Genomic DNA, 72089 nt, shown 5'->3' on the forward strand with positions numbered 1-72089 from the left:
ATATGCGCTTTTTAGAGAGGCAAGTGACAAATCCTGCGAGCTGATTTCGGGACACCGGGTCCCGATCGGTACAAAGCCGTCGGATGCGGTTTATGAAAATCCCGACATGACTCAGGCCTAATATGGACCAAACAACTTGCTGATGTAGCTGATCTCCAGGGCATCGAGAGGTGTTTGAGTGTTCAGAGACACCACACTAAGAGAAAAGTGGCATATTATAAGCTCCTAGCTAAATTGACATATAATTATTATTCGTAATTTAATAATTTGCAAGGCAAGATATCATACAACCAGTCAGTACCACCTCTTACTGATAATTTTTAGGATATCTGCTCTGAAAATGACGATCTCCAGACCTTTGTCGGTAAGTTAGTAATTTTTTCGGAACGGACGCAAATGACCCCAAAATATACTGATCTTTTCATAATTTCACATCCAGTTCCAGAGAAAATTCTGTTGATGGGTAATTTTATGTTCCTCTTTCCATTGGTGATATCAGATTTTTGAAATCTTAACAAATGCTTGACTTTGAGATAGCCAACGTCAACTTAGGTCACGCGCAAATATGGTCACTTTGTCTTTGCCATCTCATTTGAAGTGCCCCAAAAAAGAGGAAATATCACCACTGGCAGTAAATACACAAACAACGTTAACTCATAATATATCTAAACATTGCAATGGGTATCCAACATTGTCCTGAATGTGTGATACATGTAGGTAGGTTGTTCATACTGTCCCTGTGACATAATTTTATTGATGTCGCATGTGTTTTATCATTTTGTGAGTGGGTTCTGGAAAGGGTATCAAAATTGCAATTAATTTATTCCTCACACTAATGAAGATTTAAAAAGTGCTTCACTTATTTACACTTTTTTTAAAAGCCAAGGACCTCAGCAAGACTGAACTTCTGAAGCTTGAACTTGAAGAATGAAGTGAGTCTCTGATTCGGTTTGAACTCATTTCTGTCCTACTCCTAGGCCTAAACCTGCTGAAACTATTTTATAACTTAGAATCTAGATCTAACGTTAGAAGTCTAGACTAGATAGATATCTATGACTAATTTGCCAATTTTTCAAATTTCTTCTTCTTCTCTTAAAATTCTCCCCTGGTATGGTCCAGATTGATTAACTCATGTGTTCTCAGGTCGATGTGGTGAAAACGTTTCTTGTAGAATTTGCCTAATCCAGACATTTTGATATTCGGCACACCCTAAACTTAAAACTAAAAATGGCAGCACAGTAATTTGCGAATGTCCCACATATTGAAAAACATGTCATGACATATTCTTATTTGATACAGAGTAGTCTACGGCGAATAAGAAAAATACGTAATTGTTATTAATTTACATACCATCAGTTGTATCGTTTCGATATCACAACAAATAGCAACGAATATATGAACTCACCTGTTGGTGAAACAGAATTTAAGCTTTAAAATTGATTAACTCCAAGCAAAACTAAGAAGAAATATATCATCCGCACAAATCGGAGAGCGCCACCACCTTCGTGCGCAAACGCAACTTAGCTACAGTCGCTTTCTAGATTTTTCTGTAATGAAAATCTTCTTGTTTTTACGTTTAAGCTTATTTCATATTAATTTTTGAAAAGAATCTATATCAAATATAAGACTATTGCAAATTTAGATTAAAAAATTGAACTAATGACATAGACTCTCTGTGTTAACTTAGCATTGAATAATCCCATTGCCTAGTTAAAGACTATTAATGAATATCTAATTTTGGGAATTCCCCGAATTTGACGTAATAATGAAATATGTACGTGTATAAGGAAGATGAAGAAGAAGAAGAAGAAGAAGAAGAAGAAGAAGAAGAAGAAGAAGAAGAAGAAGAAGAAGAAGAAGAAGAAGAAGAAGAAGAAGAAGAAGAAGAAGAAGAAGAAGAAGAAGAAGAAGAAGAAGAAGAAGAAGAAGAAGAAGAAGAAGAAGAAGAAGAAGAAGAAGAAGAAGAAGAAGAAAGTAGAAGAAGAAGAAAAAGAAGAAGAAAAAGAAGAAGAAAACGAAGAAGAAGAAGAAGAAGAAGAAGAAGAAGAAGAAGAAGAAGAAGAAGAAGAAGAAGAAGAAGAAGAAGTAGAAGAAGAAGAAGAAGAAGAAGAAGAAGAAGAAGAAGAAGAAGAAAAAGAAGAAGAAAAAGAAGAACTTTTCTTTTTCCTTTTTAACGGTGTACCTTTCTTTATAAATAAGAACCCCCTTCCCTTTTTCTTAAATGCCACTTTTCACCTCTGATAAGTGCCTCTACTTTGACATGATGTTCGTAATACTCATCAGGGATTGTTTTTTGTCTTCTTTATATTAGATGTAATTTGTGTACGATATTATTTTGTGAAACGAATGAATGATGAACGCTTGGTATAAAGCAACCAAATGCATTTCCAGGTAATCATCGCTTTTTTATCGTTGTTGTACCTGTATGTATTACGACTGTAACACATTTTTGTATTTTTACTTCATACAAAAAATCGCAATATAGGCCAACAGCGTGTCCCAGAAAAAACGAAACCGAGAATTATTGACGTTTTATCATAACTTAATCACGATTATAATCAATAAATTACACGTATTTGTAAAGCTTAGATCCTCCTCTTTCATTTGATGCAACTCATATGATGCATTTTTTTTTCACGCATGAGTGATTACAAATAATTTGAAGAGAGAATACCAAAAAGACATTTGGTGGGCGGAATCTGAATTTCAAAGAGAAAATCACATTTCTAGCCAAAGTTCTTTTTCTGCCCTCATATGACACCTCAATCAGGAAAAATGAGCCAGGAATAAAAACGTTCTGTTTGTTTAAAGTATTGCTTTCATTTCCATAATTTGATTAAACGAATTCGTTTTCACTGGCTGCCTGCCGTAGCAACAAATAGAGTTGACAAAAGACTTAACTCTGTTTCGTTGACGATCAGCCATGCAAAAAGAAGACGAAAGACTTGATGCATGGCTGATCGTCAACGAAACGGAAAAAGCAGGTATGTTCCATGATTTAATTTAACCATTCAAAGAACCAAGCCCACTGCTTAAGGCCTATTCCTATAATCAATATTATATAATTAACATTTCAATACATTGACAATCATTGATAAGCATATCTTGATTAATATGATCGAGATGGTCAATAAAAGAATTCTTCAAAATGAAACAGAGACTTACCACTTGATGCAGGCCGTAATGATACTCCCAATTATGGAACATATCATTGTATCGAAGTCTTTCGGTAGAAAATATCAAGTTCTAATGTTTCAGTATCTTTCTTCTGACAGCATAGTTGCTTGTGAACTGTTGTCATTGATCGACCCTGTCATCTCCTCGTAATGCACCAATAAAGTACGTCGTGATACGCGATTCAGGGAGAACCCCGGTATACACGATTAAAGGTAAAGACCAGTATTGGTAACGCCCCAATTTCAAAAAATGAAATGGAAGCTCTCATTACCAATCATGTGAAAGAATATGTTTTGACTAATACATGATGATAAAAAATTTGCCGGGAAACCGCCTACTGATTCATATATTTGGTAAATTTATTTCTCTCATGGTCGTGTGAGAGAGATAGGGTAGTCCCATATACATCTTTCTGTGTATAGTGCTTGTAACTTTACGAAGAATGGGCCAAATTTCTTATCATTTTGATGATTCCAGAACCTTGCAGATGCTAGATGCTAGATGATCAACCTTTTCTGATCGATTCCACAACGTTTCTTTCACAATGCAATCGCATGACCATTACTGGTCTTTACCTTTAAGGGAAATTCCCGTATTTAATATTGCGCACGGTACGAACCTTTGCGTTTTACCCCATGGAGCATAGAGCATGGGGTAGCATTCTTCTGACATTGCCTACTCCGTATACATAATTATGTAGGCGTCAAAACGTGGACGTTTGATAACCACTTCCTGATGGATATTTTTGAGAGTTGCCTGTATTTTGTAATCATGTGGTAACCATGGTATCAAACAATGATAAACGCAGGGTCATCGAACAATGAATGTCAGTGTTTGATATCATGATTACCATGGTTACCATGGTGGATGGTTATTTGGAAGAAAAAGAACAATGGTTACCAAAGTTCTTTTTTTGTAGGGGTTGCACAGGATAAAATCTAGATACAGGATAAAATCAACCCGACTTTAGGGTCTGAATTTTCTGACGGCTTCCGTTAGTGCGAAAACCCTGTTCTCACTTATCTGATGTAGGTAGCTGTAAAGGGTCCAAAATATTAGGGTATAATGGGAAGGCTCCTTTCACTTTTGGCCAGTAAAGAGCAATATATTTTTGAAATCTGTAAGAAACAATTTTCCTGTAATTGGAAACTCTATTTCTCCTGAAATATCCTCATGCAAGTCTTTAACATTATTTAAAAGAATCTTGAAGCAGTATCTTATATCTAAATATCAATGATTCGTGTAACAATAATAACATTATATCACGTTATCACATCGCTATTTTCACATTAATGATTTTTTCATGATTACTTCCATTTTTATTACCTGTCATGAACGATGCCCTTGTAATGTTTTGTCATGTACATGTATATGTCTTTTTTTGAGTTTTGTTTGTATAAGTAACTATACTGTCTCTCTTCCCGGTATAAGATGATTGATGCGTGCATATAGTTCCCCGAACAGTATTAGGAACCAGAGCATTATAACACCGAGTTCCCATAGGACATATAGTTATTCCGATGGTCATATCTCAGCCAATACTCAACATATTCCAGTGGTTTTCGACATTCGGACATTATTTTTGATGCTCCTTCGGAAAATGAAGAAAAAATTGAGAAATTATAAAAAAAAAAATAGATTGTTATGACGTCACAGCTTCGGTACTCTACACCGGGAGGAGAGACCCGAGGGTGAAATTGCTTCCGTTCGCTTTCGCCTTCCAGGCAACAGGTGACGCCAAATTCTTAATAATAATAATACCGGTACTTCCTAATGAAAACTGATCTATTTATTTATAGCTGACCTAACATCCTATATTTGCTATTATTATTGTTCATGAATATGACAAGGATGTATGAATCAAAATACTTTTCGTTCGGGTATTGACTCGTCCTTGATCGTGACGGATAAACAATAACCCATTGTTTACTGGAACCTGGTGGCTCCTGTATTAAGCCTATGGAAATGAGAAAAATCAGTTGTCAACGGGTTAAATGCGGGCAGCTAAAGCATAACGCATCCAGCCGATTCTGCAGTGTCAATACTCTTATTGTCCCATTTAATTCTTGATTTGTTTAGTCATCGGTTGGTGAGTAAAATTATCATGATTTGTTTAGTCATCGGTTGATGAGTAATCCAATTATTATGATTTGTTCATGATAACTTCCATTTGTATAACCTGCCATGAACGATGCCCCTGTCATGTTTTGTCATGTACATGTCGTTTTTAGTTTTGTTTGTAAATCTCATAACTACAGTAACTGTTCAGGGAACTAAACTTTTTAGTCGTCCGTTCCCAGGTCGAAAATCCCAAAACAAAAACAAATAAAAAACAGTTAAGGACTAAAGATTGTTTTTGTATTTTTTAACCAAAAAGTAGATACAAAAATAATAAAACATGATTTGAATCACATAAAAATTATATATCATTTAAAGAAAAGGAGAGTAAACAGGAATCAAATTTCCTAAACATTCCGCATGCCCCTATTTGTTATCATTGGAGGATTTTATAATAGCGGTACGCGCATATCATTGAAATATTGTGAGAGGATGGGAAAGCGTGTGTATTTTTCATTATAGGGGTGAGAAGGCATGAGCCCCTGAACACTGGCGTTGCCCTCAATCTAAATTGGAACGTGGTTTATTTTTAATTAGATATTTGATTTACAAATGTTGTTGAAATTACATGTTTTTTCGGAATTTTTTCTCAACGCTTTTTGTAAATTATCTTTGTTGGAAAATTACAAATTCCCAAATTTACAGTCAGGCAAAATAATATTTATGTACTTATTTAGAACCCTTCGTGTCAGCGCCTGCAGAACGGTGGGGCTCGGGGGCTCAGGGGCTTATGCTTATGTTATAGAGAAAGAGAAAGAAATAGAGAAATAACAAATGAGTGACCTACCAGCGTCACAAATGAGGTATCAAAATATGCTCATCTGACCGTAATTAATTGTCTAAAACCTCTGAGCTTCCGGTTGTTCTGCTTCCTTGACCCCGCCAAGGGCCCTAGGACGGGCCCTGTATGCTCATCTGACCGTAATTAAACGCCTAAAACCCTTGAGCTTCCGGGGGCTCTGCCCCTTGACCCCACAATGGGCCCTCATCAGGAGGGTCTTTGGATGCTCATATGACCGTTATTGAATGCCGCGGTGCCTACATGTAACATGTCAGAGTGGTGGTGATGCAGATTTGTCCTGCCCTCCAAACGTTTTTGCTCATTACGCAACTGCCCCTGAAGTTTGTGCCCCCTGGAATGTTTGCTCCAATCCCAAACTATTTCCGGCGCGCCTGCTGAGTAGTCTGCCGAAGTTCCATAAATGGATTTTTTTCATAGGTCGCCGGGGTAGGCCTTGACGCACATTATGATACGGCAGGGCAAATTGCAACAAGGTGTTCAACATCCTCTCACTCTGCCCGACACAGACGGCAGCATGCAGTCATCAGCTGCCTTCCCGTTCCTGACAATATCCTAGCTGATCATGACTTGGGTCAGGAAGACTTTGGCAAAACCAAGTGTGGTTGCACATCCCATACACATACGCCCGAATTCACAAAGGAGGTTTGTCGACAAACCTAGGTTTATGTGCGTCATAATATGACGCGTTTTGACGTAAAACGCGTCATATGACGCACATAAACCTAGGTTTGTCGAAAAACATCCTTTGTGAATTCGTGCCATAGAGTGTAGAACGTGCTTGACAGAGAAAGTATAAGTGTGGCACTCTAATAATGTTACAAATTGTGTCACTATAGAAATGGGTGAGAATTGAATAAAAGGCCAGACTTCAAGCCACACAATAAAGTCAAGACAATAATATTTTACAAATGTAAAGTTTTTCTAAGGTCAAGTCACTACGTATTTGTTGTGGAATGAAAAGTAGCAACAAATGCCTACATGTATGTTGACTTGAAAATATGAAGATATGGTTATACTGTTGAAACAAAAGTAGGTTATTATGCTTCACCTGATTTCGAAAAAGTCCTCGTACCTTGCTGGTCACCTATCCTGACGACCAGACCTGGGGGTGTTTCACAAAGTTGAACTTAACTCTAAGTTGGACCTAATAATTATGGAAAGCTGTTATAATTAGCATCATTGAAAATATTTTGTAAAATTTATTTCAAAAGGCATTAATGATGATTCAAATCATTCATATTTTCTATTATCAAGGAGATTTCATGTTCTTGATTTGGAATCTATGAAAAGTCTAAAATACTTGAATGTTTGCTTTTGAATAAATTTTTATTTTAAGCCTACATATGGCTCTCCATAATAAGTTCAACTTAGGATCTTTGTGAAACACCCCCCAGGTCTTTCAACTTTCGGGAGTGTTCTGCTTCGGTGCAGGATCCAATGCCAAGTCTGTGGAATTTCAGTGATTGGTGAGGGACTTGGATAGGTGGATTTAGATCCTTTGTAGATTGAGCAGGGAGATCTTGCTCAATGAAAGCAGCTTTAATTCTCTCAACACTGATAGTTTCACGTTTACAATTGTAATCTACTATAATAGTAAAAAAAAAAAAAAATTGTCAGAGCGTTGAATGACTCGAAAAGGCCCCTGTATGGAGGTTGAAGGGGCCCCTTGACTGCATCCACCTTCAAAAAGATATGGGATGAGGAATTCAATTCTTGGTATACCTATGTAGGGGTAGCTTGTTGCTTGCGGGTAAGGGTGAGGTGTAATTCACGCACCAGTCTCTTCAGTCTGTGGGCATAAATTAGCTGGATCGCCAGCAGATTTGGTCTGTGAAGGAGCCACAAATTCGGGTGGTAGCCCGCTCCCCCCCACTCAGTGTATATAGGGTACGCGTATGCTCGTTCCCTCTTTTTGAAAGCACCCCCTATCTGAGGACTGCCAACATTTCCGAATTACCCCCCTTTCGCTGGCTTTTCGCGGGCTTTTCCTGCCTTGGAGACCCCCCTAAATACGGAAAAATGCTCAATGAACCCCCCTAAATTCTGAATAATTTCTCAGGAGTCCAAAGAGATGAGAGAGAAAAAGAAAAACACACCCTTTTTAAAGAAATCTCCGGGTGAAAAGTCAAATACATCCCCTTTTTTACAATTCTCGGGCCGGACTTTGTCGCTCGAAAAGTACCCCTTTACCGGACATTTTGGTAACACGCATGCGGTCATTCCGACCCCGGAGTGGGGGGGGGGGGGGGGCGGGGGTGGTAGCAGGACAGTAGTACCAGAGACGAGTTCTACTGCGGAACTTGATCCCAAATCAGACTTCATAGCTGTATGTATACTTAGCTATGCCAAGGGAAGTACCTCAGTCCAACGGACTGTGTTATGCGTCTTAAGAGAGGCTTTGAGTTGCCTGTGAAACCACTCGACAAGTCCATTGACTGATGGCAGGTATGATGTTGTGCGAATGCGTTTAGTGCCAAGAAGATTAGTGAGAGCAAAAAAGAGTGCTGACTGAAATTGTCTACCCCTGTCTGTAGTAAGAGTAGTTGGAGCACCAAACACCGCTACCGGCCCATCTGGTCACAAAAGTAAGTGCTACAGTTCCCGTAGTGATATGCTTCTGGCCATCCGGTGTAACGATCCACACAAGTAAGAAGTTGAGAGTTACCCTCTGAAGTCGGAAGCGAGCCTACACGGCCGATGTGCACATGGGCGAAACGCGTGCATTAGGTCAAATAAAAGTGCCAAGTGGAACTTTTGTGTGTTTATGGACCTTGTATTTCTGGCATTCGAGACATGTCCTGGCCCATTTCCTGATAAAATTACCCGGCCAAACGAAATATTCCGTAATGAGCTTTTGCGTGGCCCCGATTCCAGGATGGGAAAGTCCGTGGAGGGCGTCAAAATAACTGGTCTGTGTCTGACTGGAACAAGGGGTCTAGCAACACCTGTAGATCGAAACATCAAATAATATGGTAGTAACATTAATAGAGAAATAAAAGGGATATAGGCTTGAGTTGAAGCGAGGAGTCTTGTACCTCACCATCCTCTCGATCCTTTGCAATGGCCGCAAAATCTATGACCGAGTTTGAACTCTGTCGATACACAGACGGGAGAGAGCGCCTAGCTGCTGCTGTGTTCTCTCTGCCTGATATGCATGTGGTGTATCTCAGATATGTATTGAGATATGAAATCAAGTTGGTGGATTTCACGAGGTGCGTGTCGGTCCGGCTTTGAATTCAAAGCAAGGGTGAGAGGTTCGTGATCAGTGTAGATGGTAAATGTGCGTCCTTTTAGTAGATGTTGGATAGTTCCTCGGACTCCAACGTCGGATGCATCAACCAACAGGCATAGGAACATAAATTCTAGGATGAACTAGAACTGTAGCGTTAGATAACTGATCTTTACATTGATCGAAAGTAGACATTTCTTCTTCTCTTAGGGTGATTGGTTGGTTTTTCTTCGATCTATTTTTCAACAGATAAGTGAGAGGTTGCATGGAGTACTTCTGCACACCGCGAAATGAACCGTCTGTAGAATTTGATCAGCCCGAGGAACTCTCGTAGTTTGGTTAGTGATGTAGGTATAGACAAATCACGGATGATCTTCACCTTGTCACTAAGTGGCTGAATTCCTTCTGAGTCAACTTTATGCCCTAGAGAGGACAGTGAAGGTACTCCGAACTGACACTCGGAGGGGTTGAGAATGATTCCATACTCTTGCAGGCGATCATAGAGTAGATGGAGATCTGTCTTCTGTTCGTCTTCGGTAGAACTAGCTACCAGAATATCGTCCAGAAAAACACGGCACGAAGACCGCGATCGAGTGACACCATCCATCAATCTTTGGAATTTCTGGGCTGCATTGCGGAGGCCAAACGGCATCCTTACAAACTTAAATAATCTAAGAGGAATGGTTGTTTTGTGGATATCGCTAGGCTCGACTGGGATCTGATGGTATGCCCTGATGAGATCAATCTTTGAAAACGTTGTCTTGCCACTAAGTGATGCAGAGAAATCTTGCAAATGAGTAACAGGGTATCTATCAGGAATAGTACGAGCATTAAGCATGCGATCATCTCCACAAGGTCACCTGTCCCCTAGTGTCTTCTTCGGAACCACGTGCCAGGGAATTGATCGACCAGGTGCTATCAGATTGTCTGATACTGCCGAGTTCAAGCATTGTGTTCGAACTCTGCCTTGGCAATCTGCTGCCGATCCGGAGCAAGTCGACGACCGAGGACGGGCTAAAGCAGGTGGGCCTCGATCGAGTTAGAATATGGTGGGTGGTTGTGTGCTTGACTTCTGAGTGCTTGTATACTGGCCGGGTGATGGCAGGATACTCACGAAGAAGGGAGTAGAAGCGCTCCGAAGTATCTCGCTTGACATAAACCGGGCTAATATGATCCCTGTATGTGCCGAATCCCTGTACCGTAAGAGTGATGGTGGTGTCTATCAGCCGTCGATGTTTGATATCGACTAATAGTCCATAGTTATCAAGGAAATCAGCTCCCAAGATAATTAGGTGTAGGTATATCCGTGAGACCGTGACAAAAAAAAAAAATCCAACGGAAAACTCGCAGCAACCCAAGATCAAGTGTGAAATACCTTTGCCCAAAAGTGGGTGACTTGTTAATAGCTTGCAGTTGGATATTATTTTGGTTGCACTTAACTTTGCTGATTTTCCTAACATGGATTGAGGGAAGATACGAACTTCGGCCCCAGTATCAACAAGGAAACGCGTGCCTGATTGTTTATCGTGAACAAAGAAAAGGCGACTGGGTTGAATGGTGCCACGTTTATAGTCGCCGCTATTCCTTGGAGGCCCCGTTTCCCTGGGCATTTACCCGGGCGCGGCTCCGTCCTGCAGAGTATGAGCAAGACTCACATACTTAATTCCGGACTTGTTTGCCATGCTTCCAGTGGTACCAACGTTCAGTCCCAGCATATCTTGCTGATGCCGACTCGTGCTCCGGGAAGCTGCCTGGCGATGGCCTGAATTCTTAGGGTCTCGCTCTCGACAGCGACTTCTGTGGATCTCCTGTACGAGAACAAGACAGTCAAGGCTTGCACATGAGCAGCCAGTTGGGTAGAAAGTCGCTGTACTTTGGGCGTGGCGCAAGCCTGAGTTTGCGCTGGTACTGATTTAGGTAAGACATAAGAAATAGTAGGCGGACAAGCAACTTTTTTCTGCTAATGCCGTCAGCTCAACCAAGCTAACATCGCTTGTCGAAGCTAAATCAGCTGCATGTGTTGGCAGGCTTTGTCAAAATAATTGCTTCAGGAATCAAAATATGCTCATCTGCCCGTAAAGCCTGAAACCCATGAGCAACCGGGGGCTCTGCCCCCTGGAAGCCCACCAAGGATCCCAAGGCGGCCCCTGGATGCTCATTTGACCGTTATTTAATGTATTTTCCCCCTGCCACCCAAACGTTTTTGCTCATTACGACCTTGTCTAAACACATGTAGGACATGAAAAGAAGGACCTACGCGGAATGGTCCCAGTACATCTTGCTTGCATGCATGAGCAGCTGTTGTATATAATTCTGCAAAGGTATGGAGCAGAGCTGGGGACGCGCGTGTGTACGTTACTGCTATATATCTTTGCCAGGAGACCTTAATTTCTGCCAAACACTGTCAAATGCGTTATAAGCATCCAGCATGATATGGCAATATTAGTTGGTTAGAGAACTGGTAGAATTTATTTAAGGTCCAGGGCTTTTCCTACATGTAAGAGTGAATGGCCTTCCCTGCTGGAATCCCTTGAATTGGAGTGGGTCTGGTATACGGTGCTCTAGAGCGTGCCTATATAGGACGGGGGTGCATGAGCCCCCCTCCCCCAGCCCCCCCCCCCCCCACTCCGGGGTCGGAGGAACCGCATTCGTGTTCCTAAAATCTGCGGTAAAGAGCTATATATTTTTCACGCAACAAAGTCCGGCCCGTATTGACTTATACAAGCCAGAGATTGGGGGGGGGGGGGGGGGGGGGGGGGGGGCGCATTTACTTTACAGACCGGAGATACTAGGGGGTACGTGTTTTCAAAGGGAGGGACATGCATACGCGTATAGGCCGACTCTATAGCACTGATTGGGGAGGGGGGGGGGCGGGGTGATGCCTGTATACAAATGGATCCTTGTCACCGCCTTAAGATCACAATAAGACCATATCCTTAATTATAAGGCTAGCTATGGAATGTGATTCAAATTATGAACCATATATCCAAAACATCAGGACATCCAATTCATCATGCAGGACAATTAAGGCGGATGAGAATCCTAGGTAGGCGACTACCCCTCGGGACAACTACCACCCGGACAACTACCCCCTAGGAAAACTACCTCAGACAAGTTCCCCCTAGATAGTGTCCAGGGGGTAGTTGCCCTAGAGGATGGTTGTCGTACGTTGGGGGTAGTTAGGGGTAGTTGTCCATGCAGGTGATAGTTGTCTGGGTGGTAGTTGTCCGGGGGTAGTCGTCCGGGGTAGTTGTCCGGGGGGGGGGGGGGAAGTTGTCTCAGGGGGTAGTCGATCATCCCAGAGGGTGGTTGCCCTCCATATGGAAAACTTTTAGCCCTAAACGCGCATAAAAGAATACAGCACTAAACAACCGCTTTAACGAAGAGAGCGCGCTCAAGTGCGCGCGTGAAAGTACACTGATCGGACTAGTTCAATGCGACAAAGCAGGGGTGCGAGCGCTTGCTCTCGTTGACTACTTACTAACACTAACAAACTAGAATTAGAAATGAAACTCACCTATAGTTAAATAAATGCAAAATTATGGTAGACTACACCAGCAGAGGCTTGCCATTACACCGTAGACGAAATCGAACTCATTCCCTTTGCCAATGATTATACTGACTTCCCTCTATAGTTGGAGTGCAATGACCCATTCGGGTGCGCATATAGACATGATGCGCGTAATGCGGTCTCCGAGATTTTGAGCGCAACGCACACACTCTGTACGCACTGCGTTAAATACACACACTGATGACCTCTACAGCGATTGCACGGAAGCTATAACTGTGCATTGTTTGTACAGTACGGGCGCACTCGTTGTGAGTAGCTATAGCGCTACACTATCCCAGTCACCTTGGTTTACTATGAAAAGCTACCTTTTATTTGTTGGAAAAGTGCCACCGTTTCCCCTCCACAAATGAAAACAATCGTTATACCAACGTAAAGGTGGGATGTCAAGGTTTCTGAATCCGTCCGAAGATTTTTTATACGTCACTCGTGTAAGATTTGCCGACTGGTTGACTGAGCGAAACCCGACAAAAAAGGGGAAAAACAGTGCAATCTCCATAGGCAGGCTGAAAAAGTCAAAACTTTTAGGGGAAAAGTGCAACCGTTTCCCCTGAAAGAATAATCCCAAATTTAGTATCATTTTTAAGACGACATTTCAAATTATAAGAAACCGTCCGAAGATTTTTTTTTTAAAATTCCATTTTCCCGTAATACCAGCAATTATATCAAAACATGGCTTTTTTGGTGTACGTTCCCCGTGCTTAACAGGATAAGCGACGAGGCGCAGAGCAGATGCGCGTAAGTTTTCCATATGAGGGTCGTTGTCCTAGGGGGTAGTTGACTGTACGTGGTGGTTATCTGGGGTACGTGAATGTCCAGGGCCGGGTGTCCTAGAACCGTTCAAGGAGTGTTCAAAAGGCTATTTTGAAAACCGATGATTTTTGGTTGCAGTGTAAATGCAGCTTTAATTATCTGACATTTTACCTAGCTGGCGCGCGCACCATTGACGTGTTCGACTCTTTGGATATGGTCTATGCAACGTACCACGTACAGTACAGTACGACACTTTCGTTCTCTCTACGATCGCATCGCGCGTTCTCGGTATATTGGACATGTATCTTGCTTGGCCTGTCAGGAGGTGTATTATTAGTCGTCGTATAGCTCAAATATAGTCTACCACAATAGACCTATATCCTTTCGATCGCGTGTTGAAACTAGAAGCTACTTCAGGCAAAAAGTATCAATTGCTTCAGACAGGTGAGTAAACAAACAGGGCCTACAGAGCTAGATGTGCCATTTTATTACCAAGTGTAGATACACCACACAACACAACACGGAAATTCTGTGTAGTATCTTAAAAACACGTACCCTATACGCGCCAACGCAACTATAGAACTAGCCTTTCGCTCAAACGACTATACAGTACAGCTTATACATACAACGGGGCCACGCATACTTACAACAATCGCATATTCATGCGAGGTTGCCGTGCGTTGGAGCTTGACTTCTGCACGATCTAATGACTGAAATTTTTTCTTTGTGCGAATTTACCGAGAGTTACCCTAAATTGGAGTCGCTAAACGTGGAATTCTAACAGGTATGAAATCACAGAATAATATTGACTATGTTGGAATTCATGCCAACAAATATGATGCTGGATAAACACTGTTTTACTTTGGTCATTTAATCGTTTTTTCCTCTTGTTCTTTTTGCAGTTGGATTGATCGAGCCGTGCCAAGGAGCGCGGTGGCGGCGACATACAGCCCGAGCGCTGTACACGAACATGGTCCACGCACACATTTACCGGTGAGTATAGCACTAGGCTAGACCTACATAACATCATCTTTGCATTTGTCACAAATTCCCGTGTTATATCGTAAAGTTATAGGCGCTAGTGTAGCAAGGTATCCAAAATATAGCCTACTAAAACAGACCCCAAATTTCAGACCCCAAATTTCGGTAAATAAATAATCAAATGTCCCAATGAAGATAATGATTAAAGAGGTGTTATGTTTCTTACCTGTTTCGTGTCAATTTTGTTGTATTTGGGAGAGTATTTTTCTAAAAAACATTTATTATTTATTATATATATATTCTATACATTTATTAAACAAACTATTATCTTCTGTCCCATATCCTCATTACATAAGGTAGATAACTTCACACAGGAGCGCGCGACGTCGACCATGCACGCAATCGACCAAGGCCATCAGTGCAGTAGGCCTAGATCTATGCATTTGTATTGTGCTGCGGTTTGGCGTGAAACCTGTGAAAAAGTGCATGCTAAAATCAATGTTTTTTAGAAAAATACTCTCCCAAATACATCAAAATTGACACGAAACAGGTAAGAAACATAACACCTCTTTATAATCATTATCTTCATTGGGACATTTGATTATTTATTTACCGAAATTTGGGGTCTGTTTTAGTAGGCTATATTTTGGATACCTTGCTACACTAGCGCCGAGTTATAAATGAAACACCACTCAAAAGAGAGATACAGAACATAAGGGTGTGATTGCTGTATTGGCTACTATAGGTAATACTAATAATCTGCAAGAATCTTCAGTATAAAGGAGGCAGATTATCATGAAGAAGAATCAAGACTGAACTGATTCAATCAACTTAGAGATATTGCTGTTATCCCCTTGATTCAATGCAGTGTATGCATACATGAAATCAACCGGTTGCAATCATAAAGTAGTAGTTCAGGCTCCCACCATAGACGCCCACAAAACCAGGCTTGATCGTTGCTGGAAGGAACAGTGTCATATCTCTCAATACTCAAACTGATTTTTTCAATTTCTTTGCTCCTGGGACATTGTACATGGTACATTGTCCAGTCAAGATGCAATCTCTTGCCCCTCTGCCTCCCTTGCATATAATGAGAATTTATTAAAGAGTATGAGTGCAAGAAGATAGACCAAGAAGATAGACCTGGAAGCTCGACTGCTGTCTCAGCATTCTTCCAGTATTTGCGGTAAAGGTAAATAGGTGGTCTATGTGACTAAAAAATAAATAGTGGAATTATAGCTGAGGCCCCATTCTCCCTCACTTGCTAGACCGATCCACTGGATCGCTCCAGATGCAAAGGTACGCTTCGTTTATGTTCACACTGATGAGCTAGAATGCTCTTGTTGCTATTGTTGTATAGCGCAAACGAGCTAGACCGCTCCTGTTGCTGGGGTAGCAAAGGTCAGCAGGTCAAATGTTTCGCGCGGAATTAAAAACCGAAAAGAGTTCCTCATCTTTTGCTATATTTATTTAAAAAAAAAAATAATTCTATCATTTTCTGTTTTTTTCTTATGTTGGAATGTTTTTCCATTTTCAGTTTCATCTTTTCTGTTTGCATTTTCAATTATTTATCATTTTCTCTTTCTATCTTTCCTTATATTATTAGTCGTTGTTTTTCCTTTTTTCACTTCTTATGTTATTCTTCGTTTACTATTCTATCATTTCTTTCTTTCTATTTTTTTGTCGTGTTATTCTTTGTTTTCCTTTTATGATTTTCTCTACCCGGTATCTGTTTTTCTTCTGTTATTCTTTGTTTTGTCCCCATTTCATCTTCTCTTCCGTCTATCTTTCCTTATCTTATTCTTTGTTTCTTCCTTCTATCCCCTTCTCTAATGGTATTCATTGTTTTTATTATATTCTCTTTCTGTCTTACTAATCGCTATTCTTTTATCACCTTCTCTTAATATGTTATTCTTTGTTTTGATCATTCTATCAATTTCTCTGTCTTTCTTTCCTTATGTTATTCTTTTTTCTTCCTTCTATCCCCTTCTCTAATGGTATTCATTGTTTTTATTATTTCCTCTGCTTGTCTTTCCTTACGCTATTCTTTGTTTCTCCTTCTATCACCTTCTCTTATGTTATTCTTTGTTTTTATTCTATTATTTCCTCTGCCCATCTTTCCTTACGCTATCCTTTGTTTCTTCCTTTTATCACCTTCTCTTATGTTATTCTTTGTTTTGATCATTCTATCAATTTCTATGTCTGTCTTTCCTTAATATGTTATTCTTTGTTTCTTCCTTCTACCCCCTTCTCTTTTTGTTATTCTTTGTGTTTATTATATTCTCTTCCCTTCTTGGCTATCGCTATTCTATGTTTCTTCCTTCTATCATCTTCTCTAAATATTATTCTTTGTTTTTATCATTCTATCACTTTTTATTTCTGTCTTTCCTTACGTTATTCTTCGTCTTCCTTCTATTCTGTCTGTAATGTTATTCTTAGTTTCTATCATTCTATCGTTTTCTATCTTTCTTTCCTTATATATCATTCTTTTTAAAATTCTTGTACTAGTATAATTTCTTTCTTTCATTACTTTTCCGCCAAAACACACTCACTTCTGGTTGAAGATCGCTTCCTGGCATGTTGATGTTCACACTGTACGCTAGATCTGTCTGGGGTGATCTAGGAAGCTAACCGGTCCAGAAGACCACATCGCGAGGTGGTCTTCTGGATCGGTCCAAAAGGTGGCTTCCTGGATCGGTTGTCTGTTCACAATCACAGTTAGACCAATCTAGCTTGGCAACATGGTAAATTAAGAGTTACAGGTACATTGTAGATTGCCTTGTTCCCAAAGACGCACACTAATTAAGTAACATCAAAAAATTGCATGTGATCACGGTAGAATAGCCTCATCTCAATATCAAAAAACAGCCCTAAAAAGAAAAAAAACCATCACAAAGAGCACCAAAAATTGGTCTCGTGAGTCCCCAGTCTCATACTCTGTTCATCTAAACCTCACGTCCCGGCAAAAGAAAAAAATTGTTACGAAGCTACCGATGCTGTCCAGCTATTTAAAGAAAGTATATGTAGAGTTTCAAGTGTTGCCAAATTGGGTTTGCACTTTTATTCAACAAGTTGCAAATGGTCATTTTTGCCTATGCACACAAAATTTGTCATATGTACATTATGTTGATTTGTACCGCTCTATGGAACATGACCGTTAGTAGCCACAAGCAGTGGCAGATCTAGAGGGGGGGGGGGGGGGCGCCCTCCCCAGCTGGCCTCTCAAAACAGGTAAATTTAACCTTTTTTAAAATAAAAAGGAGACGGACCCTCTCCCCTGGCGTAAGGGGGGGGGGGTTGGTGTTGATTAAAAGAAAATTGTGCTCACTACCCCCCTCATGCCCGTTGAGCCTCCCCCCAAACAAATTTAGTGCTCCTTACCCCCCCCCCCCACTTATTCGCCGCTAAGCATTTTAACACAAATTGGGCCCCTATTTGGCCCCCTCCCTTGAGGTCCTGGCCAGAAGGTCTTAAATTCCCATTTTGGCTCTGCGGAAACGGTCAAAATGTGAGTTATATGCTATATTTAGCACTACTGGTATTGGGTTTGACTGCCACTTATAATCCCCAATGTTCTCAGCCTATTGTAAATGGAGGAGTGTGGCACAATCTGATTAGTCTGCAAGCACAGACCCTAATTTGACACTTTATCAAAAAATCTAGTTACTTCTGGTTGTGTCAGGAGCAACTATAGTACATGGCCTATGGTAGTCTTAATAGTGCAGACTCTCTTTTACGACTGACCAGGGTTTGTGCCTGCAAACTAAAATCTGATCATCGCCTGGCTCTCGTGACTTTCGTCGTGCACATGGGTTTGGATTCCAGCGCCAAGCAGGAGCAGACAGAAATGCAGACCTGGGATCTGTTTCACAAAACTTGTCAACAGTGAGAAATGACAGTTGTTGTTGTTATAAGCTACTGAAATCCTTGCCTCTGATTGGTTATCAGCAGATTTGTCACTTACTTTTTGTCACTGGTCATTGATAAAAGGCTTTGTGAAACTGAGCCCAGATTGTCGCTGCTTACCTTGTAAGGGGGCCCCTCCCCTCTGTTCTCGATGCAGGTTCAGGTTTGGGTTGGGTTGGGTTGGGGGGGATTAAAACACTCCGTTCCTTGCACTAGAACATTACTGGAGTCCTTGTGTGTAGGAGAGTCACCTTATGCACATTAACGCTACACTTCTCACAAAGAGCAGTGTATGAGCCCGATGTTTAGTGTGCCTACATACAATACTGGTAATCTTTCTACGAATCTTCATGACATGCTGCATACTGCATAGCCCTTTGGAGATGAACATAAGAATAAGAAGACTCTACAAAGACAGTTCTTGAGTACAAAGACCATTAGGATAGTCAATTGCATGCACTGTACAATACAGGAGCAGCCATGTAGGCCATGTGCTTTGGAACTTACAACATGCCTGTAGATGCATTCACTATGAACATGACCGACAAAGAAGGCGGACAAAATATACAGTTTTTCAGGTAGACAAAGGAACATCCCTTCACTGCTATTATGTAAAAAGTGAATATATACATGTGACACCTGTTCTACACATTTTTACATAATAGCAGTGAAGGGATGTTCCTTTGTCTACCTGAGGAACTGTATATTTTTTCCGCTTTCTTTGTCAGCCATATTCATAGTGATACTCAACTTGATTACAACTGTAAGACTACATGATTTTGGCAACTCTTCATGCATGGATGCATACAGTAAGTGGCAAAATATTCTTCTTCAGTCAGGTGGCGCTAGCTGCACTGCTGTGGCCATCACAAGGTAACGCCATCCCTCTCTGTCAGCTTTTGCTCTCTTTGCCTCTGACAGCTTTTCCCTGTCCATATGTGGATCTCTTTCAAACAGGAAATCGCAGGTCTGCCTCTTCTTTGCCTGGCTTCCACTGTTACAAGGGACTTTCCAAGACCATCTCTCCTTACCCCATGGAGAAAAAATTGCAGTTTCCTTCTGGCAATACTCTTTCTGAGCAACATCTCTGTATCCAGCTTGTCCAGTACCCATCAGTTTGTTCTGTCTGGCCAGGGAACCCTCAGTGTTCGCAGATACACCCACATTTCAAATGCATCTACTCTCTTTTGGTCATGGCCCATGTCTCACTTCAGTATGTAGCAATGGGAAATATAGATGTCAATGCTATCTTTAACTTTAAACTGTTATTTATTCCCTGGCTTCTCCAGATATTTCCCATTTTGCTGCTTGCAAGATTTGTAAACAAATCAACACCAAGTTTAATGGATGTGAAGCAATATGCACAGAAACAACAAATGTGGAACTTCTGGAAGGTGAGGCGGGACCACTTCACAAGCCTTATAGATTCCAGATTTGACAATATAACCTACTATGGGCCTACTTTATAGTAACCTACATGGAAATGCCTCTACTCAGCTCTGCACCGTAAGGCACAGTTCTGTAAGCTGATCCACCTGAATGATATGCCGCAATCCGCATATTAGATAGTGACACAACAAAGTGCCTTCTGGATAGGCGCAGAGACTGCAGAGATCATTGGGAAGAGCCTGTTGGATGGCACATCAAAAAGGTATTTACCTGTGGAAGCTTTGATGTCTATGGTGCAGACATGGACAGACAAAGTTACCTGCTGGTTTTACAATCTCCAGGTGATGCAGTTTTTTGCGGTCTCCACATCATCAAGTTCAAACAACTGTTGACTGGTATGTCTTGATATGTATCTCTTTCCATGGTCTATACTGTTCTCTTCATCCAGATGGCTGTATGCGAATGCTCTCCCAGTCCTCGTCCCCGTCTTTAATATAAAGAGTTGATATTAATAAAAACTTATTTGCGATTGATATCAATTACGACTGTGTACATAAGGGACAGGAAACTGAAATCTTACGATAGATCAGAGGACTTGCGATTGCTTTGGATCAATGGCAACTCTTTATAAGACTGAGCTCTGGGCTTTTTCACTTGTAGCCATGTGCCGAAAGAGGAGGCTTTCGTCATTGTGCCAGCTCTTCGATCCTCTCCTGGGTATGGAGTGGCAAATGTAGCTTACCAAAGGACATTAGTGCGGTGACAGGGATTGAACCCACAACCTTTGCATTTCAAGTCAAGTGCTTAAACCACTGGACTACAACACCCCTACTAATACCTAGTTCAGGAGCATGTTTATTATATGTTGTCTCCCTTCTTTTTAGTACAGTAAGGCTGTGCATAACTGTGTAATGAGGTACTCGAGTACACTCCCAGGCTTACAGGCGAATACTCGAATGCTCGGATGCCATGTTTTTTCTAAATTTAAATTTTTTTTTTTTGCCACAACCATACTATGGCTATGGCAGCAGTATCCCAGGTCCGCTTCAGGAAACTCATGCGATTTTACTTCGAATTGCAGTTGGAGGCGCCGATTTAATAATAATAATAGTAATAGTAAACAATGCTGTTTTAAAAACCAAAGATGACAGACTAATCCATTTTCCTCCGAGTCCAAACAGCAATCCGGACATTCGGTCCCAGTTTCTGAGTGGTGAGTTGACAGAGATTGAGCTGGGCACGGGTAAGCGTCGGCCTGGACAGTGCTAGGTGTACGGGTGACAAAAAAATGGCGACCGAGTATTCGAGTACGAGGAATCGTACTCTAGTAGTTGTCAACAGTGCGAATACTCGAGTACTCGTCGCAGCCTTACTGTCCAGTGGTCACCATGCTCTGAAAGACATTGCCATTCTGTGTCCCCCCCCCCCCCCCGCCACTCCACAATTCCCTACCCATGATTGATTTATTTCACATCTTTGAAAGCAGGGCAATTCAGTCAAACTGGTCTTCGGTGGAGCGCTGTTTATATAACAAATGCAAACAAAAGAATAAATACAAATAAAGAACATGTTTCAACTCGACAACATCAGCACAAAGGACTTAATTTCTACACAACGTATGAGAGAAACTGAATGTATTTTTTAGCCTTTTCACACAGGGGTAAATTTCTTTACAGCTGATTAGTTTAAAGAGCTTTAAACTAATCAGCTTTAGATACAACATTATTCACACACAGACAATTTTGGTGCAGTCGTTCGAGATTCACTGCTCTTTAAACGCTCAGTGGGGCCATTGCACATAATTTACGAGCAGTGACGAGCAATGACTCACTGCTGATACATGTACATGCGTAGTGGCCCTACTGAGCGTTTAAAGAGCAGTGCCCGGTCTTAGCTCTGCCCAGTTAAGGATGTATATCCATTCACACACAAAATTTCTTGCTCTCTAGATACAGACTTTGTGTCTGCAGCCTGCTCTGAACGGCGTATAGATCGCGACTTCGTATCTGTTCGAACATCGTATAAACGACGTTAACAAAAGGAAAATTTATTGAAAGCTGTTTAGTTATGGTATACAGCTTTATAAACTACATGTAATTAGCTCTAGATACAATGAATTTTACCCATGTGTGGAAAGGCTGATTAACAAGTTCTACAAAATGAAGAAGGAGGAGATGAGATACAGAGAAAAAAGATGTTTCATCTATGCTTCTTGCGGCCTTTTCACACGGGTAAAATTCATTGTTTCTAGAGCTGATTAGCTTAAAGCTGTTTAACTAAAAAGCTTTACAGAACATTTTCCCTGTGTGAAGGTGGTTTATACAATGTTCGATCAGATACAAAGTCACGATTCATATCAAGAGAGCAAAACATTTTGTGTGTGAACGGATATATGCAGCAAGCAAAATATGAATGTACTTCGGTTTGTAAATCATGCAAAGTGTTTGTGTTTTGTGTGTAAATCGCTGGTAATAGCGCATACAGCAGTGGTATGCTCCAGGAGAGTCCCAAGAGTAACAAGGGTATCTACCTACTTCAGCACGAGAACCAAGGAGTGAGAAGCAGAGAGAGAGAGACTAGATCAAAAGGGAAGGGAGAGAAGGGAACAAAGGGTGCTTGATTATTTAAAAAAATGAATGAAACAAAACCATCAATGTCGATATGAAAATGATGGACTCACTTAAATTAGAATTTAAAAAAAACTAAGAAAAGGAAAGTGTAATAAATAAATAACTAATAATAAAAATACCCAGAAAGCTGAAGAAAGAACCAAAGATAAAAAGGTACACAAAGCAATTCCCTTTTTTATGTGCATGATTGACCTAAATTGAATAATCACTGGAAGATCGAGGAAGTACAAAAGAAAGTCAGCTAGAATCACTTACAAGCACTGAGACTGGGAACTGAAGTCAGTTCTTCTCAACAAGAAAAACGCCTATTAAAGCGTACAGTACATGTGACATACAAAATGTACTATGTGAAGTCGTTTATTGAGTAAATGGACCAGTATTCAAATTTAATATGGATATTTCCTTCACAAGTGTTTGTGGTGATGAAGCATTTCATTCACTCGCTATTATCCTTTGTACTACAATTGCCAGAATGCAAATTGCATAAATAAGTTGGTGCTCTTCTGGTTTCTCATAGATGAAATATATGTATGAAAACTATATTTTAGTATTTTTTAAATGGATAGGTTACAATTGTTCCCCTGTTACAGACATGTATATCTTTTTCTCCAAATATGATTTTAATCTTCTCAGCTATGATCTTTCAAACATCTTTCCAACTAAAGTATGCTGTAGATACAGGTATGACTTCAACTGGCACGTCACATTTTCAAGAAAATGGCTATGCCCATGTCGTGCTAAATGGCATCACATCATGCCAAGAATATCTTCAATTATATATCTCTTATACAGAGGGCTTGCGGGTGCACCATGTGAGAGAGGGAGGATTGAGGAGTCCTGAAAAGGACTCTCGGTAATCTATCTTGAGGGTTTGTAGTCCTGAAAAGGACTGTTGGTATAGTCTTGGAAAAGACTGTTGGTTATCTTTCTTAGCTTATAGTTCTAAGGAGAACTATAGCGCTTGGAGAGGATGAGTGGCGGGAGTGGCTCGACATTTCGAAACAGGTTGACTATCCGTCGTCGGGAGTGGAGAATAGCTGGCGTGCGTGAGCTTAAGTCATCGGGGTGCGGACGTCGGGGGAAAAAATACATGACCGTGCGGGCTTGAGTCATTGGGGAGTGGACATGGATGGTCTGCTGGTCCGTCTGGCTGTCCGTCTGGGCTGGAGTCTCCGGGTTGCGGACGTCGGGGAGTTTCAAATCCATGAGTTGTGTGTGCTGTCGACGAGATGCTTTGTGTGTCCCCGACGTAGGCGGCATTGTAGTCTGCTGTCGTCTGCTGTGCATTGTAGCTGTGAGGCTGGCGGCTGCTTTGAGGGTTCGGCGGATGGTGGTGGTTGATGTAGGGTGTCTGCGGGGGTGGTGAAGGTGGTGGTGGAGGTGGTGGTGGAGGAGGAGTGACCGGGTACTTGTTGATGAGGGGTTTCCAGATGACGTTGATGTATAATCCTGAGTCTTGGGGCATGGTGTTGTGGCGGTGAATTTCGATGGCTTCTCGGATTCGGCGTGTATGCCAGTGCTTCATTATGGAGATGAGATGACTGTTATCCCATTCGATCGTGTGTTCGTGTTGCTGGGCGTGTTTGACGAAGGAGGACTTATCCCAATCGCTGAGACTTAAGCTGGTTCTGTGTTCCTTGAGTCTTGTTTCCAGATTTCTCCCCGTTTCACCAAAATAGACTTTTCCACATTTGCATGGTATTTTGTAGACTCAAGCTTACTTGTGGTTTGGATGCTTGTCTTTGTGGGAGTTGAGTTTCGAATGGAGTTTGTTGGAGGAACTGTGTCGAACTTGGATGTCTGCTGCTTGAAGGATACGCTGAATCTTGTGAGAGGCTTGACCGATATAGGGAAGAACAACAGTTTGTTTCAGTGGTGTAGCTGCAGGTTGGTTCTCTTCAGGGACGGTGTTGGCTGCGGGCTTGCTGGTGGGAATCTTGGATTTGATCTTATGTCTTGGGTATTTGTTGATGGTAGTTAGGGCTGTGTAGTTAGGACATGCTGGATTTCCTGGTCTAGATAGTCGGCATCGCTGAGTTGATGAGCTCGGGGGATGAGGGCGTTGGGGACTGATTGTAGTACGGATGAATGTCGACTCCCTGATGACTCAAGCCGGCACGGTCATGTATTTTTTCCCAGACGTCCACACCCCGGTGACTTACGCTGATGCACACCAGCTATTCTCCAATCCTGACGATGGATAGTCAACCTGTTCGAAACGTCAAGCCACTCCTGCCATTCATCCTCTCCAAGCGCTATAGTTCTCCTTAGAACTATAAGCTAAGAAAGATAACCAACAGTCTTTTTCAAGACTATACCAACAGTCCTTTTCAGGACTACAAACCCTCAAGAAAGATTACTGAGGGTCCCTTTCAGGACTCCTCAATCCTCCCTCTCTCTCTCACATAGTGCACCCGTAAGCCTACTGTATATCTACATCACCATGCAAGCCGACACTTACAAGCAGTATTTATCTCTTGTACATTTTTGTAAGGAATATTCACATCAAAGGGCAGGAATACATCTCATTTTCAGAATACCTACACTTATTCTTTGGACTGAGGTTTCCTTTAAATTCAATACAGGTTAAAGATAAATTGAGTCCTGGTCATGTGGTTTCATTTTGAAAGAAAAGATGTGGAATGGATCAGGACAGATTTCTATTTCACATCCATTTAGACTCTTTTTAGGCGATGTTCTTGGGTTCCCAATGAGTCATCAAATATTCGGTTATCAAGTTCATTATTCGACTACTGGCTTTACTGGCGGGTAGTCGATTCAACGTCTACTTGAAACGGGCTTAGTTCTGGAGTCATCAAAATCATATTAAATTTGGCCCAGTCTTGGTAGAGTAACAAGCACTGTACACAGAAAGATGTACACAAATGGTGTCCGGCCTACTTACCTTGATTTCTATGCTCATTACTCAGCCAGTATACATTTTCTACCAAAAGTGTTTGGCAAATGAAATTTTTTGTAATCTTGAACACTCTTGCGTAAGTTTCGTTTGATTCTGTGAGAATTCATTTTCTTTTTATGCCTCCGCCACCGAAGGTGGTGCCGGAGGCATCATGTTTTCGGGTTGTCCGTCCGTACGTCCGTACGTCCGTCCGTACGTCCGTCCGTCCGTCCGTACGTCCGTCCGTCCGTCCCGATTGACCGTTATCACAATATCTCAAGAACCATTTAAGATTTAAACTTAAGACTCAGGAATAGTATTTATCACCATAGGAAGACGATCTGATTAGATTTTGGAGTACGTAGGTCAAAGGTCACAGGTCACAGAGGTCAACTTATGAAATTCCTTGTATTGAGTTTGTTAGCGCGATATCTCAAGAACCATTTGAGATTTAAACTTCAAACTTAAGGATAGTATGTATCACCATAGGAAGACGATCTGATTAGATTTTGGAGCACGTATGTCAAAGGTCAAGGGTCACAGAGGTCAACTTATGAAATTCCATACATTGAGATTGTTATCATAATATCTCAAGAACCACTAGAGATTTAAACTTCAAACTTAATGATAGTGTGTATCACCATAGGAAGACAATCTGATTAGATTTTGGAGCACGTAGGTCAAAGGTCAAGGGTCACAGAGGTCAACTTATGAAATTCCATACATTGAGATTGTTATCATGATATCTCAAGAACCACTGGAGATTTAAACTCCAAACTTGTTTAAATTGCTCTATTGCGGAGGCATCATTTTCGACTGCGCGCAGTCAAAATTCCATCTAGTTTTACCATAACTCAAGTTTATCTTTAAGATGGAATGACAAATTGAATATGAGCCAAATTCTTTTCTAATGCTGTGAATTTTATTTTACTATTATCTCCAGGAATTTGGACTAACAAGATGGATCGACCTCTGAAGCAGGAGCCGCTGTTTGAAGGAGAAGGAGGTGAAACCGGTGATACAGGAGGTTTGTCGTTTTCCTTGATCCCCATCCGTGTTAAAAAAGAGGACAACACCTTCCATTCAGACAACACAGTGGCTAGACCAAGCATCAAACCTACTCCAGAGACTCTCTGGTTGGCCACATCAGGAGGTGCCACAAGTAGCCATAACCTGCAAGCCCCTGAACGTGAAGATGATGAGCCAGATGAGAGATCATCGGATGAAGGTATTGGGCGGTCCCCTGCTACATATGAAAACGCCATGCAGTCACATTCTGAGGAGGAAGCGGGATCATCTTCAGGTAGTGCGCAAGACACCAGGAAAGGTTCATTATTGGACACTCAAGCTAAGCCAATATTTTTCTGTGATGTCTGTAGTATGGCGTTCACCGAAGAGAACCACCTCGCCCGTCACATGCAAAAACACACATTTATTTGTCACTTTTGCGGCAAGCAATTTTCATCGGACTCTGAGTTGTTGCAGCACGAAGATGTCCATAAGAAGGGTCAAGAGCACTGCTGCAAAGAATGCGATATCATCTTTGAGAGCAAGGCCGCTCTAGAGGATCACTATGGAGATCATATGTATGCCTGCTCTCTGTGTCCGAAGACTTTCACCAACCATATTGCATTGTTGAACCACGAAAATGGCCACCAGGATCCAAAGCTTAGTTGCAATGGTTGCGGGAAGAGTTTCAATCGCTTGAGTAATCTTAAGGTTCATAAACAGAAACACTGCAGAAGAGGAAGCCAGGTCAGCAGAAACCTAAGGGCCAATAAAGGGCCAAGAGGCAGCGTTAGTCCCAGGAGTGCCAAGGAGACCCCTATACAGGAAAATGGAGAAGACAATGGGACACAGAATTGTGCTGAAGATGATGGTTCCAGGGAACAGGATGATATGGCTGTTCCGGTGAAAAATGCTGTTGCACCAAAGTTGGGAAGGGATCTGTATTTTCATTGCTCCGATTGCCCAAAAGCATTCAGCAACAAGGACGACTTTGCAAAGCACAAGCTTAATCATCAAGGAAATAATGGGACCATGACGAATGGTACTACTCGATCAGAAGCTCATGTAGGTCTGGAAACTTCAACATATGGCGATGGATTTGAATGCAAAGACTGTAGAACAACCTACCCTTCTTTAGGAGCTCTGCAAAATCATCTTTTAAAGCACATATATCCATGTCATCTGTGTGATAGTAGCTTCACAAATTTAAGACTATTTAAGAGACATGTGAACAGTCATAACCTGATCTACCCGTGCCCTCAATGTGAGCGAGAGTTTAAAAAACGATATTACCTACAGGTTCATGTGGCGAGAGTACACAGGCCTAGTGAAAGAGATGGAGCTGGCAAGAGTGGCATAAGCTCAACTGAGACTGTCCTGAAGGACACCAACGAACCCCAATCCCCTGTGCAACCAAGCTCCTGTGAATCCCCGCTGAAAGAAGATATTGCGATGAAACGTTCTCTTCGGCTTAAGTGCAGGATATGTGGGAAATCATATGCCAGGAAAAGCGACCTGACAAAGCACATGAATCATGGGAAGCATAATCGACCTCGTCTGCAGACCAGCAGTGGCTTAAAAGTGGAAACACCAAGCCGTCAACAGCAATCAACTAGTACTGGACATGCTAAGTCACCACCATCTTTAAGTGCAACATTTAAAGGTATTATTCGTCCAAAGACAATCTCAATACAGTCCAAACCGATCATGGATGGAAATTCGGGGACACAAGGAAATGATCGTTCAGTGCAAGATAGCAAGATGAGAGAGCCGGCCACTTCAGAATTCGAATGCAAGATCTGTTCAAAGATCTTTGCCCAGAAGCGATATCTTACTGACCACACAAAACGACAACATCAAGAGAAGAACAATGAAACCAAAGTTGAAGTGCTTGAGAAGTCTAAAAGTGTGGTATTTCAATGTAGAAGGTGTCCGAAAAGATTTCATAGAAAGTCAGACCTCACAATGCACATGAAGCGTGGAAAGCACCCTGCCATCTCCAAGAAAGGGAAACGAGTAATCAAAGATTCTGAGACAGGAGGACTTCCAAAGATTTCCAGTAGGAAAGAAACACTGAACTCGCCTTCTTCAAGTTCAGACTTGAGCTGCAAGATTTGCTCCAAGACATTCTCAAGCCAATATCGCCTTTCTGTGCACAGGACCCTTGAAAAGCATGATGATAGCATCAGTGTAAGACAGTGCAGTATATGTTCCAAGATCTTTAAACAAAAGAGATATCTCGCAGATCACATAAGGCTGTATCATCCAGAACTTAGAATTAACATAAAAGCAAAAGGAACAAAGAAGTTGGATGGTTCAGAAATCCAGTCGAAGGGAAAGAGTAACATTTCGATGCACCTAAAAGATGGAAAGCAAGGAGAGGTCAACCAACAAGGAAAAGATGCCGTGGTAGGTTTAGAGTTAGGAGGGCTTCCAAAGAATTTCAAGTGTAGTGAATGTCCAAAGGTATATAACAGTAAACTTTACTTTCAAAGGCACATCACATTAAAACATCCAGGCAGCAGAATGACTGATATGCTGAAGAAGTCTCAAGGAACAAAGTTCCATTGCAGGAAATGTCCCAAAACATTTCGTAGAAAGTCTGACCTCACAATGCATATGAAGCGAGGAAAGCACCAAGCCACCCTCCAGAAAGGCAAAGGGGCAATCAGAAAGTTTGAGATAGGAAATGATGGTTCAGTGCGAGATAACAAGGTGAGAGAACCGCCAACCACAGAATTCCGATGCAAGTTCTGTTCAAAGATCTTTGCCCAGAAGCGATATCTTACTGACCACATGAAACGAAAACATCAAGAAAAGAACAATGGAACCAAAGTTGAAGTGCTTGAGAAGTCTAAGAGTATGGTATTTCAATGTAGAAAGTGTCCGAAAAGGTTTCGTAGAAAGTCTGACCTCGCAATGCACATGACGCGAGGAAAGCACCCAGCCATCTCCCAGAGATACAAACGAGTAGGTCAAAGTTCAGACTTAAGATGCAACATTTGTTCCAAGACATTCTCAAGCCAATATCGCTTTTCTGTGCACATGGCACTAGGAAAGCATGGTGGCATCAGTGTAACCCAGTGCAGTATATGTTCAACGATCTTCAAACAAAAGAGATATCTCACAGATCATATGAGGAGGTCGCATCCAGGGATTAGAAGCAACATCACAAAAGCAAAGGGAAAGAGTAACATTTCTATGCACCTAAAGCATGGAAAGCATGGAAAGGTCCTCCAGCAAGAAAAAACTGAAGTGGTTGGTTCAGAGTTGGGAGGGCTTCCAAAGAATTTCAAGTGTAGTTTATGTCCAAAAGTATATGGCACTAGACGTCACCTTCAAAGGCACAGATCAAAAATTCATCCAGAAATGGTGAGGAAGTTACAAGGAACAAAGTTCCATTGCACGAAATGTCCCAAAACATTTTGTAGAAGTTCAGACTTCAGCAAGCACATGAGTAGCGGAAAGCATGAAAAGGGTGAAGACATGAACCAAAATCAGAAACGCCAAGTTAAATATGAGCCTATAGAAGCTCCAGTTATATCTACAGAGTCTACCTTCGTCTGTACAAAATGTCCTAAAGAATTTGCAAGGAAGTGTGATCTTAAAGTGCACATGGATCGTAGTAAGCACGTAAAAACAAAAGAGGTTAGAATAGAATCAGGGTCGTCAAACCTGTCCGAATCGCTTGCCCACAAGTGTTCTTTATGTACTAATTCATATAGCAATAGATCAAGTTTGTTGAGGCACATAAAAGGAAAACATCCAGTGCATCAGTGTCAGATCTGTCTAAAATCCTTTTCCTGCAAACGTTACTTGACAGCACACATCAAATGCAGGCATCCCGAGTTGCTTAGCCAAAAGTCCAACGGAAAGGGCTCGTCAGTCGAGTGTCTCATATGCTTTAAGTCATTTTCAAGGAAATATACATTGACTCAGCACATGAAGAAGTGTCACTCAAGAGATGCCCACCTCAGGGTCTATCAAAGCAAGAGTATCTGTAAAGAAACGCCTACTGTAGGTCTCACCAATCACCAATGTCCTCAATGCCCAAAGGCTTTCCCTACTGCCTTTGGCTTGACCATGCACATCAAGCTCGGGAAGCACATTAGTGTCAAGAATCAGAGCAGAAATACATTTGGAAACACTCGAGTAAGGGGACCCAAAGATACATTCTACCAATGTGGGAAGTGTCCGAGAGTATTCAGTAAGCAAAGTGACTTGTCTTTGCACATGAAACGTGGCAAGCACCCGATCAAGGAGTCGGCGCATACATACTTACGATGTCCCAAATGCCCAAGGACTTTTTCCAGAAAGGAATATCTACTCCAGCATATGAAGAAGGGTGAACACATAAACCAAAATCAAATCATCAAGGACACTCCAAAAATGGACACTACCAAACAAGAGGGGTCTTCAGGTTCCAAAAGGTTCATGTGCAGCAAATGTACAATGTCCTATACAAGGAAAAATCATCTTCAGAACCACATTCGCTCAAAACATCCGCAAAGTGAGAGTCAAGAGGCAGAAGTGTCTTCTCAGCAAACGAGAGCAGTTGTTTCTGGGGAATCCAATGGATTATTACCAGATGGCAAGGAAGTACGAATGGCAGCCTCTTCGTCAGAGAAAGGAGGTTCCTCACAAATGGAACAAGAAGAGGCAGTGGTGTTTTCTCAGTCGGCGAGAACTGTTGTTTCTGAAAAATCCAATGGATTACTACCAGATGGCAAGGAAGTAGGAAAAACAGCAGCCTTTTCTTCAGAAATAGCAAGTTCCTCACAAATGGAACAAGAAGAGGTAGTGGTGCAGCCAGCGAGAACAGTTTCTGAAAAATCCAATGGATTATTACCAGATGGCAAGGGAGTAGGAAAACCAGCGTCTTCTCCAGCGAAAGGAAGTTCCTCAAAAATGGCATGGAAGTGTCCAGAATGTGAAAAAATCTTTGCAAGCAGGCCAGAACTAAATAGACACCAGGACACCCATGTCTTCATGTGCAATTACTGCAACCGATTTTACACAACACATAAGAGTTTGGAGGAACATGCCTGTGCGCAAAAAAAACGTGCTTCATCTCCTTCTCCAGTTGCTTCCAATGTACCAAAACCCAAGAACCCTGAGGTTGTCCACAAATGTGAGCTTTGTATGAAGTCGTTTCCATCTAACGCAGACCTTGAAACACACAAAGAGCAGCACACACTCAATGAGTTTAAAGATGATGCGACTACCAGTAGTGCTAGTGTGATGCCTTCAAAGAAAACGACAGTGATTCCGGATCATTTTCTAACCTGTAGATTCTGTGATAAGGTGTTCACTTCTTTAGAACTGGTACACAACCATGAGCGGTCTCATCTGTCATCTATGTAAAGCTAGATTGAAATTCAGGTGTTCACTTCTTTAGAATTGGTACACAACCATGAGCGGTCTCATCTGTCATCTATGTAAAACTAGATTGAAATTCAGGTGTTCACTTCTTTAGAATTGGTACACAACCATGAGCGGTCTCATCTGTCATCTATGTAAAACTAGATTGAAATTCAGGTGTTCACTTCTTTAGAATTGGTACACAACCATGAGCGGTCTCATCTGTCATCTATGTAAAACTAGATTGAAATTCAGGTGTTCACTTCTTTGGAATTGGTACACAACCATGAGCGGTCTCATCTGTCATCTATGTAAAACTAGATTGAAATTCAGGTGTTCACTTCTTTAGAATTGGTACACAACCATGAGCGGTCTCATCTGTCATCTATGTAAAACTAGATTGAAATTCAGGTGTTCACTTCTTTAGAATTGGTACACAACCATGAGCGGTCTCATCTGTCATCTATGTAAAACTAGATTGAAATTCAGGTGTTCACTTCTTTAGAATTGGTACACAACCATGAGCGGTCTCATCTGTCATCTATGTAAAACTAGATTGAAATTCAGGTGTTCACTTCTTTGGAATTGGTACACAACCATGAGCGGTCTCATCTGTCATCTATGTAAAACTAGATTGAAATTCAGGTGTTCACTTCTTTAGAATTGGTACACAACCATGAGCGGTCTCATCTGTCATCTATGTAAAACTAGATTGAAATTCAGGTGTTCACTTCTTTAGAATTGGTACCCAACCATGAGCGGTCTCATCTGTCATCTATGTAAAACTAGATTGAAATTCAGGTATTTACTTCTTTAGAACTTGTACCCAACCATGAGCGGTCTCATCTGTCATCTATGTAAACTAGATTGAAGTTTCATACATTGGTTTCCAATTTTCTGCTCTTTTATTTGAGAATATTAGGGATGGTCGATGACATGGTTATCCACTTCGTCAATTGATCCTCATGACAGATTTTCAACCTTGTTTTATTAATTTTTGTTGCATTTTTTTTTATCACTTGTGCCTTAACTGCAACTATATATTCTGTGTGTGTGTACGATATTTTAATATGGTAACGATTCCCCCATCTTCATTTTGACCTACACTTGCTAGTTAAATCGGTAACGCTTTTCGCTATTGACACTGTACTAGAATATGAAGAGTCATGTTTTTCATGGGTGTTTTTTCTCTGAAATTCTTTCACACTTGCATAATAACAATGACAACGCTCTCACCTCTCCCCAGAACTCAACCTAAGTTCTCTTTAAGTGAAATTAAATGTTGTAAATTCTGAGATATATGTGTATTTCTGATAACTGTTTGACCAAAATATGTCTATTTTGAGAAAATCAGAAGTTTTTTGAGCTTGACTAACTGGACTTTTTTCTCCACATTTGAAAGGGTTCCATATGTATACAATTTTGAAGATTAGCACCCACCGCTAATCAATATTTTTTTTAAACAGACATTAATTGCTGGGCTGTTGCTGAATGGGTGGTTTTCATATTAGGATGTAAATACAAATGGAATTCTTACGGTGCTATTGTGTCATGTATGTTCATGAAAACGGAAGGATATTTTCGATAATAGACCAAAACTCATTGTGCTATTTTATATTGTTCGTCCATTCAAATACACATTTAGGGCTTCCGCAATCAGGTTGCCAAAATTTTAAGCATTTCGCAGCAATGTTCGTGCGCACCTGCGCGTGGCCAGCAGATGATGTGTTTACTACACACAATACTAGAAACTCCAGGCATTGTGCATATAACCAGCTGCACCTGCGCAGTTTCCGAACGTTCTCTATTCATTTATTTATTTCTAAAATACATTCCGCTGTTCATTATTGCTGCTAAAGTGCCGTCAAGATGCATTTGGTTGGCTAAGTGTCGTGACATGCCTGGTGAGCACGAGGCGTTATTTAGATTACGTAATCCCCTGCTCTAAGCAAGTCTGTGCAGACAATCGTGCATACGCCATTGCTTTCAAAGCATTGTTCGCACTGCCCATTTTACGTTTCCCTTTTTTTTAGTACGACAATGAGTACTGACAATGAGTCGTAGCCCCGCTGGTTTCCGTCATGCAAATGACGCCTCGCGCTCATCGTACCCTGTAGATTTGAAGTAGCACGTGTTTACCATTATTTCATACGCATGGATCTTATGCTTTAGGTTTCTATTGATATGTCTGTAAATAATGTTAATTCTACTAACTTTAATTAGTAAATGTTTCATTGCTATAAGTAATTTTTTCTATTTTTACAGTTGAACCTGTCCATATTAAGATCAGCCAAGATAAAGTGACCATTGTAGGCAAGTTAACTTTCTAGGCAGATTCAACAACACATTTATTCATTGAGGTGTTCACGAAGACATGTTTGACTGTGCACGTCTTTCTGACGTCCTCAAAATGATACTTGTATTAGTTCATGTCTCTAATCACGTGTCGAATTCCCGATGAAATTTACCTTTTATTTAAATTGACCTGATTATGAAAAATCAGGTCAATGAAATGGAGAAAGAATTCAAATCAATAAAACTCCAGACTTTTTCGCTGTCCATACAGGTGATAAACGTTATAATAAGTAAAAGGGACTAAATCAAATGAAACTTGTTCGATGTTTGTGTTTCGTGACTATATAAATGAAATTGGTAACTGTATTTGCGAAGATTTTATCATGCAATGGACCATTTTTGAAATGCAACCAAATCTAAAATACACATGTACGTCTTTGTAAATTGCCTCAAGACAAATATTTTATTCACCTGTAATGAACAATTGAATTTCAATGGTCAGAATGCAAAATGCATAAATTGTATGTTAAGATAATGTTTGTCCTACTTTTGAAATACATTAATATGTACTCGTAAAAGATGAATGAAATGTTTGTATCGAGGCACTTCACAAACACGCATGCATTACATTTGGTTTCATATGTTAGGTAGCCCAGTGATTGCGGGCAGTTTCTGTTAAAAATTAATGCTGATGGATATTCGTCATGACTTTAGACGGGCATGGCTTTAAATTCATTCGATATTTTCATTGATTATGTTTTTAAATTTGCATTTGATAATGTTTTGCCGAATTATCTTGTACACTATTCATATTTCAGTACATAAATTTCTTGGTGACTTTTTTGGACTTTTACAATTTTCGAGTTTTTTAAAGGTTCTATATATATATGTGCTTCTTTGCTTAATTGTTTAAGTTGTACTAATGATTTTGGTTCAGTCAATGTATCGAACATGTATAAGAAATAATATAAATTGAAATCCGTGTTGATAGTCGATAGCAGAGCACTAGAGGCGATATCATAGGCCTGTTAAAGGTAAAGACCAGTATTGGAAACGACCCAATTTCAAAAAATGTAATGGAAGCTCTTATTACAAATCATGTGAAAGAATATGTTTTGACTAATACATGATAACAAAAATTGCAGGGAAACCGCCTACTAATTGATATATTTGGTAAATTAGTTTATCTACATTGTCTGTGAGAGATAAACGCACGTGTCGCGCACGTGTGCATATAGTCCCATATACATCTTTCTGTGTACAGTGCTTGTAACTTTACGAAGACTGGGCCATATTTCTTATCATTTTGATGATTCCAGAACCTTGCAGTACACACCAATACTTATATGCTAGATGATCAACCTTTTCTGATCGATTCCACAACGTTTCTTTCACAATGCAATCGCATGACCATAACTGGTCTTTACCTTTAATTTGAGTTCGTGTTTTGGTGGTTACCTTATTTTTGCTCTTCGCCTGATTTGCCTCGTAGATACATTTTTTTGCATGTCAAATGGACACGTTGCTAAGCTATAACACGTATTTTGCTTATTCAAAGATGTAACCAGGATATTGTCATGTGGACTGTGCAATGTTTGCAAATAACCTCACTTTCTGTAAAAATGATGAACATTTGATATTGATAAACCGTGTACGTACTACGTTCCCGTCGTGAACACATGTCTTGTTTTGCATATGGGTTTGGGTGGTTTGTGTTTACTGTGGGAAAAAAATCTTTATCGCCTATGCCAGTTTGGTTATTTTATGTGTAGTATATTTTTATTTTCATTGATGTTCACTCATGTCGTTGTATATTGTGAGAGAGGAAATAATACGAAGTACGAAGGACACATTTTAGGGAGATATGTACAATTTGTCACACGCTGGAGGCAAGATGGCCGAGTGGTATCGCAGTAGGCAGTGAGTCGTCACGTAACTAAGAGGACCTTGGTTCGAACCCAAGTAGAGTCACTAGCTATTGCCCTTTGGTAAAGCCGTCGTTCCCTTTATTGCCTACAAGCATACACATGCTTTCTTTTTTTTAGCACTCGGGATACCTAAACCATCGAACCAGTCAAACAGTTCGCTTATACCATACTTCATTAGCGCGTGTTCAAAACACGCACGCGGCGAAACTCAACGGAGATCATCCAAATTCGACAAGACTGGGAACATGGCATCCAAGAGGTAGTAGAGCGTTCGGTCATAAGAGACTTTTAGATTTCCACGTCGACATAGTGAACTGCTACGTATGGCGTCCATTAGTGCCTTAAAAGGACTTCACCCGTAGCAGTCAACTATGTCGACATGCAAATCTAAAAGTCCCTTATGTCACATTGGGACGTTTTGTGAGACGATTCTTCAGACGTTTGTAGAGTGTCTGGATATTTATACACAATACCTAATTGTATATATTCCTGTACGGTTCGTTTTTCTGAGATTAAGTATTACTCGAAATGTACATGTACTACAGTTATTTACCTTATGTTCTAATATTTCAACGTACATTGACACATTTGCATATCCTAAGAAGTAAATATACATGTAATTTGTATTCCGTATCCATGCACTCTTCTTCTCATTTTATCGGCAATAAAGCAAACATACGAACTTTACTTCGAACAGAAAATTGTACCGCATTGGTCCTTACAGAAACATACGTATAATACAGGGATGGTCCTACAGTAATTTTGCTCCTGAGATAATTCCTCAGGTTAGGTGTGGAGTTGTGTTGTGTGTACATGTGTGAGTATGTTCACGCTTGCTGCACTGATTTATGGTCTCATAATTATTATCAACAGCAAGTTGCAAAATATCTTTCTTTAATATTTTCTCGGAACTAACAGCTCGGAATCTAATGTGTGTCGTGTTCAAAATGTTTGAAGTGGTACCAGTAATGAATTCATTGTTTCAACCATATCTTTTGCACAGGACTTCCCTCTCCTTCTCCCCTCCCCCTCTCACACACACTACTTTTCCACCTCTCTCTCTCTCTCTCTCTTTCTGTCCTCTTCTCCCTTCCCTTCCCGCATTTCGCTCCGTCTCTACCCCCCCCCCCCTTTTATGTCTTTCTCTCTCTCTCTCTCTCTCCCTCCCTTATCTCTTCCTCCCTATCTTTATCCTTGTCACTTTTCTACACTAACCAAATTCTAAACTCCAACTTTGGAACCAACACTAACACTTAAGCAAAACCCATCGACAAAACAATATATTGGTGCATTATCATCACTTATCAGTATATCCCTTACAAACAAAAAACCATGGTAACAATGTTTTTTTTTTAGTCCAAATTACCATCCACCATGGTATCAAACAACGAAATTCGATGAAATTATCATTGCTTGATATATACCATGGATTGGTTACCATTGATGGTGGATGGTAATTTGGACCAAAAATAAACCCCGTGGTGACCATGGTTCTTGTACAGTCCAGTACCCACATAAAAGTCTAAAATACAGTCTAGGCTCTTGGCCAGTGGTTTTAATTTGAATCAATCGTGCAGATTCCCTTCGCTAGCGTGTAAATCAAAAATACGCATTCCGGAGGCGTATTTTTGATTTACACTTTAGCGAAGGGAATTTCACGATCAATTCATAAAGAGCATATGTCAAACCTTTATGTAGTGTAATGGATCGGTGGTTAGAACGGTTCAGAGACAAAATAAATTCGAAACCGTCAAACGGGCTCGGAAATACAGTTGAATTCCAATTTATTATTTACAACGTCGCTGCAAACTTAGCCGAAGTTCCAGTAGTTTAAACGAAGATTATTTATTTGAGTTTTTAATTTGAAATATAATCTTTTGCAATTTTTCATCTTGTCTTTAGATGTTTACAATGGATTTAAATAATCGCTAAACACCTGATGTAATTTGAACAACCTATTTTTCTGAAACTCACATTTGAACTTTTTGGTTTTCTGTATATATTTGATTTTAGATTTTTAATTCATGCCAATCTATGCTCATTGTAATTGTTATGTATATTTTTTAATTTTGCATGTTTTTATCTGTGAATGGTATGGCAATTCAGCCTTTTACGGCTGCGAAGATATTTTTTGATAAACCTTGAATGGGAATTGAATTGAATTGAAATGAGCCAGGAATAACAAATTTCTATTTGTTTCAAGTTAATGCTTGCATTCTCATTATTTGATTAAACAAAATCGTTTTCACTGGCTGCCTGCCGTAGCAACAAACAGAGTTAACAAAAGACTTAACGTGCTTGCAGTGTATTTATATTACACTCTTACTTAAACAAACATCAGTCCTTACATGAGGTGAAATCCAAAATGTTAGGCCGACCATGATATTTTTATGTACTGCCTCTATTCAGGATTCAGGATATATCTATGCATATCAACCACAGCATCAATATAATCTCTCTGGTTCTCTATCCCCTCTCTCTTTCTCTTTCTATCTCTGTCTCATTGTCTCTGCCTGTTTGTCCCTCTTTCTCTGCCTTCTCTCTCTCTTTCTTTCTTTCTGTCTCTCCCCTCTCTCCATATGCCTATCTCCGTGTCTCTCTTGCTCTTCCACCAACGAACCCCTCCCTCCCTCCCTCTTTCGAATTCCCTCTCGTCATCTTCCTCCCATCTTCATGCTCTCCAACATTTACCCTTGTTTTTTTGTTCTTCATCTATATATCATTCTTTATCATGTCTTATTTATTTAACCTTTTTCTCTTTTTAATACCCTTGGTCTTCTTCCTCTTCCTTTTTCTTTTTCTCTTTCTTCTTTTTTTCGTGGGTGGTCTTCTTCCTACTTGAGGTCATCTTTTTTTCTCAGTTCAATTGCAAGTCTATTCATGAATGAAAAATCTGATATTATATATTAATATTAGCTTTCGGTAAAATCGACCTCCATCGTATTTATTAATTAAAAAAAAAAATGATATAGTGACGTCGTAAATTATGTAGGCCATTTTCTTTCAAATTTGTCCCCTCTCTTTTTTTGTTGTCGCATTTTAGCATTACAAATTGGCCTTGAATGGCGGAAATTGTTTTCTAATGATTGATACACGCCACTATTCCTATACATTATTATTGACTTGCGCGTTCTCAACACTGCACTCAACAGTTCATGATCACCTACTTATCCTAATCATAGTATGAATAAATTCGGTTTTCAACAATTATAATAATAGCGGCGGTGTTAATGCCATGGCTCGTTGCATGGATAATGATGATATATTATTGTCATGCACAATTCATTGCACTCCTGGTCGCCATGGCGACAATTCTTTCTCATCTCGTTTCTATTTGTTACTAATTATGCTGGGATATAATGATTTAATATTGGCAGGTTTGCAGTTTAGTGAACACTTCCCCTTTTAAAGGTATATCATGTTTGGGTTTTGTCAGGAAGGGGGGGGGGGGGGTGGTATAAATACAAAGGGGAGCATCAGAACGAAAATAAACAATTTTGTAGACATTCGTAATTTATACCCCTACATTCTCATGAATAATTATGATTACATTATCAGGGATAATTTCATATTTGTTTCTCTCTTTACATGGTCCAAGAAACTGTCTATGCACGTAAATCATATTGAGCGGATGATACAACGTGTCCATAATATGTGGAAATAGAGTACTTATTAGAAATGGAAAGGGGACACGGGTCAAAATAAAACAGGCACTTATCAGAGGTGAAGAGAAAGGGATATTAAAGGTAATACAAAGTTTTGGGAAATTTTGAAAATTGGGTAGATAGTGATTCTTGACAATTTTGATATATTTGGATGTCCCTGTGGATCTATGATAAGCAGTAGAAAATTTGGCCCCTACAACCCTTCTGCTTTCGAGAAATATTGGATATAAAAATTTACTGGTGCTCCCGGTAAATTTTGATGAATCTCAAATAGCGCCTACGCCCGCACAATAGTAGCTGCGACCATGAAAATCTCAGAATGTATAGTTGTGATATATTTTCCAAATGGGAATAGCTAGTCGGTTGATTTAAGTCAAGAAACATTGTTTAATAGCTTAATTAATATCTTGACCTTGAGAGGGAGCTATATAACATAAATAGTTACTTTTTTTACAATTTCATAACTTTAGACCCGATTTCAATCCCGACAACGATCACTGATTGTGGTAGGATCGCATATGCTTCCAATATGTTCATTGGAACCAAATTCATGACCCCATCCCGAAACTTTGTATTACCTTTAAAGCGAAAGATAATTAAGGGGCTCTTATAAAAGGGGCACATATCAGGAGAAAGGGGGCATTTATTAGAAAGGCAATATGCACTTCTTTTAAAGGAAATGGGCACTTGTCAAAGTCAAAAGGGGCACTTTTCAAATCTAAAAAGGGGCTTTTGGGGGTACTTGAAAATTATGGGAAACTATACCCCCTGCCCTCTTTCCAGGAGCGCCGCCTTTGAGTACAGAGCCTTTAATGTGCATGTCTTTATTTCCCTTTCTGTTTTGTTTTCTTGTTTTGTTACTGTTTTCTTTTGATGTCTTTCTTCATTTCCTTTTCTATGTGTTAGGAAATATGTTCCCTGTAGTTCACCCTTCCCCCCCCCTTTTCCCTCTAGTCTCTGTCATCTCCTTAAACTCCTTTAAAATTCTACTCATTCCAAGATGTTTTCTCCATGCAAATATGTAGGCCTAACCCATCCGAAAAATATTTATTGACGAACGACCTTTTATACGAAAAGCTCTACTAAAGGGAATGTGCGTCAAAGGAACACTATGAATTAACATGCAACCATTTACCATTCATTGTAATGATTTGCTTTCTCCCTATAAGATTGCCTTCAAACCATATGGTAATTTTTTCAGACATACCGATGAAACGTAATATTTGCAGAAGGATGTGATGATCTTTGCAGTCACAAATGCTTTTTGTAAATCGGGCATAACGATTCCTGTTGTTCTCCCTTCCTTTGTCTATATTATCAGTCAAATATTTATTGTAAAGGTTATTTCACATGAAGGACATTTTACATGAACTTGAAATTGATCTATGTACGCCTTCACCGAAAAATAGCGGATCGGAGCACTCATAAATACATTATAGCAGTGACAGCGATGTCGGTACAATACCGTGTCTTTAAAAAGGGATTCACGACCGTGTTAAATAATATGTTTGATCTCTTCAGCCTTAATTGTAGCGTTATATGACAGGAGAACCAAGCAGCGCTGGTCACGAAGGACTAGTGGCAGCAATGACTGTGTTTATGGTATTTCATAGATTTTTATTTGATTTTTCTTTTTGACTTTTTTGTTTCACATTCCACAAAATAACAGTTTACATAAGGTCTGCAAGATAAAGCATAATGACAAAAACAACGACGGCAGTAAATGAGCAGTAACGTGAAATATGAATAACTTATTAAAAAGCAATGCTTGTATAATTTAGGTTCCCATATACCAATGATTATATCAAAAATTCCAATGCGGAAAGAGGAAAGAGGAAAGAGGAAATTTTGAGTTTACGCTTGACCCTGAGACCTTCACGCGGGCAGTCCTACTTCCGAATGTTCTAACTGTCTGCCCTAACCAAAAGAACCTTCTTATTAATGCATCACTGTCATTTTTATACAATATCCACTCTGCTCGTGCTAATGCAATCGCTAATACATTTTCTACCTGACATGACAATCCTGCCTGCTATGACAAACTGCAGTACCCTGGTAGCTGCTGATCTCCGATAGAGCGGAGGAAGAAGAAGAAGAAGAAGAAGAAGCTAATTGCTTGGAAGACAATATACCCAATCTCTATGCAACGGTGATTTTATTTCATAATATGATAAATGCTACATTAACAGGAAGCTACATTTATTTTTTCCTATTCCTTCTCAACCTATTCCCCCCCCCAAAAAAATATATCTATTATTATGCTGCCGCTTTTTAGCTACTGATCCTTCATTTCCTCTTCCTATTTCTAATTACTATTTCATTACATTTTTACATCGTCTAACTGCTCTTTCATTAAACCATTTATAATAAAAAAAAATATGCTGCTTGATACCAGAACGATTAAGTGTATAATTGTCGTTGAGTGGGCGTTTTTTTATTTGTACTTTAAAATCATTTAAAATCATTTGTTCAGAAAAGGTTGATATTGAGTAGCTAATATTTCCTAAAATCTTAAAGGCATCGTTTAACAATGTTAAATCTGAGATGCGTGACCCTACGTGGTATCCGTGTCTGTAATATGGTGTAATATTGAAGCCCTAAAAAAATTGCGCTTCAAAATGATCATGAAGTGCGTCAAAAAAGTAAAATTCTTTGAGTGACCGGTTCTACCAATAGATCTTATTATTTTTGTACAAATTGAGCTAAGATGAGGCTTCCAAGAAAGAAATGCATTCAAAATAACACCTAAAAACGGCATATTATCAACCTTTACTATGACATTTTCACCATTAATGAGTTTTGACAAATTTGACGGAACCCTCTTTCCTCAAAATTTAAAAAGGATTTATTGCAAGCATAACCGTTTATTTTGCCTGCTGATGATTTAAGATTGTCAATTTGTTTTAATGTGATAACGAAACGGTGGTATCATCAGCAAACAAAGAGAAGTTTAAAATTGAAGAACATTAACTATATCATTTTTGTAGACGAGAAAAAAGGAGGGATCCTAACACAGATCCCTAAGGAATTCTGCAGGATACATCCCTTTGTTGAGAATTGACACCATCGATCACCACATATTGGTTTATATATAACAAATAACTGACGAACCACTGAAGTGGAAACCTTCTAATTCCATAAAATTCTAATTTTTTAAACAATATCTGGTGATCAATGATGTCAAATGCTTTTGACAGGTCCATAAATACGCTAAGACAATAATTACCAACATCTATTTCATGTGATATATAACCAAGTTCAGTACGCCAAAATAAGTAGACAAATAATTTCGAAATCCAAATTGTTGGGGTATTAAAATATTGTTAAGTACAGAAAATGTATACAGTCTGTCGTAAATTATCCTTCTTAACATTTTTGAAAAAAAAGTTAATAAAGCAATTTGTCTGTAATAATGTCATGTTTGTCACCTTTTTTTGTGTAAATTCCTAATAAATCTTTTAGCTTCGGCGAAGGATACTTGATATTTATGTTCTTATATTTAATGTATTCTTTTCACGTAGGAGTGTCACCCTTCTTAATATAACGACAATTTAACTTTTGCTTTCTCTTAATAGATTTTAAAATAACATGGGTGATCCACAGTTTATCGTGTTTTTCAGTTTTACCTTTGCAAGGGGGGAAAACAATCAAAATATAAGGAACTAAGCTCATGAATAAATAGATCATATGACACAGTGACACCTGTTATACCATAAATTACAGACCAGGCAATCAACCGTAGCGTATTCTTAAATAAAAAATATTTTCTTTGGTGATTACTCGTGATTTACCACAGAATGAATAAATATGGAACGATATACTGTCATTTATACAAAATATTGAAAAACGATCCGAAAAATCTGAATAAAATGATACCACAGTTATGATGCATGTGAATACAGTTGGTAAATATGTTATCAATCACGGTAGCAGAATGTCTTGTTACACGAGTTGGTTTACTTATATTAGAGAATAGCCCATATGTAAACATTATATCTCGAAATTCATTAGTTTTGTGATCAATATCTTGATTAAGTAAGTTAATGTTGAATGCATGTATGCACCTTTATTTAAGGAGTTCATGTCGACCAACAGGCTCGTGAGTGTTTCGTTGAAATCGTTAACATCAGTATTTTGTAAACACAGCCAACTATTATAGTTTTCTTTTTCTCTTGATGTATTTCAATAAAGACAGTATCACAATGATTAAGACTATTAACTGATAAATAAGAACACAGGTTACAATCGATATCATCTCTTATATATATATATATATATATATATATATAAAGCTGCTCCTCCCCCATGTTTGTTGAGTTTATCAATATGCACAAGTGAACATCCGTCAATATTAAACATATTAACTGAAATGTTGTTACGAAACCATGTTTCAGAAATTCCAATAACTGTGAATTTGTAATCTAATAAACTAAGAAGAAGTTGTAGATCGTCGTAATTACAGAACAAACTCCATGTAATATAGAAAAGTTATCTGGAGTAGATTTATATTTTGGTACAAAATCATCAGAAAACATCTATTTGCAGGAATCATTGGTTACATTGTTAGGTTGTAATGTTTTTGTAGAATTCAGCATTAATTATTAAGTTCATTTAGACTTAGAGGAATTACGGACAGAGAGCGGTATTTTTTTTTATCGATACATTTGTTTAAGTGAAAGAAATTAAAAATAGATAACAAAAACACATCGTTGACTAGGTGATGATTGAAAGGAAACATTTCAGAGTTCCAAGGAATACAAAATGCATCGTCTTCGAGTAATTGTAATTTGGAACATTTCTCACAGAGAATTTTATTACCCCTCATGAGAAAAAAAGTTGCTGCAAAAAGTGTACAAAAAAGAAACAACAAGAAAATACAAAGACCAACAATAAATTGCTCAAACACACACTACAATATTTAAAGTCTAAAAGAGGGACAAATTTACACCCCTCATAAAATAAAATATCACCTTTAAAAATTACCAACATTCCTGATGGGGTTGACAAAGTCTGTCGCTGTATACGATCCATTGTGTCAGAGATAAAAGAACTCCATAAATGAGATTTGCATGATTAAACGTGGGAAAAATATCGATGTTTACAAACACAAAGCACATGGCTTAAAGAGTGAATGTACACGAAGATAGCAAAAATACGAATTGAAGAGGTTGAGAAAATTGGTAGCAGCATATTATTAATACATACATGATTGATTATGGCAGAGTTCACCTTGACCCCTGGAATAGGGACTTTTAGATTTGCGTGGACTGAAACGTGTGACGTCCATTCAAGGCAGTGCATTAAAAGGACGTCGATCGAAGCAATCCCCATTGTCTTCGTTCGAATCTAAAAGTCCCTAATAACAGCCAAGACGTACTGGTCATGAGACCAACGGATAATTAGACTGCATGGATTCGGATTTGCATAACAGAAATGGAATCAAATTTGGCAGTGAATTTTTTTTTTCACTGCTCAATGTGAAAAAGAATTGTGCTTTTGAGTATTCCGGGCCCTGTTGGATTTTAAAAAAAAAACATCAATATTAATTATCAAATCGAAGTTTCAATGGAAGTGCCAAACATGACTTGTAAAGTAAGCAGCGATGGTCTGTATAAGGCAATATGGCCAAGGATCAAAACGTTACTATTAAAGTGTCGTATTAAACCCATATACATGTAAATATCTATATCAGGTCACTTCGACAATCAGTCAAATCATTATTGTGAAGGTTCAATATTCAACAACCAATCTCATTTTTACACCGATATGATTAAATTACAGATATGACAAGCGGAAACGCTTGCAACATACACTCAACCGTAGCGTGAGGAGAAACACTTCGGTCTGTTTTTGAACGCTATAGCGCGCGCTGACCATGTAGAGATTAGCGAGTTTTCGCAACCGGCGAAGCGGCCTCCTACCACGCTCATCCTCGCGGGGGTCGCACTCAGAGCGAACATTTTCGCGTAGCGTCCAAACCTACGACGGTATTCAGCTGTATTAGCGTCGGGAGTCGAGCTAGTACGGGGAGGCGAACTCATTTAAATACCCCGTAGTCAGCACCTGCGTCGCCGTGCGAAACTCCCTAATAAGTCGCTGACTACCGTTAATCAAGTCCATTCGTTTACATGCAGTTGTCCAAAATAAGACGTAGATGGTGTTAACCAGTATTTGCCATGCATGCTACACCCCCTTCAAATGTAATATCATTTCGATGTTAAGCCGGTAACCCCGTTAATTTCGTTCTCATTATAATATAGCTCGGTCATCATCGCTAGGCATCACATATTAAAATTGATTATATGAACGCAGCGAAATCGGGCAGAAGAACTGTAGCGCATTTCCATCAGCTAGCAATGATCAATGATAAATGATCAATGCTGGACGAGGCTGGGCGTAGGTGAAAGCGTTGAATCCATTCTTGTCTCATTAAACTGATCACGTGATCTGTGTTTTATCAACTGACGTTTCATCATCTCAAGATCATTTGTCATCGGGTCCCGTGGAATAGTTGTTGTGTGACGATTGTCTTCTGCTTCTTGCTCACAATAAGGAATTTATCTTCACGTCTTTCAATGACGATAGCTGTAATCTTGGGACTCGTTTCTCTGGCCAGCGCCATGCATCTCACCGGTTAGTTTTTTATATTTTATCTCCCCCCTCTCTCTCTCTTTTCCCACCTCCCAATCTCTCACCCTTCTTCCCATGCACTCTCTCTCTCTCTATTTTCTGCTTTTCTCACCTCTCTTCTCCCTCCTTCCTTCCCTCTCTCTCTCTCTCTTTTCCACCTTTCACCATCTCTCCCCCTCCTATTCTTCCCTTCCCCATCCCTCCCTATCTCTTTCTCCCTCTCTCTTTCCCAACTCCCCCATCTACCCCCATCTCTTTCCCTTCACTCTGTTTCTGTCTGTGTGTCTGTCTCGGTCTCTGTCTGTCTCCCCCCCTCTCTCTCTCTCTCTCTATGTCGATTGATAGATATTTATGATCTCCCCCATAATGCAATACTAAGTCTTGATTAGTGTTATATGGCACTGGTTTTTTTAAACTTATACCAAATGTGTCCACAAATAGGTCCAAAATAAAAATATGTTTACTCACTTCAAACTTGTATTTTTAGGATCAGGACTAATCATATTTTTGAGAAATGCAAATTCTGGACCTTAATCTATCTCCTTATTTATTCACCAGATATGAATACTTGAGTTTTTACAATTTTTATTGTGAACCATAGCATATCTAATAACTGTGATATAAAACTCATTTGCTATTAACTACACCTTTAAATATGTTGGGTCTTTAAGAATATGTTTCAGAGATTATTCATGCAAATTGTTGAGTTTCTATCTTGACAAATACAGATTTTGTATCCCTTGAAAGTGAAAAATAGGTCTAAATTAGGGTTTTGACAATAACAAGTTTTTATTTCAATAGGTAATATGCTTTTTCTTAGGTCAAACTTATTTTATTATAAAAACTGACGATATAAGGTAAATACATGCCCAAAAATTGGGAACCAGTGCATTGCCTAATAATTTTCATATGTCACACCACTGATGTTTCGGACGTTACACACTGTTAACAGTATAACTTTATTCAAGTTAATTGCTTTTCTTTACGTATTATTGACCTCAGTTTCATTAATTGTTTGCAGAAAAATACTTCTGTAACATTTATGGAAAAAAATTGTGCAGTTTTAATTAGTTTAGCACATACATGTATACCAAGTTTGTCTTCATCGAGCACTCAATTTATGTAAAGTATATATATTATTCATTTCAAGAACGTGTACCGGTAGTTAAAAATGCTTATGTGATCTAACAGAGTGAAATATGAAGCTAATAGCAAGTGTAGTCATCAAAACTCCTTAGAAAATTCACTTAGAAACATACTCTTTATTGCATGTTATGAACAACAGTGTGAAATGTACATGCATGCTATGGTTTGTTTCGGATGTTACACAATGTTAACATTTCAATGAGATCATCAATTTCTATAAACTCTACAATAGATGTTTAATCAGCTTGCTAATGTTCTTCAACTATATAGTGTGTCATTCAATAATATCACTAACACATACATGTATGTCAGCAAAACATTGACAAATCTTTTTAAAAGTAAAACTATAAAAAAAAGTACCACCAGTCCTGTAAGTAATAAGAAATAAGTGAATCCTAATTTATGTACATCTCAAGAATGAGACAGTTAAGATGTATTTTACAATTTTGTATGTTTTAGGTTATAATACTACTGTAGTAACAATCATCCTTTACCACTATTTGTATTAGGAGGCTGTTTCAAACGACAACATTTTGTTATGCTCTTAAATAAGTATTTATTTATTTATTTACTTGATGACCGATTGATGAATGGATGGATTGATTGGTTGGTTGGTTGGTTGGTTGGTTGGTTGATAGATCTTAACTCTTGCTGTGCCGATATCACAGGTGACAAACAGTAAACAGTGTAGGTTAAACATGTACCGTATTTACCGGCGATAAGGCCGCAGCGGTGCACCCCCAACTTTGACATTTCATAGAGGGAAAATAAAAACGGACAGCCCATTTATATTTTACACTAGCTTATACATTTTGTATGTATGCATACATTTGAGGAAGATACTACCAGTGGTGGATCCAGGGGGGGGGGGGGGGGCTCAGGGGGCATGTACCCCCCCCCACGGCCAAAAACAAAAATGTTGAAATCAGCCCCAAATTCGCCCAAAATGTACTGGCAAACAGGGACGTGCCCCCCCCCCCCCCGGCCCAAAAAAATAAAAAATAAAATAAATTAGTCCGCACTCTTCCCCCCACCAGCCCCACTGAGCGAATTTGCGGCCGGCGCGATTTTCAAATATTTGGGAGCAAAAAAAAAAAAAAAAAAAAAATGTGCTCTTACCAACCAACGCCCCCGCTTATTCAGCGGCTGGCTGAGTCGTTGCGATTTTTTGGGACCAATACAAAAATATGTATATATGTCCTCTCACCCCTCGTGTGTACCCCGCCCCCCCCCCCCCCTGGGAAGAAATTCCCAGATCCGCCCCTGACTATATGTTTAGGATCATGAAATAAGGTATTAATGTAATGTCTTATTCTTTTATAGATGTATGTACTTTCTACATAGATTAGTTACGTGTACTGAGTGCCCTTTTAAAAAGGTATTTTCAAATGAAAATCCATATTTCCCATAAATTTTTAGACAAACATTTTAATTTGCTTGATTTTATCAACTTTATGTACCTGTATCAATACCCGTGTCATGTACATGTACAATGTGTATTGCTTAAGTGGATAATTTTGAGCTTTTGTAACCTACCAAATAGTTTAGATTGACCATACAATCTTTGGTTATATGACATAAATTGAAACAACCTCTGTAAAAATGAAAACCTGATGTTTTGCAAACACACAGCAATGTAAATAGCAAGAGGAGAGGTTGAAAAATTGAAATTGGCTATTTTCACATCTATCTTTGCCCCTCATTTGAACTAGTTAAAGTATGAAAATGTCTGTTAACAGTTTAATGTAACGTCCGAAACGTGCTAACAGCATACCAGAAAGTGCTGTTAAAATGGCTGAATATTTTTTATGAGTCACTTTTATTGAGATTTTTTCTGATAAATTACAATTAAGGATATACAAAAGCAGCCAGCCATGCCTTGCATCGCAATGTGTGGCTTCAATATTTGAAGAGCTTCATTCCAAAAGGAGCTAAATCCATATTTTATCAAAATTGAGTTATTTGTCTTAAAATACTGATTTCCTACATGGGGATAAAATGCAATATATAACATTAAAAAATTTCACCAGGAAGTATGAAAATATTTAGGTACAATATCATGTTTCATTCCAAAAGGAGCTAAAGCCAAATCGGTTTCATTCCAAAAGGAGCTAAATCCACTTTGGGTACTTCTGAGTAAATCACCTTTTTTATTTCTCCACTTTCCCTTTAGCCATGTACCTTCATGTTGTTATATATGTTAAAGGTGTCACCCTGGACCAATAATATATGATAAGAAAAAAATCTACCAGTTATTTCTGATTTTCACTAATTTTTTAGATTTTGTGGATTTAGCTCCTTTTGGAATGAAACATGGATTTAGCTCCTTTTGGAATGAAACGGATTTAGCTCCTTTTGGAATGAAAACTGTGATATGTTGTTTATTTTCTTTGCAAATGTTTTTTAGTTGTGATTTTACTATTATTATTTAAAAGGAAACTGTTTGCTACTAAATTGGAATACATTTCAGTGACTTTATTGAGAAAATATGACATTTTTCATGTTCAATATCATGTTTCATTCCAAAAGGAGCTAAATCCACGATTAAAAAAAATCTAAAAATTTAGTAAAAATCAGGAAAAACTGGTAGATTTTTTCTTATCATATATTATAGGTCCAGAGTGACACCTTTAACATATATAACAGCATTAAGGTACATGGCTAAAGGGAAAATGGAGAAATAAAAAGAGTTGATTTACTCAGAAGTACCCAAAGTGGATTTAGCTCCTTTTGGAATGAAACTCTTCATTTGATGTTTTATAAGTCAATTTGCAGAAAAATTAAGATATTAAACGGAAAATTTCATTTTTTGCATCATATTTCTTCATATTTTTATATTTAGATCTAAATGAAATTTTCAAAATAGTGTTTTTAACAGGAGTGTGCATTGTGAAATCGTAACTTGCACATATGAACGATAATTAGTTGAAATTTGCAAACTATGTGTTAGCAATCAAATAGTGTAACGTCCGAAACACCCTTCTTGAGCTTACACAAAATTATTGGATTTGAAAGACCTGATTTGTGTCTTGACTTATGTTAAGACTTATAATAACATATTTCTTAATGATTTATTCACTCCAGATACCCTCAAATATGGATTATCATCATTTATTTGGTATTTTTTGTTTCGGACGTTACATTTGTTTCGGACGTTACAACTGTTAACGGAAAATTGGTTTTAACTATAAAATAGTATTGTAATGATGTATTGCAAATTTCTTTTTGGGGGTGGGTAGCCGCCATGAAATGTTTAACAAATGTTACAAAAAAAAGGTCGTGTAGTTCATATATTTTCTGCTACTTCAAATTGAAAGTTGTTTCGGACGTTACAAAATTGTTTACGGAAAATGAGACAACTTTTTCAAATTGTGAGTATATTTCTAGTATAAGCGCTACTACAATTAAATTATATTTTCTTTTAATTTAATGACTTGGAGTAACTAATAAGCTTATTCAAACCATAAACAATCTCATTAATTTATTGTTCTAGTGGGTTAAATGAGGGTCTACATTGTTTTCGGAAGATGTAACGTCCGAAACGCCATTTTCAATTGCACTGTTCCATCAAAATACGGGAGTTAATTCAGATTACGGTTAACTTTCTTTAAGATCCACCCATGCTCATTAATCATCAATAGAAAAAAAAACATATTGTTTGTGGGTACATATTTTTTTCGGCTCCAACCAAAAAGGTATGTCAATATTGTTACAAAATTCCTAAAACAATTGGCTGTTCAGGGATAGCTGATGCACATAAAGCAATGTTGAAAATTTTTCATTAAGCTATGGGAGGTCAATCTAGGTCCATACTACAAGAAAAATTTGTAATTGATTTCTAATTCTTTATCTTTGAAAAGTTTCAGGCTCTCAAAGGGCCATTTAGGTATTTGGTCATAGTTAAAAAAACCAGTGCCATATATCAATAATAAGCTCATCAATATAAATACTGTGCACAATGAGGGCATCGCAATTTTACCACGGCTTAAGCCGAACTACCATGACAAACACCCCCGCCTCCAGCATTTAAGAAAACCTATTTCTTAGGGTTTCTATTTCCTTCATTTGGTTGGAGTGTTTAAACATGTAAATTAATGTCCTGCCTAAGGGCAGTAGTGATGTAGCTGGACTCGAACCCGACCCACGTGACCCACAGTCCTGTGCACTAGTATCCACTACACCACAATTCATTTAAAAGGATATTGTAATAGTAAGCAACTTGGATTTAAACTGATTCTTTAATTCCTTAACATAAATCAAGTTTCAAGTTCCAAGTTTTAAATTGATTTGTTTCACATTTCACAAAAACGAATTAACTTAATTGACAAAATTAGAACTTAATATGAAATATACTAAAAGTATCAATTTGTATAATCGTATAAAATTTGAAAAGTATTCTGGAATTCAATTAAATGAAAACAAGACAAAAGCACTCTGTTTGGGTACCAACAATCCAACAAATACTTTTGGAAATATGTTATGGGAAGATGTTTATGTTAAGTCACTTGGTATTTATTTTAGTAAAAATAAAGATATAGGCCTAGAAATGAACTGGTCTGAAGAGAGGATATTACAAATAAAACAGCTGTTAAATCTTTGGAAACAGAGAAATCTCACGCTTAAAGGAAAAATAATGATATTAAAATAATTGATAATCTCGAAAATCATTTATACTTCACAAGTTTTGTCTTGTCCTAAAGAGATAATTAAAGAGCTCGATAAGTTATTTTTTTAAAATTTCCTATGGAAAGGGAGACCTGCAAAGGTGAAAAGGTCAAATGTATTGAATAGTATTCAAGAAGGTGGTTTAGATATGTTAGATGTTCAAACAAAGGTTGCATAGTTAAATATAAATTGGTTTTGTAAATATCTAAGCGATGAATTAAATGCAGGTTGCAAATGTATGTTTGACTATTGGTTTGAGCAAATTGGTGGTATAAAGGTTATAATGAATTGTAAATATAGTACAAAAAACGCAAATTTTCTGGAGAACAAGATGCCTCATTTCTACTATATTTTAATTATGACATTTTTCTTGTATCGATCATGTACTTTTGGCAGCTATCGTAGGGAAATGATTTGGCTGAATACAAATGTAACGTTTAAAAAGAAAATGTTTTTTTTTATAGGAATTGGATAAATTCTGACATTTTGTTTGTTGGGGATTTAATGGATGGTAAAGGTTTTCTACCAGTTAATGAGTAAAGTGCGAAAATATTATTTAAGGATGGAAGGTGGTATAGTCAATATGCACGTATAAGAAGAGCGATTCAATCACTCGGGAATATGTTAGTACTTGCAGATATGAATGTAGAACATAGGGAATATATGCAATTTAGACCCACAGCGTTTGAATTTAACGATATAAAATTGATTGAAGACATGATTTCAGTTAGACAGTTGACAGTTAAAAGAATATATCAAGAGTTAATTAAAACAAAAATTGAAAAATCTAGAGCGGAAGAATTTTGGCGTAATACTTTGGAAGCTGAATATATACTTGTATGGTCGGATGTTTGGTTATTTAAGTTAAAAAGTATAAAAGACAGCTTACTAATTAATTTCAATGTCAAATTCATGTATAATATTTTAGCAATACCATATAATTTGTTTAAATGGAAAGTTAATGCCAATGATAAATGTTATTATTGTAATCAGACAGGTGATTGTATGCACATGTTCTTTTTTTGTAACGAAGTCAGTATGTTTTGGAATGAAGTTGAAAGGACTATAAAGAAATATTTCATGTCTAATTTTAATTTCAAACCATGTCATCTATTGTTTGGTATTGATTTTAATTCAAAGAAGGAAAAAGATGTTGATATTATCTTGAATTATGCACTTTTTACTATTAACAACAGTTTTGTTGGAAAAGAATCTAAAAAGAAAACAACCAAACAGAGACTTCTTCATATTTTTATTTACCTATTAATTTATCGTTTACAAATAGAAGAAAATATTAGAAAACCATGTATATCCCTCCAGAAATGGAGGCAAATGCTAAAAATGTGAATATGTTTATATTATTATGAAGAAAAAAAATAAAGAAGACCTGAAATGGTTATTTTACACAAAAAAAAAAATTCTTTGTTAAGACGTCGAAATTAATTGTATTGAATAGTAAGTTATACAGGGTGAAATGTGAGAAACCGGTAAAAACGATGAGCTTGTAGATTATAGGTTCCCCGAAATAAAACTAACATTTGATTGAAGTGGTTGCAATGGCGAAGGACATAACAATAATAATAGGTGGGCAAGAAGGGATTAACTTAAGATGATATACAAAGTGAAACAAGCAAAAATAGCAAAAACAGCAAACAAAATAATTTGTTACCAAAGAAATGTCATGTTAGTCACTTTAAAATATCGAGGTCATTGATCAAGGTCACCCGAGCGCGGCAGTAGACATGGATAATCATGATAATATACAATCATACGTAGGCGACAATTTTAATGGAATTTTTAATGTAGAATATCATAAATACTTTTATTACAATATGGCTCATATGAATTCAAAAAGGACTGTTTAAGCTGACGCTTGAAACAATTCAACGACGGGTATTATATTATCTCCTTGTTCAGCGCGTTTCACAATGTTGGTCTTGAATGGTTTATTATTATATTATATTATACTATATTGAGTGCAAATACAGTGCGGACGCAGAAAAGGTGAACACAATCAATTTGTCTGATGGGATACGAGTGGACGGCGTTGTATTTTATGAACATGGGAGTAAAGACACTGGGTAAATCACCTTTGTTTAGCTGGTACATGAAGATACCAAGACAATAATAGTACAAATCGGATATTTTCAGTATGGTGTCAGTACGAGAATATCCATCAGTATGCGAGCGAAAATCAGCAAAGTTAATTTTTCGTATTGATCTTTTTTATATAATGAAAATTTGATCAATATTTACTTTCGAACAGTTCCCCCATGCTAATATACCATACTTTAGATAGGGTGATAATAATGTAGCATATAAGATGTGTAATACATGAGAAGGAAAATAACATTTTAATTTATTTATAATAAGAGCGATGAAAAAGTTTCTTCTTGCTCATTATCTTTAAATCAACCATCATAATAAGTTCTCCTCGTTTACTCGTCGTTACAAAACTTGATAATTTTCAGTACTCTTACTTTTTTTTTGCTTCCATTCATTGAAACGTTGATTATAACCTTCCATGACCTGGTATGAATAAACAACATAAATAAAGAGTGGCCTACTTGGGATACTGACTAAACACTGTATTATATACAAACATTTCAAGGCTCCGACTCGCAGGCCCAGGTTTAAAACCAGCTCGCTGATCTCACGTTCACATTCATATTGTCCGAACCTCGCGAGTCTTCTCATTCTATTATATCCCAAGTTGGCCACTCAATATTCAAATATGCATCTTCTTTTTTTATCTTTATATATCAAATTGAAATCCAACTACCACATACATCTGTGAATCTTGATGTGCATCCCGTCTTTCTTTTTTCTTCTTTTTTCTGTCTTTTTCCCCTTCTACCAATATTTTTTTCCTCCATATTGTATTATTATGTATCCTTTGAGGGTAGTCATACTATCAAGATGTGCTTACTTTGTCAACCCTCCTGTTTGATGTTTTCGATTAGTTACAGCCAGCCTTACTTTATTCCACATATATTTTTTGTCACGTGTAAATTTGCAATGTTTGTTTATTATATATTCGTAAAAATGCAAAAGAAAAAGAAAATCAAACAGAAATAAATAAATCAAATCAAAATATCAAATAGTACATGTATTGTATTGTATTTATTAAAATTCATTGATGTACATCAATATTCTGTTTATAAACATAATAATAATCATTTTACAATGTAATGTAACAATCAATATTCTATTTGGGAACATATACATCATATAAATCAATTTACAATGTAATGTAACATATCAATATTCTGTAAACATACCGTATAAATCAATTTACAATGCAGTGTTTATAGCAAAACAAAAGGAATCACCAATGATTATTAATACTAAATGAGATAGCACAATGAGACTGTCTTTATTTTTATCATCATTTTGTTCCTGTTGTAAAGACGGAGCATGTCCCACTGGATGGGTCAGCGTAGGATCCAGATGTTATCATTATTCCACTTCTGCTACACCCCAGTCAGACTTGAAGACATATTCACAGGCTGTATCGTCCTGTGAATCCATTGGTGGACAAATTGTTGTTTTCGACAGCAACGATGAGATGGAAGCACTTGGTAATGCAATGAAAAGCGTAGAAGCATACTATTCTTTTTTCTGGATTGGTTGTACTGACCAGGCCGTAGAGGGAACGTTCATGTGTGAAGACGGTACGCAACTAGCTGTCGACAGTGGTAAGTTCACCCCTTAAAACAAATCTAAAGATAGAAAACAGCCATGTTATAATCTTCTTCTTATTGAAAAATAAAACATCCTTTCTCTCCGTTAACATACTTGTTGTCTTACTGTTGATTAAATTTTACATCCGGTGCGTCCATTCACATTTAAAAATTAGGAAATGATGTAAAATACTCTCATAACTGAAATATCTTAAAGCCCAATTATTTTTGTTTTCAATTACAGATCGATTAATCGATCTTAAAGCCACAAATATCGTCCCTATTTTCACGAAGTGACGGTAGTGAGGAAAATCGTCACGCAAACTGTATGCGATTTTATTCACTACCGTCACTTCGTGAAAACAGCGACGATATGTTTAAACTATCACAATTAAATTGTACATTTCTACACTTCTTGGTAACTTTTCAAGGACAAGCCCATCTTCGTTATTAGTTTGGATGAAAGCAGAACAGGGAGAAACAGAAAAACGAATCTGATTTAATAAGACAAATATTAATGGTTAAAATATGAAATCCCTTCCTCTATCCGAATCTCAATTGGCGATTTGGACTGAGGGCTGTGACGTAGTCACATCTAACTCTCCCCTTTGTCGTGCCAAGAAATATCAGCAGGCTCATTTTCTGTTTTCTTCTAAGCTCTTTCTCCCTTGGGGCAATACTCAAGATATATCATAAAAATATATCATCATAGGTCCTCTAAAAATGATAAACCCTACATAAACTTAAATTTGAGTCATTTTGTGTGTTGGAGCAAACGAGAGTATGATTTCTGCCACTACACTTGCTTTCTTTTAGATTAATTTGCTATTAAAGTTGAATAGTTTTTTAAAGGCAGTGTATTAATTTACCTACACTATTTCAGATTTAGAAAATTCATTCACTGTGTGATCTGTCTTAATACGAATTGCTGGATAATTTTACTGTAGTTTATTTACGTTTGTATAAATATATGTGTGTTTACGCAATGTACAAAATTCTGCAATTCAGCCATCTGGTTGAAATGGATTTTCAATAAAACCATTCCCATTACCAATTACGTATACTGCCATGATCTGCGGCTTACAATATTCCAATAAATCGACAGCCATGTCAAACAATGCTTATTAAAGTGGTGACGCACGCCTGATGATGCTTGTGTGCAGGGACATGAAATCGCATTATGTACACCTTCTCTGAAAGCCAAAGCAGTTGCAATTACATTTCAGCAGTGATATCGATGTCTGTATAGTACAGTGCCTTTAAAAAGTGATTAACGGTGTTGATATGTTTTAATTCATACAGCCTTGTGGCGTAGTGATATTGGACAACCAAGCAGCTCTGGTTCTGGAGGAGGTGACAATGACTGTGTTTTATATGTCCCAAATACTAATGGCTTGGAAGATAAACCATGCATCTGGGGACACTCTCGGATTTGCGAAGGTGATTTTATTTTCCTGATTTGATAAATAATATACAGAACAGGAAGGTGCAGACATAGTATTGTATGGTCACTTCATTCTTTCCCTATTCCTTCTTAAACTTGTTTTCTTTTGGTATTGGTATTTATTAATATTTATTTCCTTCTCAACAGTACAATATGAAACACAATGTATATATACATGATATATGTAACAATTATTTCAACATAGAGTATACAGTAAATAATTCAGATACGGAAGGAGGCTAAAACCCGAAAAGCATAGCTTGAGTTGGGAACGCCTATAATAAATTAACATAGTTACCGAGAGAACATTATAGATATTATTATGAAAATTACATTTTATATAACAGAACGTTGATAGGAAAGAAAAATAGTAAAAACCAGATTATTATTATTATTAGTAAATGGAAGAGAGAAAGGAAAAAAATTGAGGAGAGAATTGAGTATAGGAAGGCATGTTCACTTATAAAGAGAAAGTTAACTCAATTGGGCTGTGCATGTGTCTGCGATTGCATCATAAAAATAACGAAGTACTACAATTTTAAAATAGACAGCGGGTACATATCATTAAAAACAAAATAATCAAACAGACAACAGCTCCGACAGCATTGTCCTGGGGAATATACAGATGATCTTTAAAAGAAGTAGGCTTACTGTATCATTCTCCTGCCGCTATAGTTGTTTTCCTTTATCATATTGTCCTGTTCCTTAGTAATCATTTCATAAAACTTTTACATCGTCTACTGCTCTTGCATACGATCAATAAAACAAAGATTTGTAATAGTTTCCTACATTTGTGATACCATTATTTAGCTTTTGTCCATATATTATTCTTTGCATACTAAACAGTGATGTGTAGACGAGTTTATGTAAATTAACTTTGGTTTTGAACCTTATAATCCGTTCTTAACATGTGAATAGAGGGATGTACAGGTGATTGGCAAAACCGTGTTTGGTTTGTACATGGCACATGCAACCTGAAAACGGATCGATTGAAGGTATATCGATCCCTTTATATTAATAATGATATTCAATTCTTGTATAGCGCATAATACGTTATAAAATAACATCTCTGTGCGCCTCCAAAGATCAGCTCCGGCAGCCGTGCATTTCAAGGAATAATCCTACCAGGCACACATTTACCTCCTCTGCCTGGTTGAGTGGGGCAAATGTAGATTAATGTCTTGTAGTAGGAGGCCAGCCTGTAGGTCCCGTGTCCAATCTCTGGGAACAAAGGTTTGAAAGTGTTTTTGTGCTCCCTGATGAATACCGAACAATTTTGACTTGGGCTGCCCCCTTGAAAATCCCAGGCATTTTCGTGATGGGTCAACAAAGGTCAAACAGGGTTAGAAATTCAAATATATTCCAATCGTGTCGATATGCATATCAAATTACTTGTCTGGTCATGAGGATTCCAACAATGTATATTTGTTATACCTCCGACCTTAAACGAGGACGCTATGGTAAAAAAAAGGTCAATGCACTTTAGACTGGTGGTCAAATTCACCAACACAGTTAACATTGTCCAATTCTAATGATTTTAGGGTCTAATAATATGTTTTCTGACATGGCAAATTTAACTATACAACTGTCAAAAGTAAAAGTGTTTACCTTGACCATGTACATATAAAATGGCTGCCGTTTCGGTGACAAACATTTAACAACTTCTTATCCATGCGTTTGGGGGGAAATTTCAAGGTTATGGCAACCACTTTTGATTTTAATTGTATTAACATTGAATATTGAAAGCAGATATGAATTACGTAAGAGTGACAAAAGATTCGGGATCAACAACGAAATTAAATGGAATATAAATTCTGCTAAAGATTTTATTGATAACATCGATGAAAGTCTAGTTAGAAATAAAAATTAGGCTGTCGATCGAGGGTCACGAAATTCCGGTTGATCAGGAATCAATTGATAATGTAGCTTGTTTTTCAAAAAATATTTACTTTACAGCGGTCTCAAAAAGCGGAATGGTAAAAAACTATGGAAATCATGAATTATCTGAGTGGAAACCTTGTAAATCTGGTCGAAATGGAAAAAACATGGTTTGATGCATATTGTGCTCGGTTAAGGGATCAGTATTTTCATCTGAAACATCTTAGGAAGATATACAAATTTGAAAAGGAATATACGAAAGTTAAAAGAATGCATAATAAAGCTATTTGTTCAGCTCAAAACAGATTTGATATAAAAATCCACAGTGATGTGATGGTTATTTTACCTGACTGCTAAGAAAGCATAAATGCTTGTAAGTAAGCAACCAAACGGGCAACAGCTTTAGGGACCTGGTAATGATGATCAATGCCTTACCAAAGGGCACTAGCGCATCGTCTTGGTTTCGAATCCGGGTCACCGGATTACGATACCACTGCTCTACCAACTAAGCTATCGCGCCTCCTAGAAAAGTGAATTAAGAAATCTAAAAAGCAATCAGCTACAAGCTATTGGAAAATAATTAATTCAGCAACGGTTTAAGTAATGAAAAAAACCTAATTGTATTTCTCAGTCTTTTAACATGGATCGGGAAAGTTGTGTATGACACCGCCTATATTGTCAAAATAATCTATTTTTTAAGCTAAATTTTCAGGTCACGGTAAAAGCTATAGCTACTCGGTGATCTCAAGATTGTAGACTAAATTTAGGGCATTTGCAGTTTCTACATTAATTTGGGCAATAGTTCTGACCTTATCCCTCAGAGCAGTCAATTTCTATATTTCTTTACAGCTTTATTCGATTTACAAGCAATAACTTTAGTTCAATTTTCCCAATACAGTTGAGGGTACCGCCGACCCGACCACTGCGACTCCTCTACAGACTACCGCCAAAGACCCGACAACACAGACTCCTCAACAGACTACCACCCAAGGCCCGACAACTCAGACTCCTCAACAGACTACCACCCAAGACCCGACAACACAGACTCCTCAACAGACTACGGCCCAAGACCCGACAACTCAGACTCCTCAACAGACTACCACCCAAGACCCGACAACTCAGACTCCTCAACAGACTAATGCCCAAGACCCGCCAACTAAGACTAAAGCACAAGCTGTCAATCAAGTATCAACCAAATCAAGAGTCTTCTCTCTGGCCAAGAGCAACGGGGGACGCAATCTGATTGGCTACTGTCTCACTGATCACGTGATGGAGACCGTGCAAATGGTGAGCCTGATACGGTGCACCATGATGTGCAATGGCATCGAAGGATGCAAGTCATTCAATTACATAGGTGGCGTTTGCGAGTTGAATGATGAAAGGAAAGAGAGTGTAGATACTAGATACTTCGTTCAGTCTGTTGGGTGCACCTATTATGAACTAGCTTGATTGTTTAAGGTCATCAGATCAATTTTGTTAATCTAAAACGACTATTCTGATTGGTAAATGTTCATCCTTTTAAACAGCTTGTGCATGCAACGATGATCGTGATTGGTCATTTTCATTTTGCAATTGATACGAACCGGTGTGTAACGGGGCCCAATGATCCCAGTGGAGGAGAATTGTACAAATCATATAGCTTCATAATAATAATAATAATAATAATAATAATAATAATAATAATAATAATAATAATGATAATAATAATGATAATAATAATAATCTGTTAAGTCCACTCCAATTTTTATTAAGTTAACCCGAAAATGGAAATTCTTTTTGCCCTATTGATCGTGAGCCCGGCAGCCACTGAGTGTATTTAGTCACTTAGTGTACTTAGCAGGAAACAACAAACTGAAATCATGAGACTCTTACGTAACAGACCGGCTAATGGATTAAAAGTCAATGTCTACCCCACCTCATTGACTGCCAAGTTATTTAAAACCTACAATGTTAAATTACAAGAAAGAAATCCAGATATCAGAGATTTCGTAGAACCTTTCTGGACATTTTTTTTTTTACTTTAAACAAATTTATCCAGAAACAGTTAATTGTTTATTTAAAAAACAGGAATAATTCAGTTAACAAACGGAAATTGTCATTATCAAGTTGGTTTTATTGGATTTTTTATTCATATTGGTTCATGTAATATGTATTTTGATTTTTTTAAAGGTGAAATTCAAAGAAAATCACAAATATGTCAACTAATGTATCACTAGAAACTAGTAAGCTAACAGATGGCCATCGTACATATTTTAGGTCAACTACATATCGGGTTCTTGTAACTTTACGAAGACTAGGCCATATTTCTTATCATTTTGATGATTCCAGAACCTTGCAGTACACACCAATACTTATATGCTAGATGATCAACCTTTTTTGATCGATTTCACAACGTTTCTTTCACAATGCAATCGCATGACCATAACTGGTCTTTACCTTTAATTAACAATCAACGAAACCAGACTTTCAAATTAAAACCCCCCCGGAATAATATTAAGGACGGCATTTGTTCCTTCTTGAAACGCCGAACATACCGCGGTGTGTGCAGCTGAATATACAATGGCGTCTTATTTTGTCAAGCGACAATTCCTTTATTTTTGTATCGCTGCATTTGTCATCAAAATAAAACCATGCACGGGGTTTAGAGTGAGGCATTTAGCCTGACGGTAGTGAAGTAAGAGAAGATGAAAACACAGGCACTGAAAATGTGTGAGATGTCATGGGACATCGTCTGCTTGTGCCAATCATGTCCATACTGTGATCTCACGCATCTCAGCATATGGTAATGATTCTCACATTTAAGAGCACAAGAGGGCAGCAACGCGATGTCATTAAAAGCACACTTCAGTAATCTTAAAAATGGAAAGTTTCCAACTAGCAATGAAATATGTGATGCAGTAGAGAACTCAACAAAAGTTGAAGATGAAAGAGCTAAATTAAAGAACAAATTGCCAAAACATTATAAAAAGTGGGAACATTTTACCCCTTAAAGCAGGGGAGCTGATTGTATATATATATATATATATATATATTCTTTTTAAATAATTCTTTTTAGTATCTTTTTTAATCATTTTTTAATTCCTGCTCACTTCCTCATGTCTTCATCGATCCTAACACCTATCTATTATCGTTGTTTGCTTGATTTTTTTAATGTTTTTTTTTTTTTAAATAACGGTATAGTTACAAACTTCTACTGATACAAGACCGTCATATAATTATAATAAAATATAGGAGTTAAAAAATTGCTTCATGTCATTTTATGTAAATATAACAATTGGTTTATTATGGGTTATGAAGCAGCACCCTTACATTATGCTTTTTGTTTATATTAGAACATTTTTATTCAGATTGCTTAATTTATTTGAACTAATTAATTTGCATATAAGATATATTTATGCTGTAAAAATTGTTCCATTTTGAAATGTATCCGATAACATTAATATTTCTCCCAAATTGCAGAATTGTATAACACTTTGTACACTTGATTGAATATGTACTGAATTAGTTTGGATACTTATGGAAGATATTTTTTAAAATATGTCTGTGTATATAATGTATGAGACAGCGTACTATGTTTTCACTGTAAGAACAATGATGTTCCTATATATAATTTTGTATAATTTTTGAAAATCTGAATAAAGGCGAAAAAGCTATACCAAAAAACAACAACACAGCGGGCTCCATAATTTTGCGACTATCAGCATTTGGGTCAGGTTTGTTGCTTATTTTATCAATATTGTTCCGTTTCGTACAACATCAGTGATATGCACTGCACTCGTTAAAATCACAGTGAGCCGAATGATAAACTCGACAGGTATCATTTATTATCCGATTTTGACATAACCTGCGTTAAGTGCATATTAATTCATAATACACTACCAAACATAAATCATTTGGGTAATAACATCGTATACTTGTATATGTTGTGACATATTGTTGGTATAAAGCGTTATCAGCGTCATTATGATCACATTTTAGTGTTGTTTTTACTGAGCAATAGGACATGAAAACAAAGTTAAACAACAGATGCATGTGAATTAGTTCATTTAACAATCTATCTTAAGAATCCGTCAGACTGAGTACGAAACGTGCATAAACAGCATCAACAAATCGGAAAATTTCTAGACGGGAAACTGCAGATTTTGAAGGGTTTGTTTTAGTTTGTATTTATTCAAATAAGAGTGATTTCAATAGTTGTTTTAATATGCTGACAATTTTGAAAAATATTATCAGCTGGTGTTTGTTGTGTTTCATTCTCCTTCAATTACTCTGTATTCATTGATTCAAAATAGCATCGGTATATTAAATGGTGCATTGTGTGTCGCCATTGTATTTAGGCTGCCTTGATTGTTTTTGTGTGCTGCGCTTCTATCATTGTATTTTCATCAGATTATATGAAAAAAGATAGCCTGCTTAAGTTCGTAAAAGATTTAGAGAAAAGACCAACAATATTAGAATCAATCATACTAAGACAATAACTATGCATGGATTTGGAGTGTGCAATGATAAAATATATTAAAATTTCTCGTTCTTCAAAGCTTACACATGTGGGCTTATTGTATATGTTCTTGGTATTAATAGAGGCGCAAATACGAATTTTGCAGGGGAAAGGAATACTAGTGAACAAGGAAAAGTAAAGAGAAAAAGAGAAAAGACAGAACAAGATAGAGAGCAGAGATCAATGAAGGGGGCGGGTGAATAGAGGGAGAGAAAGAGAGAGAGAGAGAGAGAGAGAGAAGGGGGGGGGGGAGATAAAGAGGAAAAGGTAAAGAGGAAAAGACACAAATAATGAAAGAAAGAAATAGAAGAGAGTGAATGAAAGAAGAAGATCAGAAAAAAAGGTGTGTGTACACAAAAAGTGAGGGAGCAGAAAAGAATAAAAGGGGAAATGGTTCAGAGAAGAAGAATAGAATAAAAAGGGGAATAAGAACAAAAATCAAAGTGTGTACAAATAAAATTAATGTTGGAGACAGCTGACAAAAGGCTCCCCTCTTATCTTTCCTAGTAGCATCTCATTGCAAATGTAATAATAATTATATCTGTATAGCACTTAATATGTAACGTTTCTAAGAGCTGTACATATATTTTGAAACACGTTAGTTTGATATTAATTGCTATTTCATCAGACCATAATGTTAAATTTACCTATCAACAATATGTTTCAATTTGCTAGCAGCGATGCCTGACCTAAACATTAAAGAAGCAAAAGTATGGGTCGGGTTTTCGGAAAGATCGTAGGCATTGCAGAAACTGTACACACAAAAGCTCGTAAGCCCGAATTCGGCAATTTTGTGGGGGAAATGACCTGACCCGGAAATATTTGACGTGATCCTCGCGCATGTGCAAAGCGTAATTACGAACAGTTTTATTGCGATAGATATTTGTGACAGGCGCATCTTTATAGAAGCAGATTTTCTTTTAAAGAAATGGATGGTGAAAGCTTGAGCAAAATATAATTAAAATTATAACAAAATAGGGCCTGCACGAAACTCTGTCCGACCTGAGTTCAGAGTGTGCAGTTTTTTTTTTTACTTCTTTAATGTATTCATACTCCTTATTCGTTTGTCCATCAAAAGCTGGCTGAACTTGGGTTTTTCGGTATTGATTTTAAACAATGAAGCTGTACACACATTGATATGTTTTATTATTAAACAAATTACAATTAATATTATCATTATCATCCTTATCATCATTATTTGTTCGTTTATTATTATCATTAGTCGAAGTATTATTACTACTGTTATATGTTATTGGTACACTTTAATTAATCAAAATCAATTCAGGCGATCGAATGACCCCTTCCTTTGATAAAGCCAATTCAATTAAATTATATGGAGTGTGAAGTCAGTCATTGAGTTAATAATAGCACTTTACAAAATTAATACATACAAGGTGGTGGATTTAATTATAATTATCTTATTTTCATTCATATCTTAAAGATACTAGGCAATAATTGTTCAGGCGTCCTTCGGTATATAATCATGATATTGAAACCAAATTAGTAATAGATGAAACACGGTAAAGTCAGGTCCATATCCACAATCAGTCAACAATTTATTGTTACGGCTCAATATTCAACAAAAATTCTCATTATACACGGATTTAATTACAGAAATGACAAGCGGAACAGAATTAATGTATGGTTATGATAAATTTTAATTAATCAAAATATAAACACTCTTCAAGGGCGAGCCAGTAACCTCGCCACTTCCTTTCTCATCCTCACTAAACATCAACAATTAACACTAATTAATTGAATGCAGACAATAGGGTCAGACAAGCGGCGCATATTATGCACCAGCGATCAGTGGTCATTTTATAGACAAGGTGGGGCGTGGCCAGAAGCGTTGAATCCTTTTTTGTCTCATTGACCTGATCACGTGACCTGTGGTTCTTTCAACTGACCTTTCATCGTTTCAAGATCATTTTTCATCGGGACTCGTGGAATGGTGGTTGTGTGACGATTGTCTCTCGCTTCTTGCTTACAATCGGGTGTTTATCATCACGCCATCCAACAATGCTAGCTATTATCATGATACTCGTTTCTTTGGCCAGCGCCATGCAACCTACCGGTAAGTTTATAATCGTATCCCCCATCCTCCTGTTTCTGTCTCTCTCCCTTTCCGACCAACTAATCTATCACCCCTCCACCTCTCTCTCTCTCTCACTCTCTCTTTCTATTTATCTTGCTAAATATTGTCCACCTCTCCCAATTCCACTCCTTCTTCTTTTTCTAAACCCCTTCCCTCTCTTTCTTTCTTTCTGTCTGTCAATGTCTCTCTCTCCATGCTGATTGATACGTATTTCTACGTATCCGGACACCTGCCCCCTGGACATCGACTCCTGGATAACCACCCCAGTCAATTACCCCTAGGACAACTACCCCCTAGGACAACTACCCTCAGACAACTTCCCCCAGACAACTACCCTGAGCAACTATCCCCCGGACAACTACCCCGGACAACAACCCCCGGACAACACCCCTGACAAATATCCTCTAGGATAGTTGACCGGGAGGTAGTTGTCCTAGAGGATGGTTGTCATAGGGGGTAATTGTCCGGATGGTATTTGTCCGGGGGTTAGTTGTCCTAGGGGATTGTTGTCCGGGGAGAAGTTGTCCGGGGTAGTTGTTTGGGAGGGTAGTTATCCAAGGGTTAGTTGTCTCAGGGGGTAGTCGTCCTAGAGGGTGGTTGCCCTAGGAGGTAGTTGTCCTACTTGGGATGGTTATCCGGTGGTGGTTGTCCAGGGAGTGGTGTCCTAGGACCGTATTTCTGATGTGCACCATTTTAAATGCTAAGTCTTGTTCAGTGTCATTTGTTAATGAATAGCCTATTCTATTAATACTGTACTTAGTGCGGGCCTCGCAATTTTACCCTGACCACGGCTTATATCCAACCTACCATGATAAGAACCCCCACGCCCCACGCCCTAAGCCCCCAAGCCCCCATGCCCAACGCCCCACGCCCCACGCCCCACGCCCCCTACGCCCCCAGTATTTAAGAAAATGTATTCCTATGTTCTTTCTCCTTCATCTGGGTGGAGTGTTAAAGGTACTATTTCCCTTTTGCAGCCAACCTCAAATTATGTAGAACTTTGCAGGAATTATGAAAATGTCATGTATGTCCTATCTGTGAAATTTAAACGTTAGCAGTTTCCTAATATTCAAATTATGCAAGGAAACCCGTTAACAGCTAGACTTCACTGTCAGACACTATTGAGTGAGTGACTGGCTTTTTTCTTCTTTGGTAATAACATACATAAAATGAGCTGTAGAGGGTACATGAGCATCTGTCTACATCAATAACCCACTTCTTGTAATGGCCAAAATTAAAAGATTGAATCTTTGCGCAGCATAAAACGTACGACCATTCAGTACAATGGTCTGAAAATCAGACTTTTACTTATTGGCTCTATAGCTCCTAAGTCGATTTGACAACTAATAGTCGTTATTTTCCCACTTAAAGACATTTTCAAGCCCCCTATTTGTTAGGGAAGTTCTAAATTAGTATTATCTTTCAAATGCTGTTGGAATTTAAGCTTTTCATTTTTTGGCCTGCAAATGGGAGATAATACCTTTAAAATGTAGTTTAATGACTTGCCAAAATACATTAGTACTACTGCAGGACACGAACCACGTGACCCACAGTCCTATGACGTATCCACCAGACCATGATACGTATTCAAAGACATTGTGATAGTTACCAGATTGGGTTAGACCTTCTTTTTCCTGTTCTAAAATAAGTGAATCGAGAAGCATTTCTAATATTGAATGACAGAGCACATGGAGAAGGTTTATAATGTTATCATTATTTATTTTCTGTCGTAAAGATGGGGCGTGCCCCACTGGATGGGACAGCGTAGGACCCGGATGTTACAAGTTTACTGTCAGTTCATCCATGCAAGACGTGATGAAATACCCAGAGGCTTCATCATCATGCAACTCTACTGGAGGAAAACTTGTAGTTTTCAACAGCAAAGATGAGATGGTAGAAGTAGGTAATTCATTGTACGTACGGGAACATATGGAGCGCACACATGGCTCCGATTATTACTTATGGATCGGTTGTACGGACCAGGCCGTAGAGGGAACCTTCGAATGTGAAGACGGTACGCAACTAGCTCTCGACAGTGGTAAGTTCACCCATTAGCCCAAACAAAAATTGTTTGGTTGTCCTCGATTGCTATTCTGGAGTAGGGGCGGGCGGGCGGATTTTTTTTTCTTTTTAACTTCATTTTTTGTGTGTCTTTTTTTGAGTTTGAATTTTTTTTCCCCCCATTTTTTAAAAAATTTTAAAAGTAATTTTTGTTCCATTAAAAAAAAAAATCATTTGGATTGTCAAGCATTTAAAGAAACAAAGTCTATAAAACACTTTAATATGGTAAAAGACTAGTTTAATGTACAATGAATATCAAAACCATTACAGAAAGTATTTTAGGCTTTGATATACAGCACCTTTTAAATCTCCATTGTACTACTTATAGCTACTTGCGCCCTCTATGTAGCAAACAATGCCTAATCGGTGACCATTGGTCCCCCATTATCCTCTTTATCTTATATTAACTGAGCGCTGATTTGATGAGATAACCACCTGTCCAGTAACCTTGCAGGATGGTTTAATCCCTACTGTAAACTAGTACAGATGGGTTTTAAAATAAGTTTAAGAATGCTCACTACCTGATTTGAATGAACGACATTTTGACATAGCAAAGTGAAAATGGCAAGTGTAATAAATACCTAATTGCGTACTGAAAAGACAAAACTGGCAACGGGACGCATTTTGATCCTTGCAAATGCATAAAATGGTATGTATGGCATTTAAGATTGCTCCCCCCAAAAAAAATTAAACTTAAAAAAAAATAAAAAAAAAATACGAGCGGCCCGAAAATGACGAGCGGGCGGTCGAGGACAACCAAATGAATTTTTTTTTGGCCTTAAAAAAAATGTAAGCATAGAAAACAGCCACGCTATCATAATCTTCTTATATAACAAATACATCTTTCTTTTATATAATAATAATAATAATAATAACTTTTATTTACCCAGGGTAGCCACTTCAGTTATGAAACTGATCTTCCAGCGGGCCCTGCATAACATAATATGTTATTACTACCCTTCTAATATGCTGAGCACCTAGCTAGAATGCAGAAGGTCCCATTGTTATAAGTCTTTGGTATGACTCGGCCGGGGTTCGAACCCACGACCTCCCGTTCATGAGACGGGCGCTCTAACGACTGAGCCACCATGCCCGGTTTTCGTTTAATTTGTTGCCTTCTATTTGTAATCATGTTTAATTATTTCATGGTTGTTTTGATTTTAAACTCGGTGCGTCTTGTCTTCACTTTTCAAAATTAGAAGAAATTAAATAATTTCATAACCGGAACATCTTGTAGCAAAATTGTATTGTAAAATCAAAAATATAATTGAGACTACCCTTTTAAACGATTCCTTCATTTCTTCGTAACGTTTTAATGACGATCTAACCTTTTCAATGAGTTCATGTGAAATAAAGCATAAAAAGGAGAACCAGAATAGAGAAAGCTTGAAATAAATCTGACCAAATAGTATGGTAAAAATGCAAATTCCCTATTTTTATCCGAATTTTAGTATGGAAATTTGGACTGTGGATTGTGATGTATTCACAACTCTCCCGTTTGTTGTGTAATAGCATTATAAGTTCCCCTCCTTAGGGACAATACTCAAAATATACTAATACATCACATTATAATATAGATCCTCTAAAAAGGAAATACCATCCAGAATATTAAATTTCAATCACCTTGTGTGTTGAAGCAAATGAGAATACGATGTCCGCCACTATACTGATCCCAATGACTTCATCGATTTGAATTCCCGTACGAATAGTAATTGCACGTTTTTAGAAAATTCGCAACATTCTTAAAAGTTGTGCGATTCCTTTCAAACTTTCACTATCCAATTGTTTCGCTTTCTTTTAGACTAATTGGCTATTATGGTTGGGTATTTCTTCAAAGGCCGGGTATTCTGTAGTGATTCTATTTCAGATTTACGTATACTGCCATCTGCTGCTCACAATGTAACAGTGTATGGATAACCGTCATGCGTCCCACAATGCAAATTACACCGATGACTTATGTCCAATTCTTGTTTCTATGCGAAGGTGATTTTATTTCATAATTTGATATATGTTATACAGAACAAGAATACATAATAGTGTTTGTTCCTACAGACTTGTGGAGTGAGGGTGGACAACCAACGAGCGCAGGTTCCGGAGGTCGCGTCAATGACTGTGCTTACTACTACCGACCTTATAATAGCTTGAGAGATTGTTATTGTGAACCTTCGCAAGCAGCAGCATTCTGCCTATGCGAAGGTAATTATATTTGATAATATGACAAATGTTATACAGAACAGGAAGACATAGAAGTGTTTATATACCTCACTTAAGAAATCCAGCCATCTGATTGGTCGAATTGCATTCATAAACTTCAACTGTTCCTGTAAAGTTCCCGGTTACCATGCTTAAAACATTTCAATATTTTTAATAACCATGGTTATTAAAAAAATAGGTCAGTCTCCATGGTTACCCCATAGGTTTACATGTTAAAAAATGGTTTGAGCGATGGAGGATACCATACGTGTGCGAAAAATTGGTCGGCAATTTCAATACAATTGAATCTCGATCGATCTTACCGACAATTTTATCTTGCATTGTTGACATGAAGACGAAAATAAACTCTCAAAAACAAAAAAACAACATCTGCCGATAGATCTTGATCTAAGTTCGTGCCAATATGCATTGCAAAAGTAAAAGAAGGGTTCGTTTCATGGAGCTTTTGCGAAGCATCCCTCACGCGGAGCCGTTTTCAATCCATTTTAATGTATATATTGGAGAAAACTGCCAAGCATGTTAACGGCGCGCGATAGCCGAGTGGTCTAAGCGTTGGTTTTCGATACACCTCTTGTTGTACGCAAGAGTTCGAATCCCGTCTTCGACAAAAATGTAAATTATTTTTTATTTTTTATTTTTTAGTCTATTTTTTTTCGGCATATAAAAGTATTAATGACTGCTTTAATATTCGAGAAATAGTTGTTTTCATACGCTCTCGGGAAGGTTACAATTGGGCTATTCCCCTCGGCAAGCCTCGGGGAATAGCACAATTCTAACCTTCCCTTGAGCGTAATAAAACAACTATTTCTCTCAAAGCAGTCATTAATACTATATTAGTCAGTTCATGTTTTTCCCTTTTCCTTCTCAAACTTCTTTTCTTTAAAGGCCCACTGCACTACTTGTAGCTACTTGCGCCCTCTATATAACAACCAAAGCCTAATCGGTGACCATTGGTCCCCCATGATCCTCTTTTTCTTATGTTAACTGAGAGCTGAGTTGATGAGATAACCACCTGTCCAGTGACCTTGCAGAGCGCTCTAATCCCTCCTGTAAACTATGGCAGATAAGCTTTAAACAAAATAATTAATCATTCTGCTGCCGCTTTGGCTTCTATTTCTTCATTTTGTCGTCATATTCCTCAATACTATCTTTTCGTTGTCTACTTGCTTTTGCATAAAAGCCATTACAAAACTAGATGATGCCTCCGCCATAGAGTGATTTCACAAACCACAACAGAAGCAATTTTTCAAATTCAAGTTTAATTGTAATCCATTAGCAGGTTCTCAGAATATCGTGATTACAAGCTATTTTGCATAAACATGTAAGATCCGTTTATCTTTGACCTCATGACCCTAAACTCTGATCAGTTCATTGGCTTTGCAAAATACATACAACTGTACATGTCTCGAGTTTGATGGTACTTCGGCCATCGGTTCTAATGATGTGATCACGAGCAATTTTTGCATACATAATGAGCGCCGTGACCTTTGACCTCGTGACCCCAAAATGTAATCAATTCATTGACTTTGTATGGGCGCGTTTATCAAGGCTTGCCACTAAATATGTACATATCGTACCCCACTATCAAACCCCTCTATCGAACCCCACTATACGATCGTGATTTGCGGGATGTCGCGTTTATCGTCCCTTCACGATTCAAAATAAAGGCCTTGTGTCTGCCCAGCTGTTTTGACCCGGGAAGCAGACAGTTTCTCGGAGGTCATCTTCACACACATGCTTGTACACAACACCTGGGGGGGGGGGGGGGAGGGGGGGGGGTCCTATTTGTATGTGAGGTTCAAAACAGCTTTGCGTTTATCGATCTCTCAGAAACGTGATTCTGGCTGTACATGTATGTCACATTCAAAACGCACCTTTTTGCGTCTTTAGATATGCCCATATCTAAAGACGTTTGAAAAAGGCTTTGCGTTTATCAACTTCTAAATTTGCCTGAAAGACGTTTGAGAAACCTGATTCTAGCCAAAATTTGCTAGATAAACGCAACCTAAGATCCATACATGACCTAAGTTTGGCAGGAATCCATCAATCAGTTCTTGAGATAACGC

General features: G+C 38.1%; 3 protein-coding genes across 5 annotated transcripts in view; 2 read left to right on the forward strand and 1 right to left on the reverse strand.

The window, feature by feature from the left end:
* LOC115927213 overlaps positions 1-1510 on the reverse strand; it is a 6856-nt gene extending 5346 nt beyond the window's left edge. The window contains exon 1 of one of the 2 annotated variants that reach the window (XM_030992734.1): positions 1406-1510. The gene's annotated coding sequence lies outside the window, so the exon portion shown is untranslated. Of the gene's footprint in view, positions 1-1350 lie in introns of both variants that reach the window. The other variant, XM_030992735.1, reaches the window with a different exon arrangement.
* Positions 1511-14281: 12771 nt separating this feature from the next.
* LOC100890437 (zinc finger protein 91) lies at positions 14282-35035 on the forward strand. Its single transcript, XM_030993637.1, has 4 exons — positions 14282-14431; positions 14550-14640; positions 26396-31764; positions 31843-35035. The coding sequence occupies exons 3-4, from the start codon at positions 26413-26415 to the stop codon at positions 31900-31902; spliced, it is 5412 nt and encodes a 1803-aa protein (XP_030849497.1). The 5' UTR covers positions 14282-14431; positions 14550-14640; positions 26396-26412; the 3' UTR covers positions 31903-35035.
* Positions 35036-65595: 30560 nt separating this feature from the next.
* The window catches only part of LOC105442911 (probable GPI-anchored adhesin-like protein PGA55), an 8961-nt gene continuing 2467 nt past the window's right edge, over positions 65596-72089 (forward strand). The window contains exons 1-3 of one of the 2 annotated variants that reach the window (XM_030992736.1): positions 65596-65727; positions 67484-67786; positions 69862-70005. In XM_030992736.1, coding sequence (XP_030848596.1) covers positions 65673-65727; positions 67484-67786; positions 69862-70005 — 502 coding nt within the window. In that variant the 5' untranslated portion in view covers positions 65596-65672. The remainder of the gene's footprint in view (positions 65728-67483; positions 67787-69861; positions 70006-72089) is intronic. The other variant, XM_030992737.1, reaches the window with a different exon arrangement.

The sequence above is a fragment of the Strongylocentrotus purpuratus genome, unplaced genomic scaffold (genome assembly GCF_000002235.5).
Source record: "Strongylocentrotus purpuratus isolate Spur 01 unplaced genomic scaffold, Spur_5.0 spur5_scaffold_20, whole genome shotgun sequence".
Lineage (NCBI taxonomy): Eukaryota > Metazoa > Echinodermata > Echinoidea > Camarodonta > Strongylocentrotidae > Strongylocentrotus > Strongylocentrotus purpuratus.

Bases quoted from the DNA above. Each gene is read 5' to 3' on its own strand.
- LOC100890437 (XM_030993637.1), top strand. From the start codon at position 26,413: ATGGATCGACCTCTGAAGCAGGAGCCGCTGTTTGAAGGAGAAGGAGGT. The intron at 31,765-31,842 runs GTGTTCACTTCT...ATTGAAATTCAG, and splicing joins CCTGTAGATTCTGTGATAAG to GTGTTCACTTCTTTAGAATT.